This window comes from Anoplophora glabripennis, unplaced genomic scaffold (assembly GCF_000390285.2).
Source record: "Anoplophora glabripennis isolate ALB-LARVAE unplaced genomic scaffold, Agla_2.0 scaffold50, whole genome shotgun sequence".
Lineage (NCBI taxonomy): Eukaryota > Metazoa > Arthropoda > Insecta > Coleoptera > Cerambycidae > Anoplophora > Anoplophora glabripennis.
In genome coordinates, this window is record NW_019416330.1 from 313781 (window position 1) to 375646 (window position 61866).

Here is a 61866-nt window from a genome sequence, read left to right on the forward strand (position 1 = left end):
TTACTATTACTATTACTATTACTATTACTATTACTATTACTATTACTATTACTATTACTATTACTATTACTATTACTATTACTATTACTATTATTATTATTATTATTAAAGTCTAAGTTTGCAGTTTATAGCAGGTAATTTAGACTGCAAACTTAGACTTAATATTTTTATTATTGGTCTATGGCTTATTTTTGACAATCATGAAGATTTTATTAATAACTGGTCGACAAATTTTCAAAAAATCCGAGATTATATTTTACCTAATTTTCGTTGAATTTCTTTATTTTTTAGTAATTTATAATTTTTTATTTTTCTTGAATTTTAAACAGGTTTTATAAAAAATATTTATTAAAAAAATTAATTCACTATTCACTATTTCTACCTATAATTTATATTTCTCCCGTCCTCTTTCTTATCATTTATGTATGTGAAAAAAAAAACAAATAAATAAAAATACGTTACGAATCTAAACGTAAACTTAATTTTTAATTCCAAGTAACATTTTCCATTACATTTTTCTCTAAAATAAAAATTAATTGTAATTCTCCCTTGTCAAATTTGATTTTTTTTATTTTTGGCCACCGCTATCTCAAGATTGATAAGTTTAATACCATTTTTTCAAAAAGCAGAACTTTTTATAGAGAATAGGTACTTTTTTCGTAAAATTGATAATAAAAAAGTTACCCGTTTGTAGAGGACTTAAATGGACACACTGTACCTATACATATACAGAAACAAAATTTTTCAATATTCAAATATTTATCATCCCGAACCTACCCAGACTCATAATCCTAAAATAATTGTCTCTAATTTGTAACTATTTTTTTTTAAAGTCCTATTCAAAAATCCAATTTGTTGACTTCGCTCAGCACCCTAGCACCATCCTAAGGCAAGAACAAGTTGCAAGTAAATTAGAGGGCGTTCTGACCTGACACCTTAATTTCCAAGGAAAAAATAGATACAGGGCATGCGGGAATAAGAATAATAGGTATTTCTTTGAAAGAATACTTTATTTATTGACTTTAATATGTCAGGTATGTGATAGAGGTGTCTTTCAATTAATAAATTTGGATATATCAATTTTAATTTATATTTTAGACATTTATTAGTCTATGAAGTTACACATGTGTTGCATACCTACATTTTTGATACCAAAGAACGTTGTTTGACTTGATTTGATATGATTTTTATAAAAAATATTTTGAACTTATTTGATTTAACTTAATATTTTTAAAATACCTAAAGTAAAAGTACAACAGCTAATAATAAACATACATATTTAAAAAAACAGCAATTCTTTCCTTCACATTATCTAATATCAATAAACAATCAAGAACAAATTACGACTATGTGACAATTAATTGTCAATGTGAATAAACGACATTTTTTATGAATGGAATACTCTGGAGTTCGTATGGTCACAAATTCGAATTTATCTGGACTCGAAAGACTGTACGTACTCGTAAGTACACAGTGGCACGTTACTCTTTGTCAAAACGGGCATTTCCACTAATTTTCAAGGTGGGGCCTGAGAACTTCTTAAAATAACAATAATAGAACAAACGACATTTTGTATGAGAACAATATGTATAATGGTAAACTCTGGATTTTGTATGAAGGTCACAAATTCGAATTTGTCTAGAGACTCGTAAAAGTCTAGAACAACACGCCACTGTAGGTAGACGCATCTACAAACTGATAACAAATTTACAAGTCACGATATCATTTCTACTTAATCATTCTGTTTATTAGTCGGATGTGTTAATACATATAATATATATTATCAAAAATGGTCAAGGCGAAGGTTTTCGTTTTCGAGAAGTTGTTTGACGGACTTCCAAAAGAAGACGATTTAAAAATTGTAGAGGAAGAACTGCCACCCATAAAAAATGGAGGTAAGTATCAAAAATACATGTCATTATTTATTTAACTAAACGTGGTTGATGTAATCGCATAAAGTAGATATTTATATAATATTGAGTTTAACAAACAGAGTCAGTCATAGACGTAGGTATCTTAAGGCAGACTTTGATGAAATAAAATAATAATAAAATTTCATGCTTTTTATAATTCAATTTTTCTTAACTAAATTATAAACGGTACATTATTTATATTATTTTTTCCTGATAGCAACTACGTGATATCAGATTATTTCTTCACAAAATCGTTTAAAAGAAAGGAAAAAGAAAGATGATGTAATTTTTCTACCCCAGTGCAAAAGTAACTTTTTACATTACTTATAATACGAGTATCATTTTTTCCTGATAGCATCTAGGTGATATCAGATCATTGCATCACAATATCGTTTGAATGAAAGATGATGCAATTTTTCTACCCTAGTGCTAAAGTAACTTTTTACATTAAATCAATTTTTTCCTGATAGCATCTACGTGATATCAGATCATTTCATCACAATATCGTTTGAATGAAATATGATGTAATTTTTCTACCCTAGTGCTAAAGTTACTTTTTACATTACTTAAATCATTTTTTTCCTGATAGTAACTACGTGATATAAGATCATTTCATCACAATATCGTTTGAAAGAAAGAAAAAGGAAGATGATGATGTAATTTCTCTACCCTAGTGCGAAAGTAACTTTTTAATCAAATATCTACCTAAATGTTGTATATATTTAAATTGGCAATATATTACAGCAAAAATATTGCATGTTTCTGGCACGCGATGTGAAATTGTGACAACATATGTGTTATATACAATATTTATATTTTTCTTAGTAAAGTAATAATTTAAGTAAAAAGTGTATGTGACATATGTATATGTAGGTATGTACAGGGAGTTCTCAAAAATCATGGCGAACCAACTCAATTTTTTTCTAATCTTCGTTTCTTTTCGGTTTTAAAAATGTATAAGTATGTGTACGTTTTATATTTATTTGATTTATCCGTTTATGAAGTAAAGGAAAACACCAGCAAATTTCATTAATGTCTAGCATAACTATTCAAAATGACCTGCATAAACCTATACCTACTTAATTTCATTTTAATTTATTTAAGTATTGCATTTGCGATTATTGCTCGGTCCTCATTTGTTAATCCTATTTCTTAAGTTATTTTATTACATCTTGAAGTTTAGTGGTTTTACTGCATAAATTTTGGTGTCTAAGGTACTTAACCCCAAAAAAATGTGTCCAGACAATTTAAATGGGTTATTTGCAGGAGACTGAATATGGTCAGATCTTTCTGACCATAAATTGAAAGTAGTGAGTAATAAACACATAGTCCATTCTCACAATGGAAGAATACCTTAATTCGAATAATCTTGTATTTCTTCAAAACGACAAGATTTATCAAAATTTAGAAAGAGAAAAAAAAGTTTTACATTCGAAGTTTGTATAATATGATATGATATACTTTTTCAAATTGGTCAGTTGGTAAAAAAAATCCATTGGGGCGAGTGGGTCTCGACTATCATCTTGCGCGAAATTACGCGACTAAGAAATACCGTAATTGAATTGTTTCTTGTGTACCGTGTTATTGCTGAAACGACATGCCGTCGACATCCATATCTTGCAATTTAGTCACAAAAAACTTGATTATCATGTCGCTGTTGCGAGCACTATTAACTGTTATTGCCCAACCAGCAACATTTTCGAAGAAGAATGGGCTGATGATGCGTGCAGACCCAAATCCGCACTCAACAGTGCCACGTTGTGGATGAATTTGTTTCTCAACAATCACTTGTGAACTGTAAACTCCAAATGCGCCAATTTTTGTCGATTAACATAGGTAACATAGGTAGTCATCAAGATGAAAATAAGTCTGAAGATGATTTTGTCGAAAAATCAGCATACAATTATTGTTCATAATCCATTAAACGAAATCTCTTCGCTCTGCATGGTCAGTAGGCTTCAGTTCAATTGAACTTGCATGAAGATGCAAATCCTTCGTGAGAATACGCTGTAGAGAGCTTCTCGAAATGTTCAATTCTTGACCACAATGCTGAATTGATATTCCTGGACTCTCAGCAACACACTCACGAACTGCTTCGATGTTTAAATAATCTGAATTTAGGTACTGTAATAAATATAGAAGAAACTAAATTACTGTAGGGCTACTAGTTCGGACACATCATCTATTCTATTTAAATTTCTCAGATTGGAATTTCGATTACGTAATCTAATCAGTAATTATCATATAGTTGACATCTCCGTTAAGTGTCACAAATAGTAATTTTATCATGGCACAATTGATACATTTACTTTGCAGCCGGAATTTTTGAACAAGTAATGAATTATTGAAATGGATTTTACTTAAATACGGCTCATGCTATTAAAATCTAACAGGAGTACTTACCTTTTTTATTCAAAATATGATAAATTTTCAAATTTTCGGTTCAGAACCTAGAAAAAATTGCGTACAAAATAAGTTGTAAACTTTGCCCCATGGTCCCGTATTTTCTTACTCCTCTGTAGCAAATTTTGATTTGTGTATTATACCGATTATTAAGTATACAAATATAGTAATACCCCAAAATTTCTTAATTTAATATTAAACAGTTTTGAAGTTATGCAATAAAAACTGTTTCCTCAGTTACCCCTTCAAAGAGCCGTAGGGGCCGCCACTGACAAAAACTCTACTAAGGTTTTCATCATATTTCGACATATTTTACGCACTCTCAAATTTTGAGTACTTATTTCCTTAACACCTTATATAACTATTTTACAGAATTTCTTGTCGAAGCCATCTACCTGAGTGTGGATCCATATATGAGGGCTTACACTGCATGTCATAAGATAGGAGAAACAAATGTAGGATCTCAAGTTGGAAAGTAAGTTTAATGAATTACGCTAATAAAAGTGTTAATAATGTCAACTGACGCATGAAAAGGTGAAACGTATTGTCAATGACCAGTGAAAATATAACGTAAACTTCTTGGAATTGTTGTGTTTAGAATACTAGAGAGTAAAAATCCAGGATACCCTGCTGGACAATATGTGGTGGGTAATTTTGGTTGGAGAACGCATTCGATTTCAAAAGCAACGGTAGACGCATTTGGATATAAACCAACTTTGGTTCCCAATATTGGCAATTTGCCTTTGTCCTTAGCTCTTGGAGTTCTGGGAATGCCAGGGTAAATATTCCATTTCTTATATTATTGAAAGGTACAACTCATATAATAAATATAATCAGTAGCGAAACCAGGAGGAGGAGGGGTAAGCGAAAGGCCATCTGCAATGTTTGCCTTTTCTCGAAATGAACCGGTTTAATGAATTTTTACAAGAATGCAATTTTAGAAATAAAATATATTTAAGAAAAACGGACTAGGAATTGGAAAATAATATTGGTAAAATCAGATTAAAAAAATATAGTTATTTATGTATAGATGCTAAAAAAGGTGCGACCTTATAAAAGAATCTGCCTCACCAGACTGTTGACAAACAGAATAGACAATAAAAATATGTATTTTGACTGAGGTGTATTTAGTTTTTCTGCCAACCTTAAGACCTTGGATTGTCTTTGATAGTGCGTCTTTTGATATAGACATATTATTTTACTTAATGATCTTGTGATTCATTCTGTATTCTATAATGACGTCGACGGAAAATTAACTAGCAGAAATCATCTTAGTGTACTTTGTTTACATTTATTTACTTATTTATTTCATGTTGCTTTTGGAATATTTCTATTTCTTTCTTTCTTTCATGTCCCTAGATGTTTAGATAATTTTCTATATTGTTCATAGGAATCTATGGAAATTTTGTGAAACAAGGAAAGATATACAGGGAATTTTTGGAGATAATGTGTAAATTTGTTGTTATAAAACATCAAAGTTGTCAAAGTTTATAAACTGTGGTTATATATTGTCCTCAATAAAGGAAATTCGGTGCAATATTTTATGCTGAAACACCCCGTATGGTAACGTAGTTTAAGCCATTTCATATGTCATTGTACTGATTGCAGAAATACTGCCTATTTTGGATTTCTTGAAATATGCACTCCCCAAGCTGGTGAAACTGTAGTTGTAACAGGCGCTGCTGGAGCAGTAGGCAGTCATGTCGGTCAGATAGCGAAAATTAAAGGATGCAAAGTTATCGGTGTCACAGGTTCGGATGAGAAAGGGAAATGGCTAGTGGAAGAACTGGGATTTGATCATTTTATCAATTATAAAACTGCTGATTTGGACAAAGCCTTGGATGAATTAGCGCCAGAGAAGATCGATTGCTATTTTGATAATGTACGCAAACATATCTTAAATTTTAAAAAGGAAATGTCATTCACACTTGAGTATCTACACATATTAAGTTTTGAATATATTTAACTGATATATTTACGGAACTGACTAATTAACTATCTTTCTCACTTATAGGTTGGTGGTGAAATTAGTAGTATCATTTTACGCCACATGAATAACTTTGGAAGGATATCTGTATGTGGATCAATTTCGGGTTACAACAATAAGTCAGAAAAAGGTATGAACAAGATTTTTTAACTCTTGACTCCATTCCCAATTAAGAGATTATCTATTTAATTTAAATGACTGTAACGATTCAATATTGTACTTAAAAAAATTATTATTATTTCCAGCAACTACAATTCAAAGGCCAATGATTTCTCTCAATCTCACAATGGAAGGGTTTATTGTCAGTAGATGGGCCAACAGGTGGAATGAAGGTATTCAACAAAATTTGAAGTGGATTAAAGAAGGGAAATTGAAATACCATGAAACAGTTACTGAAGGATTTGAAAATATGTTAAAAGCGTTTATTGAGCTGTTCACAGGGGGGAACGTTGGAAAAGCTATTGTAAAAGTTTGAAAATGTCAATAAACTGAAACATTGTTTTTTCGCTGTTTAATTTAAACTTCAACAAAACATCTTGATATAAATATGATATTTACATAAATTACTATCAAATTAAAAAAAAATTAAGAAAATCATAAACCCAGACAGAAAGTCGATCAACTGAATTAAAAGTATTGTGCAATAAATAATATATTAGGGGCGCCTACGAAATTTTTATCTGTGGCAACGTAACAAATTTATTTTAAATCTGTTGCAGTTTTGTCCGCAATACCTACGCCAATTCTGAAGTAGTGCGTTGCTATACTATTATGCCATTTTTTGATAGATTTTACCGTATGGCAATGATCAGTTCCCTCTTGTTGAAATATAAAATTCCCATTATCTTATTACGGTAGCTGTAGTACAATTTTTACCCAGGTAAAAGTTTTTATTGCGGTTGATAATTTGTCAGTCTAGCTTGGCGAATTTTATGACAAAATACAAGAGCTTACAGTGATTTGTCTTTATATTACTTTATAAACACTATAACTTGTAACAAAATAATTCATTTTACAATGATTGGTTTTGCTTTTGGATAGGTAGTAAGTTTTTTTTTCACGTAGAAAGTTAAGGAATATATCACTATGTTGTCTTTTACAGTAAAATTATTTTCAAGCCTTAACATACCGTCCTTTGTCTGTAGTGGACGCTGATGGGCCTTACATTATATTACATATAGCAAGAATATGAATAAGGTTTATAAGAAGATAATGTCATATCAATCGAATCCGTCTATGGGCTTTAAAAATAAGTAGATGATATACTCTAAAGCTAAAGATTCCAGAAGCTTCTTAAAATTGCTCAATTATTTTTATAGTGGAATTATAACTACTACTACTATTATTACATGGTTAACTTCTTCCTGTAGGCTGTAATAACTACAGAGGTTCTATACAGGGTGTCTCATAATTTGCTGCCAACCCTGAACAGGCCGATTCTATGATCAAAACTAAGTAAAAAAGTTCATATGAACATGGGTCCGGAAATGCTTCCTAAGGGCACAGGGACCCATTGAAGAGGGAGGAATGGAAATCATTTTTTTGCAATATCTCTCAATCGCGTTGTGATAAATGAATGAAATTTGGTATACACAGCTAAATTTTGATGAGCAATTTGATGGACTAATCCATTTATTTCCACAAGGTCCATTGGGGTGGGTACGGGGGGCCCTTGGTACTTTGCGTGTGTAACTTTTTCATCTTTGACTTTTTAACAAATTGGACAGCAAATTCCGTTTTCCCGAACTGTTCTACGTTAAAAAGGTACTCTTGTTTCAAATCGTTATCTTTAACGGTTTCTGAGAAAATCGCTCTTGAATTAATCCCACTTTGGTCAATTTCATAGTAATTTAAACAAATAATAATAATTTAATACGTAATCAGTAATACACATTATTGATGTAGAACAGTTATGATATGATGATTTGTTTATGGCTTTTGCGATGGTAATGCTGCGCGGCAGAACGCGAGTACGGCAGAAGGTTTCCAAACAGAAGGCTGACATCAAGGAGGACATTCCCTACGGTATTCCGCAACTTAGCTGCAACCGCCACTTTTCGAAAGGCACCGGGTCAAGGACGTCCCAGGATTAATAGGGAAGCGGAGGTTCTTGACGCTATTGAACAAGATCCTACGACTAGCATACGGAACATTTCAAGGCAAATAAATGTTGCTCAGCCAACGGTACTACATATCTTAAAGATTTCCTTAACAGAATTGATTAGATGTGCTACTAACATTTCAGGTTGGAAGAATATTAAAGCGACAAGGTCTACATGCCTATCACTATCGACGTGTACATGGCTTTATACCAGAAAAGTGACGGTTGCAGCTAAATTGCGAAATACAGTGAGGAATGTCTCCTTGATGTCAGCCTTCTGTTTGGAAACCGCCGTACTCGCGTTCTGCCGCGCAGCATTACCATCGCAAAAGCCATAAACAAATCATCATATCATAATTGTTCTACATCAATAATGTGTATTACTGATTACGTATTAAATTATTATTATTATTTTTTGTTTAAATTACTATGAAATTGACCAAAGTGGGATTAATTCAAGAGCGATTCACTCAGAAACCGTTAAAGATAACGATTTGAAACAAGAGTACCTTTTTAACGTAAAACAGTCCGGGAAAACGGAATTTGCTGTCCAATTTGTTAAAAAGTCAAAGATAAAAAAGTTACACATGCAAAGTACCAAGGGCCCCCCCGCACCCACCCCAATGGACCTTGTGGAAATAAATGGATTAGTCCATCAAATTTAGCATCAAAATTTAGCTGTGTATACCAAATTTCATTCATTTATCACACCGCGATTAAGAGATATTGCAAAAAAATTATTTCCATTCCTCCCTCTTCAATGGGTCCCTGTGCCCTTAGGAAGCATTTCCGGACCCATGTTCATATGAACTTTTTTACTTAGTTTTGATCATAAAATCGGCCTGTTCAGGGTTGGCAGCTAATTATGAGACACCCTGTATAGAGTCACCGTAGTAATAACCAACATATTTGTAACCATATAAATATACCTAACCCTTAATCGTGAAAAATTGTCTGGAATTCGAACAACACATTGCATTTGACGTTTAACATTTGAAACATAACCTTACAATCAAATTAAAAAAATATATAATAGTGTCCAGCTGTCAGACCCTATTTGAACATATATAAATTATATACGAATATTATTAACATGATGAAACAAAGACAAAAGTATGTACTTAACTATAAGTTGTGCTATATGAAAATATGTTGTATCTATTTTTAGAAATAAATTTGTCGATATAACTTATAGAAGACTTGATAAAGAAAAAGGAAGTGGTAGTGATAGTGGCGATGAAACGGAGCTGTTTGTTAGAAACAAGCCACAAAAAAGAGAAATACCCTCAATGGAGAAAGAAGTCGAAGATGGGGACACATTACAATCGTTGGCAATTCGATACCACTGTACCGTAAGAGATACATTTTCTTTTTCTTATTTCTGTGATGTCTATTTTTTTATATTCATTAAAAATTGTTCTTATATAAAATGTAATTTGTTTCACATTTTTTAACGCGTGATTTTACTGTTTAAATGAATTTTTTATTGATCTTGAGAGAAGTTACCTTAACGAACAACTTCTATTACAAATTTTTTGCTTACTCGGTGAACTTTATATCCAAAGTTTTCTGAGATTATACTTTTTAAATGTTTTATGCAAGGTAAACAATGTAGTAAACTGTTTACCCTTTTAAAATTGTTTACTTTGTTCTAATAATAAGTTTTCTCTGCAGATAGCTGACTTGAAAAGACTTAACAACATCCATAGGGAAAACGAAATATTTGCGAAAAGAACAGTTAAAGTACCACTCCGTCCATTTACCATGGCTCTAGCGGGAGTACACATAAGTGGCACAACTTCTCCAATTACATCCAACGAACCATCTACAAGTAAACTTATAGATATTGAATCCTTAAATACTAGGTTAAGTGAAAATCTGTTAAACGTCCCAAATGGATCAAAAAATGAGGTCAATGAAATAATTTTTAATAGCCATATTACTCAAAAACCCTGTGATAGATTGATTGAAGAGCTCGATGAAGAAAACTGCGAAGAGGTTCACTTATTGCCTGTACAAAATAGGTCATTACCTGAAGCAGATGCGGTAAGTGCTTCTTTTTATTTCTCCTTTATAGTCTACTTGTTTTTTTTTTCTCTTCAATTTAACACAATCAACTAAAGAATAATTTTACTATCGTTGACACAGGTTGTTTCAAGATTAAACTGCAGTGGTGTGGACGGAGACATTTCATGGATAGCCCTTATCGTCTGCATCGTGATAGTAGTTTTTGCTATACCCTTGATTTATGTGTTTTACATTGCTGAGCATCCTGAAAAATTCCATCATCATATATCTTGATACAGGTTTTCAGTTATTTTTAGAGCTGTCAGAAAATTGTGAAATTTGGCTTCTTACATGAATCATATCAAAATAGTTTGATTAATATCCGTTCAGTATTATTACGCTCAGAAAAATATCAAATGCAGCATTTTAATTCAGCTTATGCGTAAATGATCCAGGTATATACCTAAATTATAATATAAAAAAGTTTAATCTATCTAAGAAAACAATTCTTTATGTTGCTTTCAGACAAATTTCATGTGGAATTTGAACTACTTAAATGAAGAAATAAATGGCACATGTAATGTGTAGTATAAAGGTTTGAAGAGCAAATCGTAGAGCAGTACAATTGAGAAAAGTAATTGTGTTGCAGTAAACATTAAAGTTGTTCTGAATACTTGTCAGTTTATATAATTACTTAATATGGAGAGTAGTAATAAAATAAAAGTACCTTCTCAGAACTTAGGGAATCAAGTTTTGTATAGTAAACATTATCAACATCATGTAGGTATTGAGAAAATGTGAGAAAATTTAATTATTATTTAATTCTATTCAAACTCAGTTACAAAATATTCTACTTAAAAAATTTATGTATAACTGATTTTCTACCCTGACTTATTGTTTGAATTTGTAATGAAATTGTTGTGTTTCACAAGAAACAATTTTATTTTGTGACATTGTTTTCCATCTTTATTATTTTATACCCTTTATTTGATGATAAATGCTAAACGGTTGTTTTGCCATCGCATGCCTTTTTATATTTCGTTGAAAACGCATGTGACCAGTTTTTACATTTTTCATGTTAATAATGAGGTATTTTAAAATCATAATTTTCCTAATGTTTTTCTATAAATAATGTGTGGTTTTAAGAATAATATATAAACTGGAAAAGCAGTTTAACTTATATTTCCTGTTTACTTAGTAATATGATGGTAATATATTTTTATATACAGAAACTTTTGAGAATATTTATGTGATGTGAGTAGGGTTGCCAGATCTCCGGGTTTGACCCGGAGTCTTCAGGTTTTGATGGTACATCTTCGGGCTCCGGGTTAACATGTCATTTCTCTGGGTTTTCTTTGTTACAAACAAATTGTGATTTTTTCAAAAACATTTGTTGATACCATCTTTTTTTTTATTTTTAGTCATCAATTATACAACGCCCTCCCCCCCCCTGAAATTCATTTCTGGATCCGTATCTCCAGGTCACAAAGTAGATATTTCTTGGAAAACAATTTTTCTCAGATTTCTTGATTGCAGTTGCAGAACTTTTTTTTAGACATCGATTATAGAATTATGTCTCTGGGCCTGTCATGAAATAGATCTGGTAACTCTAGATGTGAGTCATATATATGTTATATTATTTTTATGTGACATTCAAGCAAATAATATAGTCTGCAGACAATGATCTGAAATATATTTATATTCTCAAATTTTCAAACACAGGTCAGTGTATTCAGGTTTATAAATGTTCATAGAATTTTCAGTTAAGCAGGTTTTTTATTGGATTTATTACTGAAACAAAAGCTTCATATTTGTCAGTAGAACGACGTTGATGTATAAGAATTAGTCAAGCACCATTTTAGAAGATAGTCATGCAAAAAAAATTAAAAATGGCATTTAATATTTTTGATGAGAGTAAATTTAGTACCTATCACATTATAAATATTTGTAAATTGTTCAATATAACAAATTATATTTATTTTTTGTAGGTCTAGTCTTAATTAGAATATACATAAAGTACTAAAAATTATATTTTCACATCATGTTGCTACTGAATTTTATTTAATAAATACTATATTTTTTATTGTTGTTTTATTGTTCAGTTCAAGCAATTTTACTAGCTCCTTGTGTATCATTATTTCTATTAATATTAATTTATGTTCTGTTCTTAAGCAGTAACTTCATTAAAATTAGTAAATTCAGAATATTTATTTTATCAATATACAGGCTGTCTACTATAAGAGGGCCACTCCTATGTATGTCGCTTAATACACGATGCATGTCAAATATGTCTTGTTGCATTTTTTGAGGCCTTGATGCTTGTAAAAACAAATTTGAAATCCATGGCCAACTTTATGAGAAATCATTTTTTGAAGCTATGAATTTGCAATATCTGGCAGCCATCAGTTTACCATCACAGAAGTAAGGTCCTACAATTTTGGTATCAAGAATTCTAACCCAAACGTTTACTGAAAACCTCTGTTGAAATGCAGTTTCTTCATGCCAATGTAAATTACCATTAGTCTATTTGAAGTAAATGTTCCTATTAAAAAATCTATTACAAAAATTAGGCATATTTAACCAGAGAATTCTTCTGCATATAAAAGGATTTTCCCCTCTTTCTTTCTTGTCACCAACTACAAAACCGTAATTTTCTCGGTGTATCTTCCTCTCTCAAGCTCAAGATGTGTACTTTTTTCACCTTATAATTTGAAACCATTTTTTCGTAATATCCTTCTCGCACTATCCTTTTCTAAATTGTAGTTCACATCAATCTTTCACCGTTTTGTAATTGTTCCTATTTACTTAATTTAAAATTCTGTTAAAGATACCCGTTTTATTAAAACCTGCTATTTTATTAGCGAAGGTTTTCTACATTCTGCAAATGCTTGAATAGAATTGAATTTATATTGACAGTACAATACAAATACCATATTACAGTTCTTAATATGTGAAAATATCATTATTATTCAAAATTTTGGTTTTTCAAATCACAGTTAACCCTAACAATTTCCAAACCAACAGTTATGTATAAACTATAACAATATAGACCGATCAAACTAACTCATTTAGAGGGAGAAAAAAAAAAAGAAAATTACCTGGACATTTATAAGTGGAGATGGTAAAGGGGTTTATAATAAACGAAAAAAATAAATAAATGCGTGAGCAGGGGTGGCGGAGGGTTGATTTGGGGGGTTGAAAAGTTATGAAAAATTGTTTCATTGGGATTTCTGGCGAAAGTTGACGTCAAANCAACTACAAAACCGTAATTTTCTCGGTGTATCTTCCTCTCTCAAGCTCAAGATGTGTACTTTTTTCACCTTATAATTTGAAACCATTTTTTCGTAATATCCTTCTCGCACTATCCTTTTCTAAATTGTAGTTCACATCAATCTTTCACCGTTTTGTAATTGTTCCTATTTACTTAATTTAAAATTCTGTTAAAGATACCCGTTTTATTAAAACCTGCTATTTTATTAGCGAAGGTTTTCTACATTCTGCAAATGCTTGAATAGAATTGAATTTATATTGACAGTACAATACAAATACCATATTACAGTTCTTAATATGTGAAAATATCATTATTATTCAAAATTTTGGTTTTTCAAATCACAGTTAACCCTAACAATTTCCAAACCAACAGTTATGTATAAACTATAACAATATAGACCGATCAAACTAACTCATTTAGAGGGAGAAAAAAAAAAAAGAAAATTGTTACCTGGACATTTATAAGTGGAGATGGTAAAGGGGTTTATAATAAACGAAAAAAATAAATAAATGCGTGAGCAGGGGTGGCGGAGGGTTGATTTGGGGGGTTGAAAAGTTATGAAAAATTGTATCATTGGGATTTCTGGCGAAAGTTGACGTCAAACAAAAAAGTATCTAATACAAAAGTTGTAGATTTTTGCATGATCTACAACTCAGAAGTCATTTTTTAACATAACCTCAAAATTTCCAAGAAAAATTCGGAAAACAGGTTTTTTCTGATTTTTTGTTTTTTATTTCTCATTTCCGCAAAAATAATTTAATTTTGACGAAACTTGGTGAAAGTATACCTTTCTCAGTCTTAAATAACCTCAATTTTTTTATATAAAAAAATCAAGAAGTTTCTGAGATATTCATTTTTTTGGCCTGAAATACAAAGAAAAATTCTACTTAAAAAAATCATCGTACAGAGTTCTGCCGGTAATCATTTTTTTCGTTTTGACATATACTTTTTGGTGAAATAAAAAAATCTGTAATAACATATCAAAAACATGCTCAAAAATGCATAAAAATAAAAAATGACTTGCAACAATGAATTTTTCAGTAATTGTTGATAAAATGCTGTAGATTTTTGCATGATCTACAACTTTTGTATTAGATACTTTTTTGTTTGACGTCATCTTTCGCCAAAAATCCCAATAATACAATTTTTCATAACTTTTCAACCTCCCAAATCAACCCTCCGCCGCCCCTGCTCACGCATTTATTTTTTTTAGGTTTATTATAAGCCCTTTTACCATTTCCACTTATAAAAGTCCAGGTAACAATTTTTTTTCTCCAAGTGTAATTTGGTTGGACTAATAAACAATTTTTTAAATGTCATTACTAGGATAACACATTTGTTTTCATAGCGTGCTACATTTAGCGTAAACTACGTTGTCTGTGCAAGAACAATGTTGAAGGCTCAGTTTTCTCTAAAATAAAAAACCAATATTATAATAATGTGTGTATTTTGCTTAAAAGAAGTACATCTACGTTAACACGAAAATGTTTACATTTTTTATACCAAAATTATAAAAACCCGCAGATGCGGGTGTCGAAAACATGGATTGCGATGTACAGATTTATGTACAAAATGTCAAGGTTCGGACAATTGTTTGAACGTTGACAAAATTTCGGAAAATTTCAGTGATTCCGAAGACATTTCACATGAAATCGAGCAGCCCAGTCTTTGCTTGAACCCGGAAGATCAATTAACCGAAGAATTAAGTGATATCGAAGAAACGTTTGAAGATCAGGAAGAAACCCAGTCTAATGAAGGATCGGACGATGAAGATCAAGTTAAAAAGTTGCCAAAAAGACCAAGATTCGCCTAGTATTATTAATTGTAAATATCCTTTGTAAATATTTTTAAAATTTTGGAAGCAAAAATCTGAATTTTACATAATTGAATTAAAGAGTCGCTTATACATCTATGAATTCAATTCAAAGTTAAAAAAATAAGTACATTAATCGATCCTACGGAAAAAAAAATATTATGTTTATAGCAATACTGTACAAAAATAAAATTTCAGGTCAAACAATGAGACACAGTTTCTTTTGTATTTTTTCCGTACAATCGAATGGTGTAATCAGTTTTTGAATTTTCTTTAAATTTAAACAAACTATCAATAATAATTGCTGAAAAATTCATTGCTGCAACTCATTTTTCTTTTTTTGCATTTTTGAGCATGTTTTTGAACTGCGATTCCAATTTTTTTTATTTCACCAAAAAGTATATGTCAAAACGAAAAAATGATTACCGGCAGAACTATATACGATGATTTTTCTAAGTAGAATTTTTCTTTGAAAAAAAAAAGTGTTTCAGACCAGAAAATATGAATATCTCGGAAACTTCTTGATTTTTTTATCTAAAAAAAATTGTGGTTATTTAAGACACAGCAAAGTATACTTTCACCAAGTTTCGTTAAAACTAAATTATTTTTGCGGAAATGAGAAATAAAAAACGAAAAAAAGGAAAAAACCTGTTTTTCGCATTTTTCTCGGAAATTTTGAGGTTATCTTCAAAAGTGCCCTCTACAAGAGTTGTAGATTTTTTCATGATCTATAACTTTTGTATTGGATACTTTTTTGTTTGACATCAACTTTCGCCAGAAATCTCAATGATACCATTTTTCACCCCTTTTCAACCCCCCAAATCAACCCTCCGCCGCCCGTGCTCACGCATTTATTTTTTTTAGGTTTACCATTTCCACTTATAAAAGACCAGGTAATAATTTTTTTTTCTCTAAGTGTAATTTGGTTGGACTAATTAGGCTTCTTCATGAAAAATATTTGATTTATTTTTTTCACAATAAATTGTTAGAGAAGACTTATTTAATAAATAAATTTGTTCATAATCCATTTCTACTTATTCATTTTTGAATGTTTACCCTGCTGCATATTATTTTCATATTAGAAAATTGGATTCCTTCAGAACCAAAAAGGTAGTCTGACTGATTTTGAAATACTTCTGTTTGCCTGTTGAATGTTTTGTTTGTAGGCTTCCATAGCTGTCGTTAATGGTTCAATGATTTCCGGGTCGGTTGCCACGTCGTCGATTTACAACTCTTGACGTTTCGAGAGACATATCGCTCTTTTCTTCAGAAATTACTATGAAACTGTTTAATGTTTTTCTAATTACAATTTTGTCCTAAAATCATTTTAGAAATTTAATGGTGATATAGACAGAAATTCAATTTGCTAAGTTTTGCGACAATCAATTTTTTCCATTTTGTTATTGCTAAAATGATTTACAACAAAATTATAATTAGATCAATATTACCAAACAGCAATATTTAAAAGAAAGTTTATACCAAAGTGTACAAAAAAAGTATATTTGAATTTGAATATTGCTAAGAAAGATTATTATGTTTAATTTTACATCGACAATTTATTCAACAATTAATTCATGAACTTATAATTGTTTTTCATTAGATAAATAACAGGGAAAGGGATTATTTTAACCTTTTATCATATTAGGTGGCAGTTACATTGGATGCGAATTCGTATGAAAAACTATTCGCACGAAATCATAACAAATTCGTAACAAATTATTCGTAAGAATAAAGCAGTCACTTGACCTCATTGTTAAAGTTTAAATAAAATAAAATATATATATAAAAAATACACGCATATACTATTGTAATCCGACATTTCGTACAGATTTTCGCACGAAATCGAATCTAGTGTAACCACCGCCTTACAGGTTACAAAATAAATATACATGTGAACAAATAACTTAAGCTTAATTTGTCAGTATCTCTGAACTTCATGTAAAAATTAACAAAAACTATGTTCTAATTTAGGAATAGCTGTATGAGGAAATTTATAAATTTCCTTGAAAATAAAGATGCATTACATAAAGTATCTAATTTCTTCATGAAACAAGCGGATCTAGCAAATAATTCATGAGTGTCAGTGTAAAACAGTTACTACGGAGGTTTTATTTAGATCTATCTTCCTATTACTAAATGCAACTTATCCACGTATAAGTAGCTTCGAGAACAATTAAAACTGAATACCTACTAACAATGCAGATTTTACTTAGGAGATTAATATGATTTATACTGTTTTCAGTTTAAATAAATAGGAAGAAATCCCTTCTATAATCTTAAGATTTTGATGATTAAGTATTGTATTATACGTAATATTATAATATTTACTGCTATCTGCACTATGTGGATTATACGAATACGTTACAACGATTAGAATAATTATAAGTATAGATGTTGTACATTAAAATAAAAAGCTTTAGCTATGTTAAAGAAAATATAATTTTTGAAATTACTCGTAATTATGGGTATATCTATTTATTATGATAATAACAGAGCCATACACACAAAAAATATTTATTCCACTAGAAATGTTCGTGTCACCTTACGTATTTAGGCACTTCCAGCATCACCATCATCATCAGCATCATCATTATCATCATCATCATCAGAATCACCATCATCATCGTCATCATCATTATCATCATCATGATGTTCATCATGACCATCATCATTATCTTTATCATCCTGATGTTTCTTGTTATTGTATAAACTCTCTTCCTCATTGTCATATTCACCACCATAATCATATTTATCATTATTACCATATTTTTTGCCATCGTCAGTTTCACTAAAATCCTTAATTTTATCATGTTGAGTAGTAGGTGCCATTTGGATGTGAAGATTGAGTGAGCTAATATCTTTTGTGTCTGTTATTTCTTCCAAAGGAAATTCTACATTTTGTATAGTAGAAAACTCGGTGCTATCGGTTTGTAATTCGTTTATGTTTGTAGAGAAATCTGTTCGGTCGCTACTTGATATATTTGTTTCTGAGATATTATTTGTAAAAATACTTTCAGCAGCAGTACCAATTTCCTTTTCAGTCGTTGCATATAAATCAAAGGAATCTACTTGGTCTAAGTCTGAACTATAAAGTTTTTCTGTAAATAAAGTTTTCGGATAACTACTTTCAGTATTTGATGTCTCTTCAGCACTTTCATTGGAGGTTAAAACTTCACTTGACAGTAAAGCTCCATCCGTTATGGAAGACATTTTCATCTCCTGTATTTGAATGTTTGATTCATTGTTACTGGAAGTTGTAACATTATTCGGTGTTTGTGTGGATCTTTCTTCGAGGGCTGTAACACTGGATAACACATCGTTGATTGTATCTCTTAATACATCAGTATTTAAGGTTGCTGTGGGTTCTGTTTGATGATTTGTATTTGTTGTTGTTGATTCTGTAGCAAAAGTGTCATTATTTTTATCATATATTATGTCCGCTACGGTGTACTTGTTTAATTGATTTTTTAAGATTTCTAATTCAGAAATATAAGAACCAGTTGTGTCTTGAATAGAAACTGAATCATCCTTAAAATATGATTCTAATGCAGAATCAGTAGATTGCCTGCTTACTGTTTCGGTAGTTTCAGTAATCATCTTAGTATGATATGTATTAACTATTTCTTCTAATAAAGTTTCATCGTTTTTTGTTTCAGTTTTTATATCTTCAATAGGTTTTGTAGTTTCATTCTTTAATATTGAAGATTTTTCAGTGGTGACAAAGATTTCTCCTCCTGATATGGTATTAATTTCCTCCCATATAACGTAAATATTTTCTTTATTTAACGTTTTTTCAGTCAGTATTTCATGCATTTTGGAAGAACCTTGATAATTAGGAACATCTGTACTTCTCTCGCTATCAGTTTTTTGTACAGTTTCTTGAACTGTCGACAAAATGTGTTGAATTATCGGAATAGCTGTCGACACTGAGGATTCTTCCATGTTTGTATGTAAAACTTCTGAACTTTGATGATTAGTTTGGGTTGTCGTAAACTGTCCACTAGCAATTGTATCGCTTTGTTGTGTAAGTAGTTGTACAAAAATAGTTTCTGTAGTAGACACATCAGGAACATTTGGATATAAAATGGAAGAATCATATTCGGTGAACTGATTTGGCATTAAGTCATCTTTAGTGACTGAGGATGTTAATTTAGGAGTCATAATATCATATTCTTGTTCTTTGGTATTGATCAAATGTGGTTGCGTAGTGGAAGAAGTGGAACTTTTTTCATTTAAAAACGTAATTTTAGGATCTTCTAAATTAGTTACAGTTGTTTTAGGTAAATCAAAATTATCAGAACTGTTTGTTTGCAATGTAAAGGAATCCTTTTCATTTACTTTTATATTCAAATTGGAAGTTGAATGGGAGATGTCTGTTGTTAAAGTTGTGGAATCAATTCGTGTATGTGACATATTTTTAATCAAATCTTGCGGATTAGAAGAAGCTAAGTCATATTGACCTTCATAAATATTTTCCGTTGTTTTTATAGCCTCATGAGGCGTAGAAGGTGTGCCATTAGATAATGCAGTAGATTCTGATATTGCTGTTAAAGCTTCTGCATCTACTTCAACTGACATTGTAGATTTGTCATTTATTAAATCTTTGTATGTATTATCGTATTGATTTACAGCATAATTTTCGGTAATTGTTGTAATATATTGCTCCGTATTAGAAGAAACTTCTTTAAGTTTTTCTGTTATTGTTATAGTTTGCGTTGGTAAAGAGTATTCACCAGTGGTAATGACTTGAGACAAATCAGGAATGGTAGAATTATTTTTCAGTGAATTAAAGATTCCTGATAAGGTTGTAGGATTATCTAGACCATTTACTGTTGGTGACTCGTCTACTAATATCGAAAGATCTTCTTTGGTAAAGAAATGTGCATTTGAATTAGTAATGTCATCATAGTTTTCGTTTCTTACTGTAACATATTCTTTTGTATTAGGAGAAGAAATTTCAGTTTCTTTGTGGATAATTGTAGGTTCATCTGAAATGGTTGAATATAATGAAGAAACAAATCCATTTGGTGGACTTTCAGAGTTAAATTTATTTATATTCATTGCGTCTGTGAATTTATCGGTAACAGGTACATTCTGCGATGTAACAGATGTCTGTACAGAGAACATAATACTGTCATTTCCTTCATCTATTGAATTAGAAGAACTTTCCAGAACGCTTAATGTTGTTTCCTTGAAATTCTGGGAGTGCGCATTATTACTACTTAATAGTATAGAAGAAGTATTTAGGTGTATTTCTTCTTCAGAAACTACTGTATTTGTTAAAGATGCATCCGTGTGAGAAGAGATATCTGCTGCAACTGAAGATTCCCTACTATATCCTACTTCTTGCAAATTTGTAAAAATTGTAAGACAGTTTTCATTTATTTCAGGCACTATTTCAGAATTCGTTGTAGTTTTTAAATACTGGTTGGTTACCTTCTCACGGGAAAAATAATTATTCCCAGTAGTAACTTCACTTGATGACTTAAAAATATCAGATGTGGAATATAGCTCAGAATTAATATCTTTCAAATTTAGACCTGTTCCAGGAATCTTACTAGTTCTTAAGTTATGTTTTGCTGAAGTAGTAGAATACTCTTTGGAATTACTAATAAAACTTCTAGAAAAATCATCAGTGTTTTGTTCTGTGGTCTTGATTATGGAATTATCTGTAAACATTTCATTTGTTAAATGAGTATCTGTTACAATTTCTTCTGTATTATGTGAATTCAAATAATGAGTTTTGTTATCTTCTTTATTAAAATCTCCATCAAGTGTTGTAGCATATTCAAAGATAATATCATAAGTAATTTTGGATTTTTCTGTTGTTTCTTCTAATAACTGATCCTCTGTATCGTTAACTATCAATTTCTCATTTGCTGACAATATTGAATTAACATGTTCATTTTCAGTTTCACGTGGTTCATCTGCGTCACTAAACAAATTTTTGTCTGTTGATGTTGGTAAAGTCTCTTCAATAGTAACCGCTGTGCATCCTGCTACATTAGGCCAGTCGCAATAATTTGTAAAAGGATTAAAATGCAAGCCTGTGGGACAGTTGAAGGATTGTAGGCCAAAAGGAGAACACATGTAAAATTTAGTACAGTCACTTGCATCAGTATAGAGAGTGTCTATAACGCAACCACTTGATGCGAGTACTGCAACAAGAAAATTAAATTAAAAAAACAAAAGGCTATAGTTATTTAACAACAATTAGAATAGATTTATTATGGAAAATGAGGCAGAAAGAAGTACATATAAGTGCAGTTATTTTGTGAACTGAAAATTGCTAGCGCATTAACAAAATGAAATGAAATTTTGTTTTATTTATAAAAATAAGTAAATACCTTCTTGGTGTTTAATCCAGGAATTGTATTTGAACAATATTGTCACTATGGTAATATTGACTGTTAGTATTAGCACTGTACAAAGGCACATTATAGTTTTCTTCATAATTAGTTCTTATCTACCAATAAAAATATTCTTCTTTAAATATTTCTTCGGGATCACGGTTATTTTCAAAAGAGCGTGAAGTATTTACCTTTTAGTACTACACGAAAAATTATTTCTTTTGGCAACATAAAAATATTTTCAAACATATTTCTTGATACACCTAAAACACACGTGCTCATTTATCACCAGAATTAATTAATTTAAATATATACGTTTGTACTAAGAATATAAAAATCTTTATCTAGGAGATTATAGTAAATCCTTTGTAAAATTAAGATCTACTTAATTACCCAATGTTAACACAAATACGTAAGATATTAAACAATAATAGGAATTGGTTTGCTTTTAATTTAAATAATATAAAGAGGAACTCATAATTCATAAATATGATACTTTCCAAGACTCAGTACTTAAATTATAATTGCTATAATTGTTGATAGTTTTGTGTTAAAACTATAAATGCTACAATTTAAAAAATAGAACATTTGCAAATCTTAAAAACATTTAATTCAGTATTAAATATAATGCCATCAGTTGATAAACACACAAAAAATTGGGCTAATCTGGGGCTCACACTAGGCTGTCACACGAATCTGAGACTGGTTAAGCCTCCTGGCTCCTATATAAATATCTAAAAAAAGTCGAAAATATTTGAAGCCCCAGTTTGATCATTTCTAGAACTACTGTCTTCAGTTTCATATGCACTGGTATCTTACTTCAATTTATTTCAGATCTTACTGAAAGGTTTGTCTTGTTTCTCGATATAATCACCTAAGTTTCTACTACAATAGTATCGTAGTAGTAGCATTTCTGGGTCCCTAAAAAGTATTGAGCGACGTTGGGAAAACTCGGTGGTCTCTCAATTGTTGTTATTAAATGTTCTTCATGAAACATTTTTCTGATTTGAGGTCCATTCTTGTGTCAATTTTGAATCACTTAAATTCGAAAATTGACTAACTTTATATCGGCTGGAGAAAGCAGTGAAATCAGTATTTTCACACTGTGACTCTCTGGGTTGAGTTCTCGTGTCGGTAATTGTTTCTTTTTGTATTTATTGTTTCGGTTTTTACTCGCCAATAGACACAAGAAGCAGGGACACTTGGCAAATGCTGATTGTATGATCTTTAAATCACCAAAACAATTATGTTCTGCATATTTAAACGCATGTCATGTTTTCACAACATTATTTTAATGTAGTTGATTGTGCAGCGTCTTCAAGCTCTGTTTCGAAGAATCTATGAAGAGTCTCCAGTCCTCTGTTTGTAATCGTTAGGTTTCAACCATAATCATATGTTCAGAACCATCGTCTTCTTTATGGAAAAACTTTCGAAACTGCTTTTCTCGATTCCTGTAAAATGTACTACCAATCTTCGACTATTTAGTTCTGCAGCTAAAAATTCAGTCGCATCTTTTGGAAGCCCTGAAATAAATTGAGGTAAGATTACAGAGCCACACAAAAAAAGTCCAAACCCAAGAGAGCCCCATATCATTTCCGAAGGCATTCAGTGCGCTTAACCCGTATTGACTGTAGTCAAAATTCATGTCTTCATGACAAAAATGAAGTTTTTGTGTAAAAACGTCAAAATATGGTCAAAACTGATTTTTTCCTAGATTGTGTCCAAATATATCATTTTCGTTGTGTTTTGAAGTGCTGAACACAATGCCATAGGTAAAATTTACATGAACTCGATATTTCTCAGAAAATCACTATTTGGGTGAACACTGGCCCAAATATGGATCAAAACTATTTTTTTCTAATTTTTGTTCAAATATATCACGATTGAATACGATAGCATGAGATCATTTGTGAATATATCTCAGAAAATCCATTTGGCGAAAATTGGCCAAAATGGGTAAACTTTACTAATGTCATCGTCATAGTACTCACTTTCCAGGCTCCAGGTTATTAAATCATGGAGATGAATATGACTGGGATCACCAGCAGAGGGTAACGACCGGGTCTCGACAGAACTGGGAGGTTGCCAAGATGGTGGTGAGTCTGTCACGAATAAGTTCTTTTGACCCATTTAAATCACCAGGAACGGATGGAATCCTACCTGTACTGTTACAGCAGGGAGTGGACTGTCTAGCTCCGGTTTTAATTCACGTCTTTAGAGCCAGCATTGCACTTAGTTATATACCGCTGGCATGGAGATCGACGAACGTGGCGTTTATTCCTAAACCAGGGCGTCCATCGTATGCCGAGGCAAAGGCATATCGCCCGATAAGTTTAACATCTTTCCTCCTGAAAACGTTGGAGAGAATAGTTGACAGGCATATAAGGGACGGGGTATTGAGGGCAAATCCTCTGCACAGGTACCAATACGCCTATCAGGCAGGCAGATCAGTCGACACAGCCCTTCATAGCCTAGTCTCTAGGATAGAGAGGGCAATGGACGACAAAGATCTAGCTTTGGCAGCTTTTTTAGATATTGAAGGGGCATTTGACAATACACCTTTCGAATCTATTAATTCGGCAGTTCGCAACAGGGGCCTTGAAGACACTTTGTGTCGTTGGATAGATACCATGTTGAGAAACCGGACAGTAACAGCTACCCTTTCGGGAGAGACATCCAGGTGTAAGGTAGGCCGGGGCTGCCCCCAGGGAGGCGTACTGTCTCCCTTGTTATGGGGATTAGTGGTGGACGGCGCACTGGAGGGCCTTAATCGAAAGGGGTTTTATACACAAGGCTATGCGGATGACTTGGTCGTTCTCATAGTCGGGAAACATAATATTATCGTTTCAGAACTCATGAAAGAGGCTTTGAAATGGATAGATGACTGGTGTAAGGGGCAGGCACTGTCAGTAAACCCTGACAAAACGGTCGTAGTACCCTTCACTAGGAGAAGAAATTTAACTGGACTCTCTGAACCTATAATAGGGGAGAGGGGCATTACATTTTCCAGGGAAGTAAAATATCTAGGAGTGATACTGGATAATAAGCTTACCTGGAATGCGCACTTGGAAAAAGTGGTGAGTAAGGCGAAGCAGACATTGTGTGTATGCCGCCGCCTTATTGGGAAAACCTGGGGACTGAAACCAAAGATGTCACACTGGTTGTATACGTCGATAGTAAGACCCAGGATTCTTTACGGCGCTGTGGTATGGTGGCAGAAAACACAACAGACCACAGCGAAGGAAAAACTGAATAGAATTCAGAGATTGGCCTGTTTAGGTATAACGGGGGCGATGGCATCGACCCCGACAGCTGCACTAGAAGTCATGCTAAATCTGCCACCGCTGCATATAGTGGTGGAGAGAGAAGCGCGGCTAGCAGCATATCGACTCAGGAATAATAATGACTGGAGGGGTGGTTCCCACTCCAGGATCAAAGATACATCTATGTCGGAACCAATTCTTGGGATGGTATCCGACAAGATGGTTCCAAAGTTTCACTTCCACAAGCCATTTGAGACTCGAATAGAGGATCAAAGCGAGTGGGAGGAAAGGTTTAATACCCTGGAAAGGTGGAGCCTAGTATGGTTTACAGATGGCTCCAAAATGACCAGAGGGACGGGTGCAGGAATATATGGACTCAGACCCAGATGGAGTGCAAGCTACAGTCTGGGGGAGTTCCCTACTGTATTCCAAGCAGAAATCTTCGCAATAATGGCGTGTCTGGCAGAGAATGTACGTAGAGGTTATAGACGTAAACTCATATATATATTCTCTGATAGTCAAGCTGCAATTAAAGCTTTAGCCGCACACAAGGTAAGTTCAAAACTGGTGTGGGACTGTTTACAAATGCTGACTGAACTGGCCACCAACAATACAGTCAGACTGTGTTGGGTGCCAGGGCACAAAGGCATTTGTGGAAATGAGAAAGCGGATGAACTTGCGAGGAAGGGATCCGAGACAGTGTTCATTGGCCCGGAGCCCTTCTGTGGCACATCTCCCAGTGTGGTCAGGCGGGCTCTGGGCAAATGGACAGAGACAGAACATAGGAAATACTGGACTTCAAGGCCAGGACATAGCCATTCCAAGGAGCTTATGGAGTATCCTTCGAATGGAAGAGCGAATGAGTTACTGAGCTTGAATAGAATCCGGCTCAGGAGAGTGACAGGACTCATAACGGGACACTGTCACTTTAGGAAACATCTACATAGACTAAAGCTTGTAGACAGTCCGGTCTGCCGAGGATGTGAATCGGCGGATGAAACTTCTCTGCATATCCTGGGCGAGTGCCCGGGATTTGCACGTAGCAGAATGGCGCTCCTTGGGAGACCCTATTTGGAACCCAAGGAGCTGAGAGAAGTGTCAGCAAGGAAGCTTTTGGACTTTGTAAAAAGGACAAATCTACTTGCTGAATAGGACTAGTAGTGGGACGCACAATAGACCTAATTAGGCCGCAGTGCTATGGGACTTTTCAAGGACCAACCACTAGATGAAGAAGAAGAATGTCATCGTGTTTAGCACCTCAAAATACTACGAATATATTTGGATAAAATTTAGGAAAAAATCAGTTTTAACCCTTACTTGGACCAGTTTTCATCTAAATAATGAATTTTCTGAGAAATATCGAGTTCATGGGTAAATTTTACTAATAGACCGTGAGCTGGCGCACATGGGTGTGGCGTCATCGAAAAATGTCTGGCATTTTGAGGTCTGAAAAAGGTAAGTTAGTTAATGAAAATAAGGGTAGGGCCGACCCGTATCCGAAAATTTGAAAAATTAATTTCCTTTTACATAAAATAATTAGTTTTTCACTCATCTTAAAGTGTCTGGAAAGTTGATGCAAAAATAGACATTAATAAGTACCTAACAATTTTCAAATGCCAGTTATCGTTTACTTTTTGTCTGGCAATCGAAACAATGAAAATTTCTGTTATGAAAATGATAAAAATAAATTGCTAGACGGATTCCAATGTTCCGAGTCGAGTATCTCTGCGGAAAATTATGTGAAAATTTTTAACATTTTCAGTGATCTTAATGTACAAAAAAAGAGGGCCATTGTGTTTGCTGTATTATAAAATGTTATTCATTTTTCAATGCAAGACAAATTGGCCGGTTCGAAAATTTATAAATAAATAAAAAAGGTGTGAAGATATTTATAAAAATTTCAATAATTTATTTTTGTCTGGCATTTTGCACTTCAATTAGAAATTCGCGTTTAAACACAACATACAAATGCCAGACAAGTTGAGCTGTTCGAAAATGTATAAATAAATTAAAAAGTTACAAAAAAATTAACGAAAACTGGGTTTTCTTTTTTTTCTAATTTAAACGATTTATTTTTGTCTGGTATTTTGCTTTTGTATTGAAAATACATATTTATACTTCAGGTTAAAACGCCAGACAAGTTGAGTTGTTCGAAAATTCAAAATTAAATTAAATTAAATTAAATAGTTGTAAAAATAATGAAAACTTCAATCTTTTTTTTGTCTGGTAATTCGTGCTTTAATAAAAAATACATTTACAAACTCAAATTAAAAATGTCAGACAAGTTGGGCTGTTGGAAAATATATAAATAAAATAAACAAAGTTGTAAAATATAATATAATATAAGCCACTTGTGCCCTTATGGGGTACAAAATTTTGAATAAGCAATTTAATTCGAATATGATTTAAAATTTGAATTTTTTTAAATTTACGAAGGTTTCTCCTGTTTTCCAGCTTTTCTTGGCTAGGTAAGTCACTTTCGTTGACAGCAACAGATTCAGTAGGAAATTTTACGTCGGAAATAGTTTCTTGAGTATGTTTCCCGAGTACTGACAGCTTATAATATAAAGGGAAAAAATCGAAAAAAATGAGAAATTATATTTTTTTACAACTTTGTTTATTTATTTATATATGTATTTTCGAACATCCCAACTTGTCTGGCATTTTTAATTTGAGTTTGTAAGTGTATTTTTTATTAAAAAACGAATTGCCAGACAAAAAAAAGTTGAAGTTTTCATTAAATTTTTTACAACTATTTCTTTTTAAATTTTTGAACAACCCAACTTGTCTGGCGTTTTAACCTGAAGTATAAATATGTATTTTCAATAGTAATGCAAAATGCCAGACAAAAAAAAATAAATCGTTTAAATTAGAAAATAAAAAGAAAACCAAGTTTTCCTTAATTTTTTCGTAACTTTTCAATTTATTTATCCATTTTCGAACATCTCAACTTGTCTGGCCTTTGCATATTTTGTTTCTACGCGTATTTCTAATTGAAATTCAAAAATGTCCAAATGTTATGTACAAAAATAAATCATTTAAACTTATAATATATTTTTTACGAATTTTCTTTTGTCTGGCTCAATTTTTTCATTTCCCAATTTGTCTGGCAAATTTTTTGTGTCTAGAAATATGGGTATTAATTTTAAGTACCCGAGATACCACACAAATGGTGATTACTGAAAAATGTTAAAAATTGTCACATAATTTTCCACAGAGAAACTCGACTCCGAACATTGGAAATCGTCTGGCAATTTATTTCTATCATTTTTATAACAAAAATTTTCATTGTTTCGATTGCCAGACAAAAAGTAAACGATGAAATTTGTTTTTCTTCTTTCAAGTTCACCTCTATGAACCACGCTTTCTTCTATTTAAAACAGTCAGGCATTTGAAAATTGTTAGTTACTTATTAATGTCTATTTTTGCATCAACTACAAGACACATTAAGATGTGTGAAAAACTAATTATTTTATGTAAAAGGAAATTAATTTTCCAAATTTTCGAACACGGGTCGGTCCTTAAAATCACCCTTATTTTCATTAACTAACTTACCTTTTTCAGACCTCAAAATGCCAGACATTTTTCGATGACGCCACACCCATGTGCGCTAGCTCACGGTCTATAATGGCACCGTGTTCAGCGCCTCAGAATACTATGAAAATGATATATTTAGACAAAATTTAAGAAAAAATTAGTTTTGACCCATATTTGGGCATTTTCACCCAAAAATTTAATTTTTCTCCGTAAAGTCATGAATTTTTACTAGAGGATCGTGTTCAGCGCATCGAATTCCTTGAGAAATGATATGTGGTCTCTTGGGTTGGGACTTTTTTTTGTGACTGTGTTTTATCGATAACCAGAACGACTGCTGGTGCTGGTCTAAAAGTACAGATTTGGATTCAGCGTGTCAAAATACAAATAGTGAACCTAATAATAGCAAAATTACTTACTGAAATTAAATAAAAACATCTAATCAATAATATTGGTTTAGATATTTAATTCAGAATTGGTAAATTCAAAAACCCCAGTTCCAAAATGTTTATCTCTGGCATATTATCAGCGAAAAATCCCAAGAAAGGGATTACTTACAATTTTATCTGGATAATCCTTAATTTTTTGGCTTTTCCAATTCTACAAAATATGAAGCAGATAAATCCATAGACAAGATTAGCGATGCATTTCATATTTATCTATTCAATAGCTTAATAGTGGAAACTCAAATAATATAAATAAAATGAAAACACATCACTAATTTGCGTATTCAGGTATTTTGTTTTGTTTTTCATATGTATATATAACATTTACTGTATGAATGGAATGATAAAAACAGTTCTTAAATGATAATAAAGATTTTTTGTCGATTTCAAAATAGTATAATACTTAAGGTATATAGGCGAGGCAATGAAGCACAAAAGTTCGGAATTTTTTCCATAAAGACGGATCGGAATGCGGTTTTTTGCATTCTCTTCCAAAATTTTTATGTAAAAAATGTGGCTACTTTGTGTTCCTGACAAACCGGAAATTGCATTGCTGCAGCCAAAAATGCATTCAAAAAGTGCATTTTTTGATACGCCTTTTGGAAGATTTCAAAACTTTGTAAATAAGAGTCAGATCTGGCCCAAATCGGGTACTCGAAGGTTTTCGAGGTCGCTGATCACGATTATGATGTTCAAATTGACCCCTCGAACACCTGGAGCTCAGGGACGCCGATGAACGTCACCTCCGTGGGACTCTCCCAGAATTCATGCGGAGAAGGAGAGAAACTCGGCGCCCGGGATTTTTTTGGGTCGCTGAATTCAAATATGCCATCGTCGAATACCCCCCGGACACCTGGTGCGCCCGAACCTGGACGTGGACGTCATCTCCGAGAATTTTCCTAACAAGATCGCCAAAAACAACTCAAAAATCATCGTAGGGGCGTTTTTTGGGGCGCTTAATCCAAATTTCACGTCGAAAACGATCCCCTGAACACCTAGTGCACCGTAACCTGGGCCTGAACGTCGTCTCCGAGGGGTTTCCTCACACAATTGAAGAAGACGAACCCAAAATCGTTATGGGGGGTTTTTCGGGGCGCTGAATCCGGATTTCACGTCGAAAAGTACCCTCCCAACACTTGGTGCAGCCGAACTTTTATCTTGACATCGATGTCATTCCCATGAATGTCAACCAAACCTGATGTCTTAGAGACCGACATCAATACTGCAACAGCTGTGGGGAATTGTTGATTTTTGGTTAGTGTTTGCGATCGTGTCTGGAAAACCCTCGGAGACGACGTTCAGGCCCAGGTTACGGTGCACCAGGTGTTTGAGTGGTCGTTGTCGACGTGGAATTCGGATTAAGCGCCCCAAATTACGCCCCTACAATGATTTTTGAATTATTTTTGGCGATCATGTTAGGAAAATTCTTGGGGATGACGTCCACGTCCAGGTTCGGGCGCACCAGGTGTCCGGGGGGTGTTCGCCGATGCCACATTTGAATTCAGCAACCCAAGAAACCCCCGGGCGCTGAGTTTCTCTCCTTCCCCGCTTGAATTATGGGAGAGCCTCACGGAGAAGACATTCGGGGCCAGGGTCCGGTGCACCAGCGCCCCAAAACCCCCCCCCCATATCGATTTTCGGTTCGTCTTTTTCGATTGTACGAGGAAAACCCACGGAGATGAGGGCCGCGTCCAGATTCCGGTGCACCAGGTGTACAGGGGGTCGCTTTCGACGTGAAATTTGGATTAAGCGCCCCAAAAAACGCCCCCACAATGATTTTCGGGTTGTTTTTGTCAATCTTGTCAGGAAAATTCTCGGAGATGACGTCCACGTCCAGGTTCGGGCGCACCAGGTGTCCGGGGGTATTCGACGATGGCATGTTTGAATTCAGCGACCCAAAAAACCCCCGGGCGCCGAGTTTCTCTCCTTCCCCGCGTGATTTGTGGGAGAGTCCCACGGAGATGACGTTCATCGGCGTTCCTGAGCTCCAGGTGTTCGGGGGGGTTAATTTGAACATCATAATCGTGATCAGCGACCTCGAAAACCCCCGAGTACCCGATTTGGGCCAGTTCTGACTCTTATTTACAAAGTTTTGAAATCTTCCAAAAGGCGTCTCAAAAAATGCATTTTTTGAATGCATATTTGGCTGCAGCAATGCAATTTCCGGTTTGTCAGAAACACAAAGTAGCCACATTTTTTACAAAAAAATTTTGGAAGAGAATGCAAAAAACCGCATTCCGATCCGTCTTTATGGAAAAAATTCCGAAGTTTTGGCCTTTTTAGTGCTTCATTGCCTCGACTAATAATAGATACACTCATAAAAGTTAACGACATTTTGATTATGCATAGATTGAGATCTCGGAAACTAGACAATATAGAAAAACGGTTAAATGAGGAAAGTTTTAGACCATACTCACTTAATGGCTTCGCAGACCAGTTCTCTTTCGAACGCAAATATATTTTAGAATAACTATTGATACTATCAGATTTAAAAGAATTTTTAAAATCTGAAAACACATTCTCACAGCAAGTGTTTTGGATAATTCAACGTATTGAAATCAACACATTTATAAAACTTTTGTCTTAAACCACAATAAATAAAAACCCATAATAGTGAAATCGGGACTTCCAGATGATGATTCTGCAAAAATAAGCAAAACCATCAGAACCATCTGCTAAATCGACGTGTCTAAACCATTTTCGTACTTTTAAAAAAATCGTGTCAGAAGTGCCTACCTATTATCTGTACAATTTCAAATTTATTAGGTAGCTAGTAATGAGTAATCTCAACTAATCCCGTAACAATAATTTATGATTAACTGTTAATTGGCCAAAGTAGAATTTATTTGCGCCTTCTTTAATTATTGATCCTCCAGGGCAATACATGTAATTCTCGATGATTGAGCTGTATTTGAATGTAAATAGACGGTGATCTACACTTATACTTAATTTCGTGAATAGTTTAATGAAGGCATTAAGATAATTTTGTTATGACAAAGGTCCTATTGATAAATATATTAATTATCACTAGAAGAGATAAGAGCCACTCCTGGATAAATGTCTAAATAATTATAAAACAATGCTCCGCCGAATTTATATATGTATTTATATGTTTATGGCTGTCATTAATCATTTATTTCCCCTTTAATATTATACCTTTAATTTTCTGTTTCTTAGACACAATGGAATATTTACAAAATCACCTGTTCCCAAACGGAACAAATCAATGCATTAACATAATTTTCATTTGATATAATTTTAAGGAGATAACTGAAGGAACATATTAATGCAGCAAAATAGTAGGAATGAATCGAAGATAACAAAGTGCCCCCAGAATTTTTTTTTTCAATGAATGACATCTAGATAGAAATCAGCAGATAAGATTTTATTGTTAATACGGATTATCCAAAAATTTGTTATACAAATAATCCAGGGATTAAAGAGATATTATTTTTTATAATTTACAACCAGTCGATACTTAAACAACTATTAAACACCAGGAGAGTAAATAAAAATTATGACATTTTTAACTTATCCTATTCGATTGTTAAGAATATACGCATATATCTACTTACAGACAAAAGGAAAAGGATAATAGAATTAAAAAAATATTAATCTTGTCTATCAACAACTATATTATTCAAATGGATATTGAATTAAAAGTAAATGCTATCTATATTACACATTTTTTCAATATTAAAACTTTGCTAAACAAAGTTAAAACGTTTAAATTATTATATGCTATTATATAAATAGAATTGCATCAATATCAATAAATTTCTAATTAGGTACACTGTACAATTATATTTATGAATAAGGACTTGACGAAAATAAATAACTCGAACTTATATCCAGATAATTTTTTATTATTTTTAAGCTTTAGCATAGAATTGTACTATTATGTACATTAGTAGTCTGCCTTACCCACCTTGCTAAATTCCAAAAAATAGGCTGTAAGGACTTGTTCTCTTATACTTTTTAAACAATTTGTAACTCTGGTTATAGCGATCTTGCCTCGATTGGCTGGGCCATAACGATCTTGCATTAACTTAATAGAGCTGTAAACAGGGTTCTCGTATTTCGTAACTTGATTTGACCTTCAAAGAACCTTCAAGCTTGTTTCATGAGGTCATGGTCAAGGTCATCATGGCATGGTCTCAGCAATTCATGAAACTTTCAACCAAAATCCTTCGTCGTAAGTACTTTCCCGAAAAATTTCGCAAAATATTATTCAGAACATTATTTGACCCTAAAATAACCTGTTAGGAGTCACTCTGATCCATAACATAAAGACACATCTGAACGTAAACATTTCCGCTCTATCATTTCCGGTGTACGGCGGTGAGTCAATGCGGCCATTTTGGTATTCGGCACATGTCAAAAATGTTAATTAGCAACTTTCCGAAGTCATTTTTTTTATAAATATTTCACAAAAGTTACTGTTTTTATTTCAATATTCTACTTACATTGCTTTGCAGCTATAAGTAGGGAATAATTGATTTTTGGACCCAAGTACCAATCAAAACCAACAACTTATAATTTGACCGAGGTCACATTTTCATAAAGACAGTGCGGGGATAAAACACGAAAATAAAAAAGAAAAACTCGCTTCCTATTAATAATTAAAATACACAAAACAAAAATAAAATGCCTCGAAAATTATTTTCCGCAATACTGTGGAAAAGTAAATATTTCTAAACTAAAATTCTTGTGGAAGAGCGACATATATGTATAAAAATGAGGAATTCATAATATTTTATTATTATTACAGATTGCATCATCTACTTAAAAATATTATTAAATGCAGTTAAAAAGTGCATTTTGCCTCAAGTCAAGAAACCCCTGGACAGAAGCAAATCAAGAAGTTGTCAAAAGAACTGTCGAAGACGTAAAACGGACTTACTGAATCACACTCGTAGATTAATAACATCACTCCTTGTATCCTGAGGGGTTATTTCTTTATCTATCTATCTGCCAGTATCATAACGATATTAGATTGCAAAAGAGTTTACCTACCATTTACTTCTCGAAAGGAAGTTTATACTTATCATCTACACTTTGATTAATACGTGGGAACTTAAAAACGTTGTACGTCCAGAGAATGAATTTCAGACACTTGTCGTACGTCGCTCACGTAGAATATAATCCAAGTATTGTTGTGCAGGATGTTCCACTCTCACCCGTTGGACACTTAAATTAGAAGAACAATAAAACACCAAAACTTCGAGGAAGGTTTTTAATAACAATAAAAATAACGAGGACAAACATTATTAATTAATTTACTCACGATAACGCGATCCGAGATTCAGGGAACCCAACGCGAATTCATGGCAAAGTTTGGAAAGACTTTATTCATGATTACATTAACCCGAGACTCTAAAATTAAGAAAACTGCTACTGTGGAATCGAAGGAGAAACTGCTTTTTTGGTGATCTCTCCTAAAATCGACACCTCGCTTCAACACGCCCATTTCTTGGGTACATAGTTTCAGTTCTTATCTTATTGGCGGGATCCCTGAATATCAGGGGTTGGAATGGCTTAACTATATCATGTTAATAATTACCTAATTGACTGGACTTACATTTGTATGAATAATTCTGTAACTACCTGAACTTACAAGTAACCCTACCCCTTCCTCTAGTGACTCCGTATAGCAAGACGGGACGGATTAGTCAGTATTATTTAATCTATTCTTATAGCTTGGAAAATCCGCCTAAAAAACAGTTATTTGATCCATTATTATTTTCCTCACAACATTCTAACAATTTAGTTAAGTACCTTGGAATTCCTACGCCTTTTCGAATGTATTTCACTCGTTATTAGAAATATCGATTTTTCCCTTCACCATAGGCTAGACCGTCGCTACCATATGCCCAACACATGGCCCTGACGGTCTAAGTGAACTTATTCAAAAACATTGCTAAACATGAGGCCTTCTCCAAAGGACGGCTTTGCAAATTTATTACTCCCGGTGATAAAAGGCACTAGTCTCTCGACGACTTTATCGCGACGCTAAACCTACTTGAAAACTCTTAATTTTTCAATAATTATTGTTGACTGAAATATTTTACTGTCTGAGTTGGCCCATCTGTTCCGAGAACTAACAAATAAACTAACACGCGTCCCGTTTTCATAACATACTTCTAAATGCTAACAATGCAGACTCAAGAAATATCTAGTAACATTAACTTGGAGGGAGGATTTGCCAGGAGGTAGAGATTGTAGTGTAGTCAAGGCTGTGAAGCTCAAAAGGCTAAAGCTAGATGGAGAATTGTAACGTAAGGTCAAGGGGTTCACAACAGACCGACAGTTAACCTCAGTGGAAAATGATGGTGTATCCACTCCATATGTCTTCAATTTACAATGCAGTGAGAGAGGCTTGATACGTATTATATGTACTATGAGTAGTACGTTAGTCTCAACCATCCCTAAATGACTATTTCCGATGTACAACATCACGTTGTGTCAAATATAAGAGTTGGAAAATTGTATCTCTATCTACATTTTTAATATTTTAATGTTATCATTATAAATATTTTGGAAATTTCAGATTGCAACGAGTTAGTAAATCAATCGAAGGGATTATTTATTTTAATGATGTTTTCCACTCCAAATAGTTTTTCTGTTATTACACCAAGTTTAATTATAAACAGCACGATAATATAAATCAATCGAAGGGATTATTTATTTTAATCATGTTTTCCACTCCAAATAATAGTTTTTCTGTTATTACACCAAGTATAATTGCAAACAGCACGATAATATAAATCAATCGAAGGGATTATTTATTTTAATCATGTTTTCCACTCCAAATAGTTTTTCTGTTATTACACCAAGTTTAATTATTGTAAACAGCACGATAATATTTTTTTTGCAAAATACTTTCTGAAAGAGACATTCTATAATCCGCATTATTTATAAAAGATCATGATAAAATCGATTCAGTTTTCATTGATCGATTGTCAAAACAGGAAACAGCATTAGTAAGAATCAAACTATATATACGCATTATCACCATTGGGTGATTATGTTATTGCTACCTGTATCCGCGAATTCCTATATTTGCTATGCATTTATTTATTGCACAGGCCGACAAAATTTGGCCGACTCTCTAAACCAGAAACCAGAATGTATTTTTCCAAAGGATTTTGGTGAGCTGAATTCGATTCCGTGGTCCAAATTTCTCAATTGGCTCTGGTTTTCGAGATATCCTAACTTAAAAGAGCCAAAACCGCCATTTTTTGACATATTTGAGGTATTTGAGGTTATGTTACATGGAAAGGTACATTTTTTTGCTGAAACCACACTGAAAGGAATGGGCTTATTAAACTGTTTATCTAGAATAATGTGTACAGCGCATATTAAAACTTTTATAACCAATATACAACTTTTATTAAAAAAAAGCAATCATCTCCATACTCATTATTCAATGAGTTTAACTGAAAGGTGCTTAATACACCTTATGCATCTATGAAATAAAGGTTATAATGAATTACTTACATTATTAGGTGTTATAGACTTTATATTTCAATTGTATAGTAGGGAAGATTTGTTGTATAAAGACCAGTATCCGAATTTGTATATAACAATTGTATTAACAGAATTATTCGTTCTTATACTGAATATGTTTCCGTTTTTAACGTGTAAAACGCATCTTATAATGGTTAAGTGATCGTCACCTCTCGGTGCATAATCGGTTATGATCGTTGTTAAGTTATATTCATAGTCTTGTAATAATAATCATATGTCAGACCCGAGAGCGAAGTGCGCCGACTCAATAAGAAACCTGGCTATTCCAGCCGCTGATTTAGGGTTCGCCGCACGAGCTCATCCCTTCTAAGATTTCAGTAGCATGCTATGCATGAAGCAGAACGGTACTCAACTATCTTATACAGTCCACTTTTATTGTCCATACATGTTCAATCATTGTCAAAATAAACACACAAAACCACAACGTCTTTATTATCTTTACTCAAGAAGAGAAAATACAACAATCGTAAAATTTCCGACAGTCCGCTGTGCATCGACTTACACACGTCTAGTTTGATGAAAATGGACAGTATATGCACATGTTTTGTGGGATACATGATCATATCGCGTTGTGTGAAATGGAAAATTATTATGTAAGTATCTAACTGTTTTATGGCTTGTAATTGTTTTGTTTTTTCAAATGTAAATCTTGTCTAAATCTTAAAAATTATTATTTTGTAGGTCCTATTAGAAATCGCTGATGTTAAGTTTTACATAAGATGGAGGAACAGAAGGTTAACGGTGACAAAGAAGAGCATGGGTATAAAGTCAATCAACCAGAGGAAATAAAATTATATGGAAAGAAGCTCAACCTTTCTGGGGATGCTTCATTCTTAAGGTGGAAGAGTTATAGTGCAAATTCTCATGTAATACAAGAAAATACGGGTGCATCGTTGCTAAGAAAATAAACTGGACAGTTTTGGGAGCGATTTGTCATCATTTTTAATGCTTAAAAGTATGTTTTATGTATGTTTACATTAGAACCTTAGCTTGTAATTACAGTTATCCAATAAAATTTCTGAAAACTTAATGACATATGTTTTTAACTCATACAGAGTATACAACAGTTTAATACATTTATTATTATAAAACTTATAACCAGTACTAGATGTTCTAATAACGATATGGAACACTTTAATAACAGTTATTGCTATTATTTCGTAAAGGGTATAAAAAACGTTGTATACTAGTTATACAATAATTTAATAAAGAATAAGGTTTATAGTCACTATACAACTGTGCTAGCAATACGCGTTTTATATCCAATATTCACCTGTTTAACTGTCACATATAGTATACAATGGTCTTATAATGGCATATAGAATTCTAATAAAGAATAAAACGCATTTCTTTCAGTGCATTAATGAGGTTTACTTACTCTTAAAAACGCACTTGGATTTATCCTGATTTTTCGTCTTTTAGAAATTGAGTGTTGAAATTTAGTAGTTTGACTTATTTCTCGATTTTTGAATATACTCACCACACAGCACCACAAACTTTAAGGGTTCATAGGCTTAGGGTTTATGAGTTCGGGATTGAGTGTATTAGCGTCTTTTGCTTGTAAATGTATTCCCAGATTGATATAATGCGTTTTTTAAAGTTTATTGCAAAATTTGACGTGATAGAGTATTTAGTAGTTTCGATTTATGATCAGCGACTTCAAAAACATGTAAGATCCCTACTTCCGGGTGCCGATGAATTTAGGTTTGTGGTGTTCGTATTGTTGGGTTAATTTTATGTAGTTACAGGATACAGCCGTCTACAAATTGAAGTAGAATTGAAAAAACGTAATATTTGAATTTAAGAATAATTACACAGGCAGGCAAAATAAAAAGTGTCCTGTTCCGCTGATGAGACCCTTGCTTTACACACTCAGCAACCGAATCTGTCGTAGGGAATGTTCCATCGCATTTCAGTTTATTCAGTCAAAACTGTATATTCAGTAGGTTTCTCCTTGGCCACAGTCCTGGAATCGAATAGACACATCGTATAGGTGGAGCTTGCTCTATGAATGATTTTCAATGAGTCTATTATCTCTTGCAATTCTTCACAAACTCATATCATAAATTTACAGCCTGGAGACAGCGTGGTTTGCAGCAGCAAGTGCAAGCAGGGACCTCTAACTGGTATAGTCCGAAACGAACTCTTATATATTTTGATACATATATGAACGACAGATGCTATGATATAAAGATAGAGGGTCTGCCAATATTACAGGAAATAATTTTACCTTCAAAGGCATTGGCAAAGCAAAGCCAGTTAAGCCTTTTTCAGATACATATTTCATTTCTTTCTTCTTGGCTGCAAAACAGACCATTTTTAAACAACCAATAACAAGTACAAGTACAATATACAGAAGTAAGTCAGAAACTACAGAATTATTAATATATTTTTAATTGCAATTTAACTTCAAGGAAATATTATACAATTTTTATTTCTATAGTGTTTATAGCTCTTTGTGATTAATTTAAATGTAGATAGTGATTATCTGTAAAGTGAAATTTGTAATTAGGTAAAAGTAAATCAGTGTTAGATCTGTTTGAAATCAGTATTTGTTGTAAGCTTTGACATGTCTTACGAGTAAATTGTTTTTTTTTTATATATTATTACATAAATTCAAATAAATATTTAGTAATAAGTTCTGTACTTGTTTATCGTCAAATAAATATTACGTAACTTGTAAAATGTTGCTCGTAAATATTATAAGGTTATATTAAGTATTCCAATTTCTTTAAAAAAAAAAAACGTTTTCTATTAACAATCCCAAAATATATATTTTTTTAAAGTAAACTTTCATAATTATTTCTTTGAAACGAAATAAAAAATTTGGAAAAATCCAGACAATACTGTTTCTGGAGTTATTGTAGTTAAATTTATTAGATCAGTAAATTCATTCAAGGTTACACTACAGAAGAAAACAACCGAAAGATTGATTTGGTCATCCTTAAATAATTTTGCTGCGAGGTAATAAGTTATAAATACCAAAGATTTAAAACAATAACTTAATACCTACTAGTATCTAGAATACATTTTTTTTGTAATAAAACCACATTAGGTAACGTAGGAATTTCCGATATATTCCTTGGAAAGATTGCAAAAATTGTTTTTTAGATGGCTGGTACCATACACTTTTTATTTAAAATCTTATCACGCCGTGCATGATCATTATTTTTAGCAATGATTGTAGCAAAGATAAACATATAGTTAATCCTATTGTTTTTTCATTATCCCCTACGTATACTTATGTGTCACCATAATAAGTTAACGACTCCAAAACATTACGTATCACTGACATATTGAAAACAATTGTCTGTTATTGTAGAACTAAGAGGATGAAATCTTTGCTAAAATTTTCAGTTTCGTTAAGCGTATACCCTGAACTTTTTCACCGTCTTCGAGCATATGATAAAATTATTTTTTATCACGTACGTGATTTGATTAATAGGTGGATATTTTAACATATCCTATGGTAATGCTAAAGCAGCATTCCGTTGGCAAAATTAATTTGATTGCAATAAAAATTGTATTACTCTTTATTCTCTCTACTCGTATTTTAGATGTTTTATTACGCCCATTCAAAAAATGTCCACGATGTACGACCCTGCGAAATAGTTTCTTTAATTTAAAATACTATGTAAATAAGATTACAACAATTGTATTTAATATATTACATAAAGCAATGAAGGCAATTAATTTATTGATGTCATAAAGTCACGATGTAAATAGTTATGTGCGGCAAGTTTCAGTTTAAACATTTTAAAACATGAAGATTTTGATTTTTTCCTAAATGAGGCAGCAAATAAATTTTTAAATTAGTTGAAGTATATTTTCGCAATTCTAAAGAGTGTGAAGCTTCAATTTTAGTATTATAGGCACATTTTTTTATGATTTGTTCCTATTACTGAATGAATATTATGTTATCGTACCTGTTTTCAGAAATTGTCCTTTCTAAATACTTTTTCATTTCTCAGAATATTTTTTCTTCATATTCGTTTTGATTTTTTTTTTACCAATCTCCAGAAACAGGACAACTTAGATCTAATATTTTTTAAAAAATTGGCTCAAGTTTCAAGTTAGTTTTTTAATATACATTATTGAGATTACCTTCTGACACGAGTCTCATACGACTATAAGTAGAGAAAAGAGGCTACAGGATTGACAATAATTTTTTCATTTTGGGATGTTTTATTTTTATTTATGTAAATATTTGTATATAATGTAAATTTTTTTCTTCTATGTTTATTAATATATTATATCTTGGAACATGCTCGATAGCGCTGAAAATTGGGGTTTTTCTTCAAAATCGGTGCATCCTACGAAAAAAATTGAAGAGACCAATTTGATTCAGAACTGATGGCGGATTTCTAAAAAATATCAAAGCGGGAAAAAGTCAGCGGCGTACTATTTTTTTTATTAAAAAAGTTTGTGGCATTATCGCACGAACGCCACTGGTGCAAGTAGAAATATTCGCATCCCCCTTATCTTTAAATCTCTGAAATAATTAATAAAAATAATTAAAAAATTAAAATTTAAATACTTTGTATCTGAAACGAAGCATATTTCGACCTATGTTTATATGAACTTTTTTTCACAAAATAACTTAGGCAACCACCCACTAAAATATTTCGAAGTTATTTACAAACACCCTGTATTATGTATACATATGCCAAATCACTGAGGTCGTGATTTTTATTTTCCTGATTTTGGTATTATTTAGAAGAAGTTATGAGCATTTGATGTTTTGGGGTAAAAAATTTTCAAATACCTGTAATTTGGCAAAAACTAAAGATATAAACTTTTTTTTTTCATTTTGTTCTTTTTAGGATGTAAGTTTAGTTTTATATAAAAATATAAAAATAATAAGTTTTTAGTTTTTTGGGATGTTTTTTTTATTTTTAAACTTGAAAATTTTTTTTTAAAAATAGTGGCTTCGAAAAATTCTCAAAAAAATTGTATTTCGATATGCAAATTTATATTAGACAGGTTCTAGCGTGGGATCTTTTTTATATTTTTTTGAAGAATTAAAAAAAAATTGTATTTTAATTTTTTACAGATGTATAATATTAAACCAAATTTGGTACAATATTAAAGTTTAGTACAATATAATTTTCGTTATTTAAATTAAGTGAACATAACGATCAGTGCACTGATGACAATTTACTTTTTACTTTTTACTTTTTTACTTTTTAATAAAGTAGTCGTTAAGAGAATTAGCAACTACAGGTCTCAAATCCTTCGAAGTGGTCTCGAATCCTTGAATCACTGGCTGGAATATTTAATGGAATAATGCAGAAAATAAAATCCGTCAAGTGTTCTAGATATAGTTTTTTTCTATTTCAAAAATATAACAAGTATTATGGCATTATGCAAAACAAACTTTTTAATATTGAAACAAAAATCGGTATATTTAGTTATAATAATTTAGATACTTAATAACAATATTACCTAGCAAAAGTACTTTTAAAAATATGGTATTTTTTGTAATTAGTCATCGTGATTTACTTCTATAATAAAATTTGGTTTAATAGCGTACATTATCGGTAAAAAATTAAAATAAAATTTTCATTCATTCTTCAAAAAAAATTGAATAAAAAAAAGATCCCACTCTAGAACCTGCATCATAAATTTGCATATTGAAAAACGATTTTTTTTTGAGAATTTTTCGAAGAAAAAAATCGCCTCTTTCAAAAAGCACTATTTTGGTATAAAAATCAAAAAACTAAAAGTGTACTATCTTTATATTTTATAAAAAAAATTATACGATATCGTTAGTTTTTGCCAAGTTACAGGTAATTGAAAATTCTTTACCCAAAATATTCAAATGCTCATAATTTATTGAGGGGTTGAAATAAAAATTTTAAAAAATTCATGAAAGCTACCGTAAATGGCTACTAAATAATAACAAAGAATTACGAACATTAAAAATGGTCTGGTCAGAACCTTACTCATTTGGCATGTAATGTTCTATGCTTATATGTATTAAGGCAAAAATCCTCTTATAAATATAAATACGTATAATTATCGATTTATATTAGTTATATGTATATTCTGTACTTCTTCTGTTTATCGAGCTGTTTTGGCATGCTGAAAGGTGCATAATAAAATAAAGTAAAATTGAAATAACCTGATTATATGTCTATAAATATTAAGTATTTATGTTCTATTATATTCTTGTTGTTCTCCATTTTGTGGAGAAAACTAACGATTGTAATAAAATAAATAAATAAATAAAAAGTATTTTACTGAAATTTCACGGATTTTTTTTATTTCATTAAAATTTGTCTCCTATTGAATTCTACAATTTGTATGTACCTATAAAGCAGCATAAATTGTCAAAATATTACATATTTTAATCCAATGATGTGTTTTATTTCAAATTCGTTCGAAATTTGTCCAAAAATATTAAAATAAATGGTGTTCTTGACACGGATAGTTAGAGATCCTTGTTACTCCTGTGGCTTTTAAGCCTTTAATATATTATATTGATTACAATGAACAGATTTGCTAAAAAAATTGGAAAATATATGCCAAAATTTGATTATTATTATTGTTATATACAAAAAAAGTTGAAAATACGTTTAAGAGCGTTTTCCAAATTCGTTTGTTAAATATGGTTTTTGTATTTTATTTCCATATTTGTTTTCTTCTTACATCTACCTATGTAAGCCGTTTTTGAAGCTTTAGTGGATGTAATCATTGTTTAAATAAAATTTATATGTGTAATATCGCCAATTTCTAGAAAATCTGTATGCTTTCCAAAAGTATTTTAAAAATTTGTAACACTAATGTGCAAGCTAAAGCTACAATGTAGACAATTCATGACAATTTAAAATTTTGTTAGTATTTATCTAAAACGATGATATGTATCCTATAGCTAAATAGAATGTGATAAAATCATTGTAAAAACAAATAAAACATTTAAATACTATTTGTTGGAAATGTGTAACAGAAATTCTAAACAGTCCTATTTTCTATATAAATTATAGTGCACATAATAACCAACCACCTAAACCATCCGCCTCTGGATAGCATAGAAAGTATTAACTTATTAATAATAAGAGTAATCGAGTTCCTAAAATACCTCATTAATACAACAAAAGGCTGATGATATTAACTAGAAAACGTAACAAAGACATGCTCCAAACTAGTACGGATTCCCAAATTTGATTTTAATGATTTAAATATTACACTTTACACAGTATAAAAGGAGCTCCAAATGAATTATAATCACAATCTAGTTTCGAAGTAACACATAATATTTCTTTTATTAGAAATTATTTTGAGGCCCGAAATTTGCACGAATTGTGTACAATTTAAATTATGATTTTATAGTAACACTAACACACATGAAATCAAAAACTGTTCTAGTTTTTGACAAGAGCCTAAATAATAATATGCAGATCGCATTTCTATGTACCTAAGTACGTCAGATAATATCTAAAATAATTGTTAAGCTAAGGGATTACCGAGTCAATTAGCTTATCCACAGTAGGAGATATGGAACTGCTATATAAATATAGTGAAAACGTGAATTAAGGCAGTTCCTTGACTTTTATTTAGTAAATAGATATTACGTTTACTTGAGAATATGACCCATCTTCGAGAGACTATAAGTGTGTATGTGCTCTTTCTAGTAGTTGTCAGCGTCACAGCAAAACGTAAGGAAATCTACTGTGCTTTTCGTGTAGTGCAGTGAGCTTTTATTGATATAGTGTTGCCTTCATTTCTCTTAAAAAAACCGTTAAAATATATATAGAGCCTTCATGAATGATGACAAACCAGGTGACCAGTAATTTTGTTTGAAACAATAATTTTATTTCCTTTATGTTGGCCATTAAATTTCGATAAAATTAAAATTTATTAAAATAGTAAGATCAAGGTTACATTAAAACATAACGTTCTGTTTCATCGGCAGCGATTGGTGTAATTTTTCATTCAATCAATCAGCGATCGCAGTATCTCAAGCGTAAACGTAACGGTTTGTCATTGTAATCGAGTCATTAATATTGGTGACGCCAAAATTTAAGGATTTTTAGTTAGTACCAGTAGTGGATTCCTAAGCTTGGCGATCACGTGGCTTGTAATCATTCATGAAGGCTCTGTACAAAATTATAAAAATATATACATATATAAATATTTTTTAATATCGATTTATTTTCATAATAAACCATTGTTTACTGCTACTGCAATTTTTAAATTAGGGTGTTTCAATGTTTATTGGTTTAAGATTTTATGATTCTCTTAAAATATTTTTATTACTTTATTCTAACTATTTCAAAAGCTGAAAACCTCTAACACTTTAATTATCTACAACATTTTATAAAATAAAATACTTGTTATACCCGCAAAGTATTCTAACTATCAACGAATTGCTAAACATGATAACGTTGCGATTTATTTTAATCATAAAAAGTACATAAATATTTAAATATTTCGATTGCATACCTTAAGAAAGCTGTTTGTTTTTGTTTAGAAAAATTCAAAAATTCAAAATTTAATGCATTTTTTTATAACTTAGATGGTACCTAAATGCTATGCGTTTTTATTTATAAATTATTTTTACAGCCGCCTTATACTCAACTGCAGACTGTCTACACGAAATATCTTGGGCGGATCCAACCGACTGCGCAAGATTTTATGTGTGCGCGCCATGGGGACCTCAAATAATGGACTGCGCTCCAGGAACCCATTACAATCCGAAAATACTAAATTGTGACTGGCCTAACGTAGTTGGTTGTGTAGTCACAACTACTTCTACAGAAGGACCTCCTACAATTCCAAGTACTATACCAACACAACCACCAACAAAAGCACCATCCACTGAAACACCCGAGGAACCAACTGAAGCCCCCGAACCTGAACCCACAGGAGCTCCTGAACCTGAACCAACTGAAGCTCCTGAACCGGAAACAACTGAAGTACCAGAACCAGATCCGACAGAAGCCCCCGAACCCGAACCAACAAAAGTCCCGGAACCTGAACCAACAACATCAGAACAAACTGAAGCACCGGAACCAGAACCTACGGAAGTTCCAGAACCTGAACCAACCGAAGCACCAGAACTAGAACCAACTGAAGCACCGGACCCGGAACCAACTGCAGCTCCGGAACCTGAACCAACTGAAACTCCAGAACCTGAACCAACTGAAGCACCAGAACCAGAACCAACTGAAACACCGGAACCAGAACCATCAGGAGCACCAGAACCGGAACCCACTCCGGAACCTGAACCAACTAAAGCTCCAGAACCTGGACCGACAGAGAGCCCAAAACCAGAACCAACTAATGCACCGGAACCAGAACCTACGGAAGCTCCAGAACCTGAACCAACAGAAACACCAGAACCAGAACCAACTAAAGCACCGGAACCAGAACCAACAGAAGCACCAGAACCGGAACCAACTGCAGCTCCGGAACCTGAACCAACTAAAGCTCCAGAACTTGAACCGACAGAAGGCCCAGAACCAGAACCAAGTGAAGCACCTGAACCAGAACCTACGGAAGCTCCAGAAGCTGAACCAACAGAAGCACCAGAACCAGAAACTACAGAAGCACCAGAACCAGAACCAACTGCAGCGCCGGAACCTGAACCAACTGAAGCTCCAGAACCTAAACCAACAGAAGCACCAGAACCAACTGATGCACCGGAACCAGAACCAACAGAAGCACCAGAACCGGAACCAACTGCAGCTCCGGAACCTGAACCAACTAAAGCTCCAGAACCTGAACCGACAAAAGACCCAAAACCAGAACCAACTAAAGCCCCGGAACCAGAACCAACTGCAGCTCCGGAACCTGAACCAACTAAAGCTCCAGAACCTGAACCGACAGAAGGTCCAGAACAAGAACCAACTGAAGCACCGGAACCAGAACCTACGGAAGCTCCAGAACCTGAACCAACAGAAGCACCAGAACCAGAACCAACAGAAGCACCAGAACCAGAACCAACTCAAGCACCGGAACCAACAGAGGCACCAGAACCTGAACCAACTGAAACTCCAGAACCGGAACCAACAGAAGCCCCAGAACCAGAACCAACAGAAGCGCCAGAACCAACTCAAGCCCCGGAACCAAAACCTACAGAAGCACCAGAACCGGAACCAACTGCAGCTCCAGAACCTGAACCAACAGAAGCACCGGAACCAGAACCAACAAAAGCACCAGAACCAACAGAAGCACCGCAACCAGAACCTACGGCAGCTCCCGAACCTGAACCAACAGAAGCACCAGAACCGGAAACAGAACCTACGGCAGCTCCCGAACCTAAACCAACAGAAGCACCAGAACCAACTGAAGGACCGGAACCAGAACCTACGGAAGCCCCAGAGCCTGAACCAACTTTAGCACCAGAACCAGAACCTACGGAAGCTCCAAAACCAGAACCAACTGAGGGACCGGAACCCGAACCAACTGCAGCACCGGAACCTGAACCAACAGAAGCACCAGAACCAGAACCAACAAAAGCACCTGAACCAGCAACAACTAAAGCACCGAAACCAGAACCCACAAAAATTCCAGAGCCTGAACCAACTGAGGCACATAAACCTGAAACAACTGCTGTACCGGAGCCTGAACCAACAGAAGCACCGGAACCCGAACCAACAGAAGCTCCAAAACCAGAGTCAACTGCAGCACCAGAACCTGAGCCGACTGCAGCACCTGAACCAAAACCTACGGAAGCTCCTGAACCAACAGAAGCCCCAGAACCCGAACCAACTAAAGCTCCTGAACCCGAACCTACTGAAGCTCCTGAACCTAAACCAACAGAGGCACCGGAATCTGAACCAACTGAAGTACCGGAACCAGAACCAACACAAACTCCTGAACCTGAACCAACTGAAGCACCAGTGCCTGAAACGACTGCTGCACCTAAACCTGAATCAACAGAGGCACCACAACCAACAGCAGCTCCGGAGCCAGAACCTACAGAAACTCCAAAACCTGAACCAACAGAAGCACCAGAACCGGAACCAACAACAATTCCCACACCTGAACCAACAAATCCACCAGCAGAATCCACTACTGTACCGATCACAACTACAACAGATGGTAGAACTCCATCAGATATATGCGCAGAGCATCCTAATCTATTTTTTGTCACTTCTTATCCAAACGACTGCACAAAGTTTATTACTTGTAACTTCGGGGAACCCTTCATTATGAATTGTCCAAAAAATAACTACTTTAGTCCAATATTAAGCACATGCACAACAGATCCATCCCATTGTCCTTAATTTTGTTTAAGGAAAAAAATTACTGATCTTGAATGCATTTTATTTATTTTGTTAGTTTCTATTTAATTATCATTTCCTACTTATAAGGCCTTTGCAATAAAATATAAATAAATCACCTTATTTAAAAAACTGTTTTATTTTAGTTTATGGGGGATTATCATCAATGCAAAAATAATTTAAATTAAATAGCCAGACACGAATGGAAAAGTTACAGGTATTTCATCTTTTATTCTAATTGCAAAATGTAATTTTTCTGCTTCTGTACAAATATATGTTCTACTTTATTAAAAAAAATTGTTTTCATATAGCCATATATCATTCTATCCTATATTGTCGCTGTCACGTATTTATCAAGTAAAATGTTATCACTAGGTTTTGACATTGTGTGCAGTCACACCAAGAAATTTAGAAATAATTTAACTTTTAAATACAGTTACACTCTTGGAATAAATTTAATTTTAAATCAAACACAAGATCGTTATAATTGTACAAATACTTTTTAGCTTTATTACTTAAATCTCAGTTAAACGAAATAAAAACCATTCACTCGTATGTTGTTGATCTTAATAGGTGCTCTAGAAATAATTTAATATTTTATAGTGTTTGGAACAGTACTTTTATTTTCTTCACTTTGGCAATTAATTTTCAGTAAAATTAAAACAATAGGATCAAGATTATATTAAAACATACAATTCTGTTTCACTGGCTGTGATTGGTGTAATTTTTCACGAGATACTATTCAACCAATCAGCAATCAATCGTATTAGGTATAGCCTAGACGTAAAGGTTTGTCATTGAATTGTTTATTGTAAACAAATCAGTAATATTGTTAACGCCAAGATTTAGGGATTTTTTGTACTAACTATGTAATGTTGGTTGCCTAACCTCGGCGGTCACGTGGCTTGTAAACATTTATGATGGCTCTGCATATTGAGTTTACAAGGTTCTACCTCTACTCATTATTACCTCCTAATAAGTAAAAAGAGTCTTACTTGTGTAACAAAAGCCGGGACGCGTAGTAATTTATTTATTAGTTCTCTGAATGGATGGACCCAAAAAGTAAAGTATTTCAGTCAACACAATTTGTCGAAAGTTAAGGGTTTCAAGTAGGTAGCGTCGTCCTTCGGAGAAATTTAGCAATATTTTTTTAACAAGTTCACTTACAGTCGGGGCCATGTGACAGTCATCTGTTGCGTCTGGGAGGCGCCAGCGTAGAAACCCATATTTTTAATAACGCGCGAAATCACGAGAAGAGCGTAGAGGTTCCAACATAGAATTAAATCAAATTGTTAAATTGATAGTAATTGGAAAAGAAAGTAACAGATCAAGTAGCTGGTGTTTTGACGGATTTTCCAAGTTCTAAGAGTAGATTAAATGAGATCGAATAATCCGTCCCGTATTTGCTACACGGAGTCGCTAAAGGAAGGCTAGGGTTACTTGTAAGTCACATAATTATTTATATAAAGGTAAATTCAGTCTATTAGACAATTATTAACATGGCATAGTGATGCCAAAGCGTCCCGATATTCAGGGTTCCCGCCAATAAGATAAAAACAGAAACTTCTGGACCCAAGAAATGGGTCCAGAAGTGGAAATGGCGAAGTGTCGAATTCAGGAGAGATCTCGAAATGAGGCAGTTCTTCCTTATGTTCCACATTGAGCAGTCGACTTAGTTTTAGAGTCTCGGACTAGTTAATTAAATTTAATAATGGATAAAGTTTTTTTCCAAATTTTGCTATGGAGCGCGCATTCCCTGAATCTCGGTACGCTGTCGCGTGTAAATAAATTAATTAATAATGTTGTTCTAGCCGTTGTGTTGTTATTTTGTTTGTTTGTTTTGTTTATTGTTATTAAAAACCCTTCCTGGAAGTGTTGGTGTTTCTTTTTGTTTCTCTCAACTTTAGTGTCACCCTGTATAGTCAGCCACTGGATTATGTTCTACGTAAGCAATATAGGGTAAGTGCCAGAAATTCATACTCTGAACATATCTAAGTTCCCACGTATTAATTAAAGTATTATGACAATTATAAAATCCCTTTCGAGAATTAAATAGTAACTCTTGTGAAATCCAGACTCGTTATGATACTGGTCAAAACGATAGATAGATAGATAAAGAAATAACCCCTCAGGTTACACTTGGATGGCAATGCATTCTACATTTTGGCTTTCTCGATTTGACTCCTTGAGGCCTACCTCAAGCATGTTAAAGCATTTACTTCATGTGAGACGAATTATCAAATGAAATAGAACATAAACTACCCGAAAGTAGCAAATTTTCTACAGTAAACAATATTTCGGAGCAATTTGAAAAATGATATTGTTTAATAGTAATACGCAATTGTGAAAAAGAGAGATATCAATAATTCCATTATTTAATACATCCGAGTAGCGTTTGATCTTGGATTGTTAATGATGTTCAAAAATAACCAGCCATAAAGCATATATACAGGGCGATTAAAAAAACTAGGACAAATAGAATAAAATAAGACAAAACGTCTTAATGAATAAGGTGTCTCAGAACCCTCCCTAACGAGATATAGGGTATCAAAGTCCTTTTTTCGTTAAGTATACGCAATTTTCATAAATATTATTTAATTAGCTATGAATTTGGCCTCTTGGAAAATTTGTATGCAATTAGCCGTTTTTAAGTAATGTGGGTTTGAAGTAATTTGTAATAAATAATAGTGGCAAGAAACAACGAATTATTATTATGAATTAATAATTAGCAACTAATTCTAGTAAATGCTGAAAGTGACCGCCTCTTGATTCTACGCATATTTATGCCCTGCGCGCTAAGGATGTTCATATCCTCCCAAAATGGCGGTCATATTGCGGATGGTGTTGAAGGCCTGCTGTATGTGTTGCCATAATTCTTCATTGGTATTTATATAGGCTGTGTAAATCAGTTCCTTAATATAATGCCAAGTCTAGGGGATTCAAGTCCGGCGAACGAGGGGACCACCGAACTGGACCACCACGGCCAATCCACCGTCTGGGATATGTTACATCTAGGTAATCTCTAGCTACACGAGCGAAATGTGTTGGAGCCCCGTCGTGCTGGAATCAAGTATTCATTCGTACATTTAGCGGCACATCTAATAAACGTTCATTAGAAAATGTAAATAATAATGGCCATCCAACCCAACCTATTTGATAGCGCGAAAAGACTGATAAGTATATCACCAACAATGCCACCATGAACGTAGACGGAAAATTTCTGATTCTCTAAAACGTCAATCTTATCAAACGTTTGCCAGTTTGGTATTCTACGACCTGGAAACAGTTGGGTGTATCTCCTGACTGCATCCCGTGAGACAAAATTTGCAAATTCTTAACAGTGGTGCATATTCGCCATTTCTTTCAATAAATATTCAAATAATTCATTTTGTTAAAAAATAATTAAAATTATAATAATCACAGGAACAACTTTTATGGAAGCTTACTTATTACCTACTTATTTAATTTACACTACTAGCTTATTACATTATAATGTCGACAGCTGCTGTTTATGCTTTGTGAATCTAATTTATTTTATACAAAATTCAGTTGCTCACATTTAGTACGTAATTCAATTACACAAAGTAAATTTAAATAACATAAAAGGAATAAATCACACTTTTTTAATTGGCACCTTATTACCTTTTTTTATCTTTTATGGAATATGGTCTGTTATAATCAACAATATCATTTATTTACTTTATTGGTTGAGCTCCTACTGAATCTTTGCTATTTAAATCAGCAATTCTTAAAATATATATATTTAAGGTGTGTTCCGTGAAAATAAACGTTGTATTTTCTTATATCACCTGATATTTTTGTTAGCTCTTCAAATATATATGCCCTATATAATAAATAATTGGAATCATTTTAATATGCACGTATTCTGAATAATTCTTTCGGCACAGAATGATCTTTGATCATCACAATCATGTAAAAGTAGTAACAGATTTTCTAAATCAAAATTATCCGAACTGTTAGATTGGAAGACTACCTGGTCTAAATCTACTAGATTATTTGTTTCAAAGAAATCTGAAACGTCAGGTTTATATAGAAAATTCTGAAAACAAAGAATATCTTACTGCAAGGCTTATGGATGCTGCAGAAAATATTTGTGCTAATTCTGAGACTGCCAGAATCTCTTCAGTTATGTGGAGAGCTATCAAATTACAGCTCACGGATTTGTTGAACATTTTGAAAATTATAGCAATAAAACATTGAAACATTTTTTTTACCTGATTTTTATTGAGATATATTTTCAAACTTAAACAGTAATTATTATTCAGTAAGTGATATTAACACTAACAAGTAATTAAAACATTTAATTAGAAAAACTAAAACTAATTAATAAGAACGGAACAAAGGGAGTATAAAAGATATTTAAATTTATTTGCAACATTATTAACTGAAAATAATTAATTAAATATTGTTTACAATTCCATTAAATGCAACAGGAAATAAAAATGTATTCTGTATTCTGTTGTGTTGGTTGTATCGTGTCAACCACCCCAACTGAAGCACCTTCAACAGTGCCAAGCACTATAGGACTACCGACAACCGAAAAACCATCAACTGAAGTGTCATCAACCGAAGAAGCATCAATTGAGAGACCTACTGAATCTCCTGAAGGGCCAACAAATACTCCAGAGGAAGCAACTAAGAATCCTACAGAAACCGAAGAAGTAAATAATCCATAACATTTCTTCTTTACAAAATATTTGCATATGTTAAACAGTTTAAAAGATCTAAAATTTCTGTGAATAAATTTATTTATTGTTTTTAAACAAATAAAATTATTTTTCAGTCGTCTACAGAATCCCCTGAAGATGCAGAGGCACCAGAAGGACCTGAACTACCAGATGTTCCTGAACCAGAAACAACACAAACAGAATTTCCAATAGACCCTAACACGATTATAGCTCCGTCAGACATATGCGCAGAGTTTCCCGATCTATTTTTTATCACAGCACAGTACAAAAAGTAGATTGATAGATGGATGGATGAGTGGGTTTTATAGGTGGTAGAGGTGGATGAATAAATATGCGTATTCATGCATGAACGACTGGACAGAAAGATGTATGAATGTCATAAATGAGTGGGTGGATAAAAGATGGATCCAGAACTCTGCAACACGATTTATGCCATGAAAATGGCGTTGACTTGATGTAATAAAGGAATACAGTTTTTGAGTTTACGACACAAGTGCGTGCAATTTTTTTTACGTATGTTTTATTTAGGGAAATTGATCTCGACCCTTATTTCTAATCCCGGAATTTCAGAATTATACTTAATTATTTCGTTACTAAGGGCTGCAAAAATAAAAAATAAGAAAATCTTACAGAAGTTCTTTAATCAACAAATCAAAATTTAGACAAAAATCAACGTAATCAACATTTAGACAAGAATTAACGTATTTTATGGTATACATCTAGCTAATCTAATCCCTCTAACTAATCAGACTTAAAGTCAGACTAACCAGACTTAAAATCAGTCAGTCTTTATGTTAAAGTTATTCTTTTTCAAGAATCAGTGAGATCTCTTTAAATTTACGTAAATTGACAAAACCTTTACGTAAGAAACTATACAAATAAACTTTGAAAATTAACAAAAATCTGTTTTAATATCGACTAAATAGACGACTTTCATGTAACAACGTAGTAAGTTGGCAGTAAAGTTTTTTAGAAAAAAAGTATTTAAAAATGATATTCAAAATTCAAAAATACAAAAATGAAGTATATCAACAAGTAACCCAGTAAGAATTGCTTGCCTATCATTTGAATTCAAAATACAAGAAGTTTTATTCCATGCAAGCATCGCAAGCCCGCTTGGTTAATTTCTGATGGTTGCTTTGGAATAAAATTTCTTGTATTTTATATTAAAATGATAGACAATCAATCTGTTGAGAGCACTGGCACTGAGCGTTTCGCTTCACGCAGTCTATTTTTCAGTCTAATGTTTTTCAAATGATGCCAATCCCGAAAATCTCGGGATCAGGAAAACTTAATCCCGAAAATTTCGGGACTGAAAAGCTGTCGGGATCCTGGGATTTTGCGGAAACAGGTAGTAAAAAGATAATCACCACATGCATTTAGTTTGATCGTTACTAAAGTCTGTTTGAAAATGAAAGAGAGTAATAAAACCACGAGATAAGAACCGGCCATCGGCGTGGTAATATTTCGTTTCAGGTAATTATCGGGTAACACTAATGCTAACAGGTAATGGGTGTACATTAGTATATTTTACTGGATACATCATAGGGCAGGAGCCAGTGTATTGTGCCAGATCAATCCAGTCTTAGAGCTGAATATACGAAGACGTGCTAGTGCAGTAGAGTAAAATTCGACTTGTGTTTAGTGACTATTGTGCCAGTGGATATAATATTGTTTGGGTAAAATGTCGAGCTTATCAGATTACGTACCTGCTAAACGCGTGAAAAGATGTGCGCTGTCTCAGAATGAGAAGATTATTATATTAAATGTATTTAATGCATTGAAACACCAAAATCCTACCAACAGTGTTGACGACATCGTGGAAAAGTGTTCCAAAATGACAGGGATTGGAAAATCGACTATCTACAGACTTTTAAAGGAAACAAAAAATGAACAAGATACTGTAAATCCCCCAAAATCATCTACAGGGAGGTCAAAAGTCGTTATAGATGATTTCTTCAAAAATGTCATTCGCAGAAAAGTACACTCATTTTATTTTAAAAAAGAAATACCAACGCTAAACAAAATTTTAAGTGAACTTTCAGAGGACAACGATTTGCCAAAAATCAGTAGAAGCAAATTATGGGCCGTCTTACGAGAGTTGAATTTTTGCTGGGAAAAGCAGAACAGGAAGTCAGTTCTTATCGATAAAGATGAAATTATTTGTTGGCGAAGATCCTACTTAAGATCAATTAGAAAATTCCGTGACGAAGGGAGGAATATTTATTATCTAGACGAAACTTGGGTCAACGAGGGATATACTGTAACAAAAGTATGGCAAGATAAAAATGTAAAAAGTTTTCGACAAGCATTTTTGGATGGACTTTCAACAGGGTTCAAGGCACCTTCAGGTAAAGGGCGAAGATTAATAGTGACACATATAGGTAGTGCCAGTGGTTTTGTAGATGGCGGTTTACTTTTATTTGAATCTAAAAATACAGGTGACTATCACGAAGACATGAACGCAGATGTTTTCGAAGAGTATTTTACACAGATGTTGGATCTTATTCCTCCGGGGTCTGTAATTGTCATGGATAATGCCAGTTACCATTCACGGCAGACCGAGCGGACGCCTACGACTGCTTGGAGGAAAGCCGATATAATTCAATGGTTATCCGGAAAAAACATTTCTTTTGAAACAAATATGGTGAAAAAGGAACTTTTGACACTTGTCAATCTTAATAAAGATCAGAAAAAATATGTTATCGATGAAATGGCAACAAATCGCCAAATAACGGTACTACGGTTACCACCTTATCACTGTGAACTTAACCCAATCGAATTAGTCTGGGCGCAGGTAAAAGGAGATGTAGCGCGAAATAATACGACGTTTAAATTAAGTGACGTGAAAATTTTGTTAAAAAATTCCTTGGAACGAGTAACTGCAGATAACTGGCAAAGATGTATACATCATGTACAAAAAGAAGAGGAGAAAATGTGGGAACTCGATAATTTAATTGACGTTACTGTGGAACCTATCGTTATCAATCTAGGAGACGAAGATAATTCATCAGAATATTCAGAGGATGAATTTTAATATACCTACTTTTTTATTTTCTTTATTGTACATTTATACAACACTACATTTACTCACCATAATTTGAATTTTCAAAATACATATATTTTTGTGTGGAATAAAAGTCTATTCATTAAATTTAAATAAATATTTTGATAATAATATTGAATAATTTTATTTGAATTACTAAAAACCCTCTTAACCCGGTTATGATGCTTAAAGTAGCCTCATGTTTTGAAATGCTGTTTTTATATTGTTTACTTATAAGAGAAATGGACCGAGAAATTGAAGCGGCATAGACAAAGACGGATTGTCGGGGATTAAATTTTAGCTACCTGCTACAATTTAGTACAGTCCGATCGCACAAAGTTTTTTTAAAAGTACACCTCATCTATACCGAAAATGCATAATATAAAAATATTGAATATAAGCACCAGTACTACATTTATTTACGATTTGCATACATAATAAGCTTTTATTACTCTCTTTCATGAGAGTAGACTATAGTGAAAATACACAAATTCAAGATTTAATAAAAAATGCTTCTGAGAGCGATGCTCTTGGATGGCAGTTTATAATAATACGCCTATATTTTCTGTGTAAAACAATTATTTATATATACAAAAAATGCAGTAATATAAATGGCAGCAGAGCTACTTATTCTAACCGCCCATTTTAACGAAAATACTTACATAGTATACACAAAAGTACATTTTCAACTAACTTAGAGAATAACATAAGTAATAATAAACTGTCTTTAAACTATAAAACATTAAATTAATACCTACAAGCATCAAAGATATACATATAGTCTCTTTTCTTTGTAACAACAGAAAAAAAGACATTAGGCAATATATGAATTTTGAATCCATTCTTTGGAAAGACTTCAAAAATTATTTTCTATATGGCTAGCGTGCACATATATTTTTGTTTTAAAACTTTATCAAGCATCATTATCATTATTTTTAGTAATGATTGCGCCACAGATAAAACAAGCTTAATCCTATTGTTTTTTCATTATCCCCTACGTATACTTGTGTGTCACCATATAAAGTTATCGACTCAAAACATTAGATGCCACTGACAGATTGAAAATTAACTGTTATTGTAGCATCAAGAGGAAAATTTAATTGTTAGAATTTTCAGTGCGTTTCAACTATATGTATTGAATATTATCACCGTCTTCGAATATACGAGAAATGTATTTTCTTGTGTGTGATTTGATTAAAAGGCGTATATTTGATCATATGGTAATATCAAAGGGTCACTGCACTGTTAAAAATAATTTGGATATGTTTGATTATAATAAAAACTATTTTATTCCTCATTATATTCTTGTCGTATTGTTTATTACGTCTTGAAACATTTGAAAATTGACTAAGATTTACAACACTGCACAAGATTTCTTTAATTTAAAATACTAATATGAAAACAATTAATTTATTGATGCAATAAAATTATGATGTAAATATGCAAATAAATTATTATATCATTAGTTGTAATTCTAAAAATTGCGAATTTTTAGTATTTTTAGTCAAATGTATTTTTTAACGAATTATTCGTGATTAAAAAGTTTTCGCAGTCAATTCTAATTACTCTTTTTATTTCTCGACATATTTATTTCTTCATATTCATTTGTTTTAATCATATGAATTGGAGTATTTTATCCATTTTGTTTTGTTTTTATTGTACCAATTCCTGAAAACAGGACAACTTAGATCAGGCATTAATTAAAAGAACTGACTCTTAATAAAAAAGAATAACGCGAGTAGTGAATTTTTTTAACAATAAAAATTTGTTAAATTAATTGTTAATTTTTTAGTAAACATCATTAAGAGTACCTTCTGAAATGAGTCCCATTTAGCCAGAGAAAAGAGGCTGAAAGTATTGAGAAAGATCCTAAGGGTAAAATAATTATTTTTTCATTTTATTTATTGGTACCTGATAGCTTCTAAGAAAATCAGTGACATATAACAGCATGTAAGAAGTTATTATCGTTATCAGCGTTTTCCAAATTCGTTTGTTGACTACACTTAAATACTTTATTTGCAGATTATATTGTTTTCTTCCTATGTTTTGCTTTTTTAACTTTAATTGTTTAAATAAAAATTATATAATATTAATACCTATGATTATTTAAATAAACATAAAAATATGTGCAAAAGGAAGACATATGTAAATATACGATTAAACATTCTTAAATATACACGCTTTGAATTTTATCATATTTTTCTTAAATGAGCTTACAGTCTCAATATCGTTGTGCAGGTGGTTCCACGAATTAAACACTCAGAGAAAAAGTTGATTGATGTTTTGAAGTTCCCTTTGAGGAGTTTGAATTTATGGCCACGGAGTCTCTCATCAATGTTGAGTGATAACAAGCTGCGAACATCATCACAAATGTGACCAAGTAACAGCTTATAATGTGTGTAATAATTTGTGGTACATATTCGTTTCCTTTTTCCCCACGACAATTTCTAGAAAATTTGTAAATATTTACATAATATTTAAGCAAACCCTATAACGTACAGAAGTGTTCGTAGAAAATAAATCAAATTTGAAAATTTTGTTAGAATTTGTTCGACACGATGGTGTCTATCCTATATCAAAATAGAAAGTGATAAAATCATAGTAAAATTAAAATAAAATATTTAAATTTATATAATGGTTTATAAAGTGTAACAGATATTCTATGTAAATTATACACATATAGATATGGCGCGTCAAAAAATCCATGAACCCTAACTTTCTGCCTTGTGGTAAATAAGCTCCTGAGTCGATGTGGAGCATTTTTCCTCATACCACATATACAGGGTGATTCAGAAATTATCCAAAAATTCTGGATGTACAGGGGACCCTTACAAATACAATTTTGTAAAGAAAAAATCAAAAAGGTCAGTCCGAAATTGATTTAAAAATACACTTCTGCACGGCACTGAAAACTGGTCCACTGTAAAACCTGACCTCGCACAATGCGACCGGTATGGCGGCGTGATAAAAACGGACAAAAACTTTCGCAAGGAAAGAAATATGTAAATAGAATTTTATCGCACCTATTTTATATCGGCAAATTCAAATGCTTTTGCCTTTATTAATTATTAATAAAATTAATTTGTGTTTTTAAATAATAAAATCATTTGACATACCCGATGCTGCAACAGCAATTGTTCAAAATTTTATCCACTCACGTGTAAACACATTTGGGTCCGTCTTACTCACTTTCTACGAACTAACACAAATGATGTCTTGCTTCACCATAACACAAATACTTCACCATAATACAAATGTTGTCTTGCTTCACCATAAATTAAAACGATATCCATCAACTCTGAGTTGCTATACACGCAAGCCATTTTTGACACTAACTACTAAAAAACTGATGTAAATACCACAGATAACAGGTAAAAACTACCGCAACGACGGATTTCAGTATTAGGAGTCACATGGCTCTCCACGCGTATTGCGAATGACGCTAGAGACTACAGTTGTCCAGCTATGTAGTGGTTTAATGTGCTATAACTTCAATAATTTTTTTCTCGGAAACTATAAGGATTTTACAAAATTTTTTTTACAATATTGACTCCATTTCTCATGCCGCATCTATTCCCAAATTTTTTTGGATAGTTGTGAATCACACTGTATATGGCAGAACGGCCATTTTCGAGATAGAGGGGAGGGGGATGGAAATCTGGGAAAAAAAGTGGACCCTAACCGTGTGGAAGCAACGGTAAGTCAAAGCATCCATATTTTATAAACCGGGAAAAATAGTGGCAGACAAAACTTTATGGCGGGTTCGGACGGGGGTGGGGTTGAAGAAAACCGGAAAAAAAGTGAATCTTAACCGGATCTACTCAAGTGCGATTTTCTTATTACAACATGCACTTTTATGGAAAAATAGTGGCAGACACAGCAGACTAGCAGTATGACGGTAATTTGAAATACAGCGTGGGAGAATTTCTCATAAAACTGTAAAACAGTATAAAATAAGTAAAAACTAAAAAAAATTTCTGCCGCTTACCAAATAAGTTCCATAATGACCACACAAACGTTACGTACTGCTGGCAGACATTTATATTTTTCTCTTTTCCATTGTTCATACCATGATACTTGATGTCCTTTTTCTGTTCCCTACAATCTATTCTCAATTATTTTATCGAGTTTCACTCTATTAATCTAGTAAATTTACAATGTTGGTTAGTATATTACAATTTTATTGTGGTATTTTATTAAAAATATTCTTTAAATTAATATCAATTTTTATGTTTGTTTCAGGGCAGATAGCAGCCCTGAACATCAACATGTGTAGCCTTCTTTACTTGCCAGTAAGATGCCGTCAAATCAATTATTATGCTCAGACATTGGCCTGGTACAAAGTTATAACATAACTCGGTTGGATTGGCATAATCTAACATTTGTCTGACATTTTAACTAATTGAAAATAAATTAAATTTCTATTTCAAATGGTTATATTTATTTGAAAATAATTGGTATTTTTCAGATGTACTAAATTAAATGTTGGAATTTTAGCTTTCTTTCAATATGTGTGACGCTAGGTTTATCATTGTTTTTGATTACATACTCTGCAATAATAAATTTTCAGGCACAATATTTGATCGAGAATTCGGGTCTAGTTTATATTTAATTTTATTATAACATTTATTTCTACTTTATTATAATTATAATTTCTCATTAACTTAACTATCATACTAACAGTTCCCATCATTTTTCTTTTACAATACAAAATGATTCAATATTTATACTTTATTTTGTTTGTACAATGCACTTTTAACTTATAAGTTCCTTGTTACAGTTTGATTTCGTTACAATAAATATTCTTATAATGTAAAGAGTGCAGTTATAAGAAGGCTAAGGTTGTGTCTCTTTTTGTTTGAATAAAATTACATAAAAGAGATCCCGGCATGCAGCCACCCTGTATCACATTGCAGCCACCCTAACATTTCCGATCTCTGCACATTACAGAGCAAAACGCAGCAAGTTGCTTCAAATAAATTATACATAATACGTTCCCAGTTTAGTTGCGACGTATAATAACACAGAATATTTCTCTTAGAAATTATTTTGGTATTTCAGAGGAAAACAAAATTGGAAAACCTATTAGCTAAGGTTAAGGGGATTCAATATATATTAAATCGAAACTTTGTTCGGCTAAAATATAATTTACAAGTTGCTTTTGTCTATTTTTGCTACTTACGTGCGTCAGATACAAAAATAATTGTTAAGCTAAGAGATTACCTAGTTAATTAGCTTATCCACAGTAGGAGATATGAAGCTTCTATATAAATATAGGGAAAATGCGATTTTAGGCAGTTTCTCGATTTTTATTTAGAATGACCTATCTTCGAGAAATTATAAGTGTGTTTGTGTTGCTTCTAGTAGCTGTCGTTGTCGTAGCAAAACGTAAGAAAATCTGCTGTGCCGTTCGTGTGCTTTTATTGATATACAGGGTGTCCGCGTTTTTGGTAGCAGGACTTTCACAACTTGTACTAAAAATCCTTTAAAAAAAAAGTTCATCTAAACATATATGTATAGATGCGTCGTTTTCGATTTACGGATTGTTCAAATTTAAAATGAGAATTGATTTTTTATTCGTAAAACGAAAACCCCTGTTTAGACTTTGTTGAAACTTGGCAACCTTGTTTGTAATAATAATACTCATTTTCTCACATAATTTAATTTGTCCTATTTTCTCCAGTGGCGTCACAACAAGATACCAGCTTGATAAAAATAGAAACAAATATGGTACGCCACTGCTTTTTGGTAGGTTTGAAGTTTTTCTCAGATTTAACTATCAAAAATACAACTTTTTTGTTATTTATTTTTTTCCTATCTCGCTTTGTTTAGACAGAAATAAAACATTTTGTTTCACACAGTTTATTGTAAGATAATAAAAAAATAATAAACAACACGGTATGGAAAAACAACTTATTGTATAAATAGACCTCAAAGGAGCTGTTCGAAATGCCCGCCAATTCGTTCTACACAGCGACGTATCAAAGACCGCCTAACGTCTCTCAAATGATGTGCAGTTATTCTGAGAGCAGCGTTCCGGATTCGTCGTACAAGTTCCTCTTGCGAGTTAACAGGCGTAGAGTAAACTGCATCCTTAATAAATCCCCAAACAAAAAAATCCAAAGGTGTTAGATCAGGCGATCGCGGAGGCCACCCAACTGGACCTCCACGATCCACCCATCTCTGTGGATACTCTGTATTCAACCAGTTTCGTACCACCAAAGAGTACTGGGAAGGGCATCCATCTAATTGAAAAAACGAG

At 32.8% G+C, this 61866-nt stretch overlaps 5 protein-coding genes across 6 annotated transcripts in view; 4 read left to right on the forward strand and 1 right to left on the reverse strand.

The window, feature by feature from the left end:
* Positions 1–1716: 1716 nt before the first annotated feature.
* LOC108914361 (prostaglandin reductase 1) lies at positions 1717–6806 on the forward strand. Of its 2 annotated transcripts, XM_018720174.1 has the most exons (6): positions 1718–1895; positions 4689–4791; positions 4915–5094; positions 5925–6198; positions 6331–6433; positions 6549–6806. In XM_018720174.1, the coding sequence occupies exons 1-6, from the start codon at positions 1790–1792 to the stop codon at positions 6776–6778; spliced, it is 996 nt and encodes a 331-aa protein (XP_018575690.1). In that variant the 5' UTR covers positions 1718–1789; the 3' UTR covers positions 6779–6806. The 2 variants fall into 2 exon arrangements, with proteins under 2 accessions (XP_018575695.1, XP_018575690.1); XM_018720179.1 differs by lacking the exon at positions 4915–5094 and having other exon boundaries at positions 1717–1895.
* A 2597-nt stretch (positions 6807–9403) lies between these two features.
* LOC108914386 (lysM and putative peptidoglycan-binding domain-containing protein 3) lies at positions 9404–11748 on the forward strand. Its single transcript, XM_018720201.2, has 4 exons — positions 9404–9517; positions 9573–9756; positions 10079–10450; positions 10553–11748. Exons 1-4 carry the CDS (start codon positions 9498–9500, stop codon positions 10703–10705), a joined length of 729 nt encoding a protein of 242 aa, XP_018575717.1. The 5' UTR covers positions 9404–9497; the 3' UTR covers positions 10706–11748.
* A 6297-nt stretch (positions 11749–18045) lies between these two features.
* Positions 18046–23975, reverse strand: LOC108914298 (protein PFC0760c-like). Its single transcript, XM_018720077.1, has 2 exons — positions 23837–23975; positions 18046–21653 (listed from the first exon to the last, which is right to left on the reverse strand). The coding sequence occupies exons 1-2, from the start codon at positions 23973–23975 to the stop codon at positions 18046–18048; spliced, it is 3747 nt and encodes a 1248-aa protein (XP_018575593.1).
* Positions 23976–44167: 20192 nt separating this feature from the next.
* On the forward strand, positions 44168–47863 carry LOC108914307 (cell surface glycoprotein 1). The gene is made up of 2 exons (XM_023454128.1): positions 44168–44276; positions 45184–47863. Exons 1-2 carry the CDS (start codon positions 44207–44209, stop codon positions 47850–47852), a joined length of 2739 nt encoding a protein of 912 aa, XP_023309896.1. The 5' UTR covers positions 44168–44206; the 3' UTR covers positions 47853–47863.
* A 13053-nt stretch (positions 47864–60916) lies between these two features.
* Positions 60917–61866, forward strand: part of LOC111691393 (cell surface glycoprotein 1-like) — a 6484-nt gene continuing 5534 nt past the window's right edge. Inside the window, exon 1 of the mRNA XM_023454129.1 lies at positions 60917–60992. Coding sequence (XP_023309897.1) covers positions 60923–60992 — 70 coding nt within the window. The 5' untranslated portion in view covers positions 60917–60922. The remainder of the gene's footprint in view (positions 60993–61866) is intronic.

What these genes read in the sequence shown, in the direction of transcription:
- LOC108914307 (XM_023454128.1), top strand. Translation starts at nt 44,207, where the DNA reads ATGACCCATCTTCGAGAGACTATAAGTGTGTATGTGCTCTTTCTAGTA. An exon ending in TGTCAGCGTCACAGCAAAAC is followed by an intron (nt 44,277 to 45,183) that starts GTAAGGAAATCT and finishes TTATTTTTACAG; the next exon opens with CCGCCTTATACTCAACTGCA.
- LOC108914386 (XM_018720201.2), top strand. Translation starts at nt 9,498, where the DNA reads ATGATGAAACAAAGACAAAA. An exon ending in CAATTCGATACCACTGTACC is followed by an intron (nt 9,757 to 10,078) that starts GTAAGAGATACA and finishes TTTTCTCTGCAG; the next exon opens with ATAGCTGACTTGAAAAGACT. An exon ending in CATTACCTGAAGCAGATGCG is followed by an intron (nt 10,451 to 10,552) that starts GTAAGTGCTTCT and finishes TCGTTGACACAG; the next exon opens with GTTGTTTCAAGATTAAACTG.
- LOC108914361 (XM_018720174.1), top strand. Translation starts at nt 1,790, where the DNA reads ATGGTCAAGGCGAAGGTTTTCGTTTTCGAGAAGTTGTTTGACGGACTT. An exon ending in GTAGGATCTCAAGTTGGAAA is followed by an intron (nt 4,792 to 4,914) that starts GTAAGTTTAATG and finishes TGTTGTGTTTAG; the next exon opens with AATACTAGAGAGTAAAAATC. An exon ending in CAACAATAAGTCAGAAAAAG is followed by an intron (nt 6,434 to 6,548) that starts GTATGAACAAGA and finishes TATTATTTCCAG; the next exon opens with CAACTACAATTCAAAGGCCA.
- LOC108914298 (XM_018720077.1), bottom strand. Translation starts at nt 23,975, where the DNA reads ATGGGTCAAAAGAACTTATTCGTGACAGACTCACCACCATCTTGGCAA. An exon ending in AATAACCTGGAGCCTGGAAA is followed by an intron (nt 21,654 to 23,836) that starts GTGAGTACTATG and finishes TTCTTGTTGCAG; the next exon opens with TACTCGCATCAAGTGGTTGC.